We start from the raw sequence: 71,819 nt of genomic DNA on the forward strand, positions 1-71,819 counted from the left end.
TGCCTCACACTTGTTTTTTTTTTCTCAACCAAAAGGTGTGTGTGGGTTCATCTCTACATTTTACATCTTGTTTATTTGAAAGCTTATCAGATGCATAACCTTGCAGGCAAGCTTACCTCTGAGTAATTTAATTCTCTCCACTTCTAGGTGGTGGTGGTGGTGTCGGCAGGTGTAGTTTAGCAGAGTTTGGGGGTAGAGAATAGCTAGCCGAGCAGGGATGAGAAGGTGATGGCAGGGACTAGTGTTTTCTGCTCCTTTGTAGCTGGACTTAAAGCTTGATGCACCTTTGAAAATGAACCACCTATGGTATTCTAGCAGCTGTCTGAGAGAAACCAAACTCAGGAATGTTAGCCAGGGCCATGCTATTTTGCAACATTCTTCCAATAACTTGTTTTTCTAGATTCTTGTTCTCTCCACCCTCATAGCTGCTTCAGTTTATAGGCCCCAGGCTAATAGGCTCACTTCTTCCCCACTGCCAGTCAGGATGAGACAGCAAGTAAGTCAGTCCATCAGTCATGTGGTGTGGGACTTAACCTTTTCTCTAAAATGATAATAAGGGACCCTCACGCTGCCATGTGGGCCTTATCTTTCCAAAGGGCACCCACCACGCCGCTCTGTCAATCAAAGTCATTAAGAATCTCTTACTGAAATAGGAAAAAAGCTGAAGGTCCGTGTGTCCTTCACAGTGTACATTACCAGGGAAGTGATCTGGAGCCCAGAAGAAACCGGGGCCAGGAGGCCTCCAGTCACTCTCAAGAAAACAATCATTTGGGGGCCACGGAGTGCAGAGAAAGAGAGAATGAAACAGATAGCCAGGTTGGGATGAATCTGTAGAAAATGTCTCCAAGGCTCTGGCAGCCATCAGACTAGGAGCTCTCCTCTTTGAAGCATCTCCACCAAATCAAGGACATTTGGAGGTGACGCTCAAGATGTCTGCCTGTAGTCAGCCACCAGCAGGATGAGAATGGTGAAAGTGTTGAGCAAGATCAGGACAGGATCCACCTGCAGCACTTGCAGGCCAGGCAGCAGCCAACATGGTCGGGGAACCCACCACAGACAGCAAGTGGCATTTAATGCAGATTGTGTATCGTGCAGTTTTACTGAATTTGAAGCTTTCAACCAAACATCGAGTTGTAATATCATAATTTCTAGGTGGAGTCTTTGGGGTGTGCCATGTAATGCTATGTCAAGCATTGCATGCAAGCAGTGGTAACAACACATCCTGTCTTCCAGTTGGGTGCCTCGTATTAATTTTTCTTGCCTAACTGCTCTGGTTAATATGTCTGCTGAATAAACGTGCTGAAAATTGGAATACCTGTCTAGTTCCAGATCTGAGAAAGCTCCTTCCATTCAGTATTTATTAGTGTCAGCTTTAGGATTGTTATATGTGGCCTTTATTACCTTGCACATTCTGTACCAGTTTGTTAAGAGAGCTTATCCTTTCTCTACTGGAAACTTTTGCCTTTCACTATAGTAACAAATGACTTTATGTTGAAGCATCATTGCATCCGTGAGATCACTCTTACTTGACTGTGCTGAATAGTGTTGTTAATGTTGTTGGATATAGTTACTAGTGTTTCACTGAGGGTTATACATGTTGTGTTCAAAATAAGGATGTTAGCCGGGCGGTGGTGGCGCACGCCTTTAATCCCAGCACTCGGGAGGCAGAGGTAGGCGGATCTCTGTGAGTTCGAGACCAGCCTGGTCTACAAGAGCTAGTTCCAGGACAGGCTCCAAAGCCACAAAGAAACCCTGTCTCGAAAAACCAAAAAAAAAAAAAAAAAAAAAAAATCAAAATAAGGATGTTAGCCGGGCAGTGGTGGCGCACGCCTTTAATCTCAGCACTCTGGAGGCAGAGGCAGGCGGATCTCTGTGAGTTCGAGACCAGCCTGGTCTACAAGAGCTAGTTCCAGGACAGGCTCCAAAACCACAGAGAAACCCTGTCTCGAAAAACCAAAATAAGGATGTTAGCTTGGAGGTTTCTTTTTAGGCACGAGAGAAATGCAATCTGTTTTAATGAATAAAATGTATTGTATGTTTCATGATATGATACAAAATGTTGATCTATGTTGGAGAAGTCATTCACATCATTAAACTCTGCCTAATTATTTGTACCTCTACAAAATTAAGATTCTTACCCTATACTGTAACGCCAGCTCCAAAGAATCCTATGGTTTCTTCTGACTTCCATTGGCAGCTTTACTCATGTGCACATTCCTACACACATACAGAATTAAAAATAAATCTTAATAAAGAGGGAGGCCTAGATACAGTTCAGGGGTAGCATGATTGCCTAGCATCACAGGGCCCTGGGTTCTATAACCAATACTCAGGACGAAAGGCATTATAGTTACTCTAGGGGAGGGCAAAAGAGTGAGATACAATCATTGACAAATACAGCAAAAGTTCAACTATAATGTTAATGTTTGGTTTTATTCCGTGTGTATTTTGTCTTAATTAGCTCACAACATATAATGCTGCCAAAATAATTTTCTAAAACATAAAGTTCATTTTAACATTCCTGTCACCCGATACATACATGGGAAAAAATGAGATCATAGAATTCTCCAACTTAATGTAACAAGCTATAACATCTGTTATACCAAAGAACAAATATACAAACTTTTTCTAACATTCTGCTACTGATGGATACTCAGGTTATTTCTTGTTACTTGCCACAAAAAGAAAGCTGCACAAGCATCCACTTTACATATCCTTATTTATATACTGTTGCTTTTCTTTCTGAAGGATGGATCCTTAAAAGTCAGACTACTGAATTCCAGATATTGAGCCTTAGTATTCCATATACTTGGTCAAGTAATATCTGTATTTTTCCCTAAATATTGCTACATTAATGCTTCCAAATGATTGCAACAACTCAAACTTTATTCAGCAGTACCTAAGTAAGATAATGAAATTTCTTTTGACCAAATGAGTATAGGACAACAAAACAACAGAACATTCTTTAAGTCCTATTATAATAAGCACTCATCTGCTTCCAAACCACGTATTCAGTGTTTTATACTCGGGTCCTCATTTGGGGTACATATGAAAGGCATAGAAGGAAAGCTCAACATACCATAATTAGTATGTTACAAACAAGTTAGTTTTATCAAAGTACTAAGTTTTGTTAGAAAGAGCTGAGGCCCAATAGGTTACGCTGATCGTGGAGGCCTCTGCAGGGCTGAAGTAAACACTACATTTAGGAGACTCGCGGTACGCGTAAAATCCCAATTAGACAAAGGAAAACGAAAGGAAACCTCTATACTGAGCCTTTCGGTACGAACCGGCCTCGCTGACTTGACGGGCTCATCCGTGGAGGTCGGGTGACGCGGAGACCGATCATTTATCACGTACAGTGAAGTAGGGGAGAAACAGGCAATGCAAGGCGGCTACTCCTCCCGCTTGGCAGAACACGTGGTCGGAGTAGTGGCCGATGTCCGGGTCACCTCTCTGACCAGAGCGAGGCCGCGCACTCACTCTGGCAGACATATTAACTGGCCAGTTTCTCCACTCTCCTTATAGAGTCATCCTCTAGCTGCCTTGCTAATCCCGGGAAGTAAGCATATATCCCGACCCGGCCATTTTACACGTTATACAACACTGGATTTCTGGCGCCAAGAAAACGGGGACGGAAGGGGGAAACACAGACGAGCTTTCATCACAGCCGAATAGTCCCAGATCCGCAACGCGCTCTCCACAAATGGCTACGCCAGCTACGTAACCCGGATAGTCAGTGGCGGCTTCCGCAGATGACTGACCGCTCGCGGTTCCTCTAAAAGCTGCCTGTGTTTGCTCGTTTTATATGTTTCCCCCTCTTCTTGCCCATCTTCCCTTTGTTTTCCTTTTCCCCTCTGGAGTTTCTTCTTTCTGCTTCTGTAGAAGAGGGCTTTGTGTTGCATTCTGAGACCTGTGTCGGAGCAGCATCTGTAGTTTTAGCCACCAGGATTGCTTTAGCTGCTAACTGCTGTGGCTATCCACATGTTACAGACGTTAGCTGGAGAAGTAAGCCATATGCCTGGGATTGTCCACAAACTTTGTATAAAGACTTACGAGATTATGCCTTGTCTCTAGGAAATTTATAGGGCAAGTCACAGGGCAGAGGCTGACAATAACCCCTTCGGCTTAGGGCATTCTCACCAATACTGGTTACTACACAAATTAGAAAGGGATCCTGTGTTATCAATAAAGGGAGAGAACAAAACCCAACCTCCGTTTTAAAAAGAAGATTCTCATTTTACCTATTGCACCAAGAGGCACGGGGGCAGGAGAGATGGCTCAGTGGTTAAATGTGCTTACTGCTCTTGCAAAAGATAAAAGTTCAGTCACTTAGTATCCATGTAAGGATGAAGGGCTCGCAACTGTAACTCCTGGAGGAGCTAACCCTGCCCCCACCGCTGGCTGAACTAATGTGCACATACCGCTACACAGGCAAACGTGTGCACATGTACACAAATAAAACTCAAAAGTATCTGTTTTGAATTTTACCCAAGAGCTAGAGAGATGTCTGAGCACATAAAGGCGCCTGCCTCGAAACCTGATGACCTGCTTTCAATCCACTTCACAGGATCCGCTTTAGGAATGGGGAGAACAAAGCCGGGCGATGGTGGCGCACGCCTTTAATCCCAGCACTTGGGAGGCAGAGGCAGGCGGATCTCTGTGAGTTCGAGACCAGCCTGGTCTACAGAGCTAGTTCCAGGACAGGCTCCACAGCCACAGAGAAACCCTGTCTCGAAAAACCAAAAAAAAAAAAAAAAAAAAAAAAAAAAAAGGAATGGGGAGAACAGACTCCAGTAAGCTGTCCCTCTGGTCTCCCTCCATACGTGCATACTGTGATACAGGTGCTTGAGCACAGACACGCGTGCACACACTAAGTAAATCTATATTCATACTTATATATACATATATGTATATATTTAATTATGAGCATTTTAAAACGTGACTCAATGAGCCTCAATGAATGCAACTTGGTGTAATGTAAAAGCATTTTTTTCTTGTGTGTAGTGTGGAAAATTACTAAGGCAAAATTTTAAGAGAACATTTGTCCGCTTAAAGGCTGCCACACCCATCTGGCCCTGCCAGATGGGGGGGGGGGATGTAACCAACAACCGTGGTAATAAAGTAACCTTGCCACACAAGAGGGACCCCCACCCTTCTGTGACCAGTCGATACAGATAACCTAGGACACCCTCTTATCGGAAGGATCAAACGAGGGGCAGTTTAGAACTGGCATAAAGAGAGGGCTGAAGGAGGACGGTCCTCTCATCTCACTTCTCACAATGGCTCGGTTATCCGGCCTTTGTGGAAAGAGAGATCCTCCAAGCCTGTCTTCCGAAAACAAAAAAATTAAACGTCTTGCCTAAACATTTGATGCTCTGTCTCCCAAGTACAGAGCTTCATCTCCCAAAAGCAGACATTTAACACCTTGCATCCCGAATGTAAAGCCTTATTCCCTGAGAGTGGACATTGAAGGTCTGTCTCCCGAGAACAGACAAGATACTCTGCCTTTCAGAACGCTTTGCCATCCAGAGAGCAAAGCTTCGTCTTCGAGAGAACTAAAAGCCTTGTCTCCCGAGACTCGGTCACTCGAAGAGCTGAGTCCAAGGCCCTACATTCTGAGATAGGCTAGCACATGGTAAGAGACTACGCGGTCAAGGATTGATCCAGCACCCCATACCAGCCTGGAACAGGAGGACATCGGAACCTCCCGAGCGCAGACTAAAGGGTCAAGAGTTGAGCCTCGCTATCCAGCCCCCAGTGGGGTCACGCTGGCTTTGAACTCACAGAGCTCCAGCTGCCTCTGATTCTTTAATGATGGAATTAAATGCATAAGATGTCACCACCACCCAGGAAAATAAACAAGTCCTTAAAAAAAGGAATTAAATAACAAAAAAAAAATGTTTCTAACAATACTAAAATCAAACAAACAAACATAGAAACAAACAAACAAAAAGACTTCATTTAGCCGGGCGATGGTGGCACACGCCTTTAATCCCAGCCCTCGGGAGGCAGTGAGCCGTCCTTTACGACAGTGACTCAACAAGTCCAGCTCAAATCAGAACAACTTCCTGGGACTTGTTTCTTAGTCACAGGTCAAAGAACAGCACTAGAAATGTCCTAAGAAGTGATTTGCTGTTCTTACCGTTATTGGTGTGTGCTTGTAGGTGGTATGTGTGAGTTCACTGAGAACATCGTGTAGGGGGAGCCAAAGCAACCTTACGTGTCTCAGGCTTGCACATCAAGCACATTTTACACACCCAGCCATCTCATCACCTTCAACTTGTTTTTGAGGTAGGGTAACCACAGCTGAACTGGAACTCACGGAAATCTTCCTGCCTGTCTCCCCAGTGCTAAGATTACAGATGTAAGCGGCTTGCCTGCCTTCGTATTGATTTCATTTCTGTATCTGCTCCTTTTGAAGCTGTTACTGCAGTTTGTTTTTCTTTTCAATGAGTAGCACTAGAGAGTAAGACTTAAAGGGAAAGTTTCTCAGTGTAAAGCCACCCCTTATCTTCATACAAAACCAGAAGAACTACCATCTCAACAGATGCTCAAACCACAAAAAGAGAAATACAAGAACTAAAAAACAACCTGACTCCTCCAAATGTTTATTGCTCTTTACTGACTCCAAACACTTTGAAATGTCCAAATGTCAAGTAATTCAAAAGTTGGTTATAAAGCCGGGCGATGGTGGCGCACGCCTTTAATCCCAGCACTCGGGAGGCAGAGGCAAGCGGATCTCTGTGAGTTCAGGACCAGGCTGGTCTACAAGAGCTAGTTCCAGGACAGGCTCCAAAGCCACAGAGAAACCCTGTCTCGAAAAACCAAAAAAAAAAAAAAAAAAAAAAAAAAGTTGGTTATAGTAGACTATCTGTAGGGGAGTTGATTCAGTTAGTAAAGGGCTTGCCTCCCAAGCTTGGGGAGCTACGTTTGGGTCCTTCATACCCACACACGTAAAAATAAGGACAGTAATATGTCTGCAACTACAGTCCTGGTGGTGCAGAGACATGCATCTCATTGGTCAGCCAGCCTCGAGCTTCTTGATACCTTGTCATAAAATAAGGTGACGGATGATAGGGAAGCCGGTTGATGCTGTTCTCTGGTCTGGTCTCCAAATGCATTCATGCTAACTGCCTGGAACTCCAGTTCCATCTTCTGCAAGCACATACACACACATACACACCCGCATTCACACATACAGTACTGACACACATGCACTAACTCACACGAACATAACAAACATACAAGCATGGAAGGCACTCACACATGTGCATATACCCACATGAACATAACACGCACACACAAATCTAGTTTTTAAAATGACCAGTGAGCAGCACACACGTGTAGTTCCAGCTTTTACTAAGTGTAGGCAAGAGGATCCGTTCAAGATCATATTTGGCTACCAAAAGTTGAAGGTAGCGCCTACTAAATGTGACTGTTCCTTAACCTTTTGAAACGCAACTGGCACAGAGCCACTGGAGGAAACATCATTGAAGCCTGAAGAACTTAGAAATGAACCCGTGAAATACCCATGAGAGCAATAGAATAAAACTAAGGCAATGACGGAAGCGGGAAAGATCCAACAGAAATTTTCTTTGTGGCTTTCATTTCATGCACCTCAATCTCATTCATCTCCCTGTTCCTTCAGATCCACCCCCCTGCCCTTGCAACCTATTCCCCAATACTCTTTAGTCCATATATCTTTGCTTGAAAGCATTCGTTGCAATGAATCTTTGGTCTGGTTCGAGGTCTCTGCTTTCTGATACTCCATCAATACTGGGCCTTCACTAGGACTCCTCTTGGACCTCCTCTTGTTGCCCTGTGTTGGGGAGACACAGCAGCTTTGGGTCTGCAGGCTGAGCCTCTTCATGTGCTTCAGCAGATTATAGATGCTGCGGGTTCTGGGCCTAGTGGCAGGGTTTTTCAGACTGCCAGCTTTCTCCCATCTTCACTATCAACTCAAGCTCTCCAGTATTGCCTTTGCCAGTCCTTCACCCTATGAAGCAAGGAGCAAAGTGGGGAGCCAGTTCTCCCGTGCCCCTACCAACAGGGTCAGCTCTACTGTGCTGCAGCTGGTGAGGGGCAGGACCAGTTCTTCCATTCTGATGACCTCAGGACCCACTATTCCACCTGCTGCAGGGGTCAAAGGGTGAGGCAAACTGAACTTATTAAAGACAAATAAGAGATTTTGAACTGGAGAGATGGTACAGAGGTTAAGAGCACCAGTTGTTCTTGTAGAGAAACTGAGTTTAGTAAGCTGGGTGGCTTACAAGCATCCTTACCTCCAGGTTTGGGGACTTCGCCCTCTCTCTGGGCTTCTGCAAATGCAATTCACATTCATGCTGGTAGAAAATTCAAAAATACTCAGAAAGCTCAAACTATCAAACAAGACGTACAAAACACACATCTTATCTGAGCCCCCTCTGTGGGTAAAGGAAAGCAGTTGGAAGAGAAATCAATGTGACAGTCATGGGACGGTATGCGCTCCCAGTAGTCAGATCTGAAAGTCTTTGGAGACTTATAATTCCGAAGTTACTGACTTTTCATATAAGGCATGTACGTGTAAAGGTGATTACAAATGCTTTTACATCACCGTCTGGAAGATGTTTAATCACGGATATTATATCACATCTTAGTGGCCATGTAAACAGTATGTTTCCTCTGCTCACATCATCTGGATAAAGGCAGCAGGCACACAGAGAGACGTGACAGTCCATTTATTAGGGTTTCTAGAAGCAGGAGTCACAGAAGGAACTTAATACACATGAAGACTTTGGAATCTTTATTTTCATTTTAGTATTTCCATATATTAGCTTCAGAGGAGCAGAAAGGCCACATGCAATGAAGCTGAACCACAATGGGGCAATTTTTACTTGACCTATTCTGATCGATAGGTGTGGTTGTTAAACTTTGCCTGAATGGTACCTTATTTCTGGTTTGAACTGCATGGGCAACTATCCTCACATGCACACTCACCCTCCCCAAACATAAATGAATATATTTAAAGCTCAATATGAAGAGTTGCAAGACTTTTTGCCATACTGTAGGCTGCCTCTTCACTGTAGAAGTTGTTTCCTTTGGTGTGTAAAGCCTCTTAATTTGATTGTCATTTGTCAAGTCTCGCTAATGTTTCACAAGCTATTGCCTACAGCTTGAATTGTTCATTAATTTCGTCAGTGTTGTGTTGCTGTGAAAAGACAGAAATAGACAAGATAGAAGACAGTGTCTCATATAGCCCAGGCTGGCCTCGGATCACATTACGTAGCCTTGAACCTTGCTCCTACTGTTTCCCCTCGAATGTTGGAGAAGACATGTGCCACCATGCCTGGTTTATGTGGTGCAGGGGGTTGAACTTCGGGCTTTGTGCATGCAGAGGAAGTAGTCTACTTTATCCACAGCCTAAACTATCATTTCTAAAGATTTTGTATTTTTATTTTCGAAACAGGCTTTCTCTGTAGCTTTGGAGCCTGTCCTGGAACTAGCTCTTGTGGACCAGGCTGGCCTCGAACTCACAGAGATCCGCCTGCCTCTGCCGCCCGAGTGCTGGGATTAAAGGCGTGTGCCACCATCGCCTGGCAAGATTTTGTATTTTTAAAAATGTGTGTGTGTCACATTTGTGAGGGTGCTCATGCAGGCCAGAATTAAAACCTCCCCTGGAGCTGGAATTGTCAGTTGATTCTGTGAAGGTTGAGATAGCTATCCACTTTTAGTCTTTCACATATGGGTACCCAGTATGGCAAACATCACTTGTCAAAGATGCTGTATGTCTCAAATGTATGGTTTGGGCACTTTTGTCAAGAATCCAATGGCTATAGCTGTGTGTTTCAGTCCGTTATTCTACCTTACTAATGTATAAGACTGCCTGTGTGGCAATACCAGGTTGATTTTGTGGTGTAACTTGTTTATTCATTTGAAGCTAGATGTCATGTAGGTCAATCTGGTCTCAAATTCTCTATGTACATCTTCCAGATTCTCCTTCCTCCAACTCCCAAGTACTGGGTGGGATTCACAGGCACGAACGTCATTGTGTGATACAATTTGAAGACAGGTATTTTGACGTCTCTAGCATCACTTTTGGCTCAGTATTGGCTATTCAGAATTTTGTTGTTGTTCCCCCCACATATGAATTTTTGTGTTCTTTTTTTCAATTTATGTGAAGCATGTCATTAGAATTGTGAAAAGGATTGTACTGGATTTATAGACTGCTTTAGAGGGAGTTTAGACAATAAACTGTTGACTCATGAACTTTGGAAGTCCTTTTTCAACTTTTTTATACAAGACCAAATCCCCCCAGTAGATTTTAGGCTCACAAGACGTGGGTTTCTTGAGGCAAAAATTGCAGGTGTATTGTTAGCTGGCTGCCTGACCTACCTGGATATGTAGCCTTTGGCCTTCAATTCAGATCCCAATCTTGGACTCCAAGGCTGGCTTCAAATGCCTTTGAAAGATTCATGCCGCCATCTGCTGGCTTATTCAGGCTGTGTATACCATTTGTTCATTATTTTCATTTTCTTTTGTTGAGACAGGGTTTCTTCATTTCATCATAGAAATGAAGGCATCGTTTCTTCATTCCCGTCCCTATGTGAACCACTGCGATGTTCAGATTAGTGAATTGTAGGTACTTGGAAGGTCCCTAAGCAAAAACAATTTTGTGTTTTTTGTTATTCATCCGATGCCCAAAGTGAATATTTTGTTTAATTGAATCAACCAGGTATTGTGTTCTTTGATTGTTCTTAACACCTGGTGTCTAATCTCTTTCAGGCGGCTGTCCCGCGGTTTTCAGTGAATAAAATTGGACATTTCTCTAAGTTAACTGTTTCTCTAGGGCAAGTGCCACACCGCTGAGCTATTCTCAACTTTTGCTTTGGCTTTACGGATTTTTCTACCGCTGCTAGCAAGTAAACTTTTTGGTTCAAAGTTTGGAGTTACCAGATTCCCGGAAAGTACAAAAATGATACAGAACCAAAATTCTGTGCGCCATCAGTACAAATAGGTCACAGCCAATAATACCCTAATAATTTAGGAACCAAGGAACCATTTTGTGAAGCACCTCTTCTTTTTCCTTACCTCGAGCACACCAATTGATCCGTAAAGCATTTTAGTCACCAAGACGAGGGGCTACGCAAGGTCGGATGTCCAAGTAGATTATATATTGAAAATATGCATGTACATTATACAACGTTTATGTGCCTTTCCTATAAGCTATAAAATAGAGGATAATCCTTCAATATCACACAAAATGTGCAAATTTGGTGGTTCTCGATCGCTCTGTTTTTTTTTTTTTTTTCTTTTTTTTTTTTTTTTTTTTTGGTTTTTCGAGACAGGGTTTCTCTGTGGCTTTGGATCGCTCTGTTTTGGTACAATCATAATTAATTTTCATCTTAATTACTTTTTTTTAGAAAATATAGTTTGCATGAAAACTCCAATAAGAAGTCGGGACTTTTCCGCATTTCTGGCCACTCCTCTTCTGGTCTCTCCCGCCTTCAGCGTCACGATCATTTAAAACCCGGCAAGTGCTTGCCGCAGCCATGTTTGCCAGTTTCCCGTGGATGTGAGCCTCCTCCGAGGTCTCTGTCCATCTACCGGGGTCTCTGGGAACATTTTTAGTTCCCTTACCACCATGCCTTATGGTGTATTTAAGAAAATATATCAAGATTCCATAATATTTTTGAAGATTTTATATGTTCTGGTAGGCTTTTCTTGACACGTCTTTCATATTTTGATATTTGTAATATTTTGGGACAATTTTTCATTTTTAATGACTATTTCCTTGTCAGTCATTTTAGTCGCCATCTCTGTTTTGTGGACTTTTGTGCACTTACCTTTCTTTTATTCCATCTCTGTTTTTGCCCATGGGGGCTACAGTAAAATGTGTGCCCTTCTTCCCTGTCCCTTCACTCCATGTCCAGTGGGGCTGTGGATACTTACCTGCTTTTTATTTCGTTTTGTTTTTTTTCCCTCTTCCTTCTTTTTCTTCTTCTAAACTTGCCCATCTGGGCTGAGGATACCTGCTCCTTTTCTTTTTTTCCTTAGCCCATCGGGGCCATGGATACCTGTTTTTTTACAAGAAAATGTATTTCTTGGTCCATCGGGACCTCGGATACCTGCGTTTAGTCTTTCCTTGCCCATCGGGGCCTTGGATACCTGCTTAATTTTTTTTTTTTCTCTTTTTGCCCATCGGGGCCGTGGATACCTGCTTAATTTTTTTCCCTTGCCCATCGGGGCATTTGGTGGATGGATATAAGTTGGTTTTGTGAGTTATTATTGCACTACCTGGGAATAGCCATACCTCTTTTCTTTCCTCTTGCTGGGCTGCTGATCGTTTGGTGGTGTGTGAGTGAAACCGTGGCTTAGAAAAATGACTGCCCTTAAGCTGAGTGGGTGTTAAGGCCGTGGAGAGCCCGTTTCCGCCATGTTACAGTTGCTGCGTGACATGAGCCAGTTATGGCAAGAATTAGGGGGTCGAGGTAGACAGTGGACTGGACAGAGGCAATCATGTGTGCTGCACCAGCCAAAGGCTTTATATGTGTGTGGGTTTGGACTTGATTTGTGGCTTTTTAAGACTCATGGTAACTGGAAGCAGAAAATCAAGCTCTCGTGTTCGTGTGTGGTGTTATGTGAAAGGAGCTTTTATAAGACTTCAGGATAGAGCTTGAAATCGATGTTTCGATATTGGTGGGGGGCTCTGCCCAGATTCTAAGGAGTGCGTGTTAGGGTTTATCAAATGGTGTCTCGGCTGCTCTACCCAAGGCTCGACAACCCCACCTTTATTCTAATGTATAGCGTGGAAATAGGGCATTTAGGTTATACAAGAGAAGATGGCGTCTCGAGTTCTTGCTGCAGTATGAGGTAGCGGGCTTTGTTTTTCACAGGCCAGTCTGGTGGCCAAAGTTAGCCTAGAGGACAATGTAGCACATGCTTTGGGGTGGCCAAGATGGCGATGTCACGTGATTGTCCTCGAGGGTTTTTTTTTTTTATATATTCTTGGCGGGCTTAGTCTTGGCGGGCTTTACTTAGCCACGCACGGCGGGCTTTGTCCTTGTCCAAGATGTACTTAGTGCATTAAGATGCGAGTGGTTGGTTTTACCTTGTGCCACTCGAAGCCCAGTTGGAAGTTTGCCACTTAATCAGAAGTATTGGTTGCCTCTTGACTTAACTAGTCAAAAATGGGCACTTCTACTTGGTGTAGAGGATTGAAGTAGACTATGAAGACTCACTGTCCTAAAAGGACTTGAGTTACCTTGGTACCTCTTTCGTCATCGTTTTAAGTGGCTACCCAGGTGTGAAGGGACGCTTTTAATTCTAACATTTGAGGTGTTGAATGATGATCCGATCTGAGAGACTTGAGGGTGGAGGTTCTTAAGGTTGAGGTCGATGTGGATTGCACATTGAAGCCTCACCTATTAAAAAGAAAGAAGAGAATCATTATGAGGTCAGGTTAACGTATCTCTCCGAGGAGAGTAATTTATCTGCTTGCTCTCCTATTTGTCTAAATTGGTCTTTTGCAGTGCTCTATATGGTGGTACAAGCTAAGCCTCACCGCATTTCTTTGTATTGGTTCAGTGGCCTGAGACTTGTCTACTCACTCCCTGGCCTCGGATTTAGTTGGCACTGCCGTGTTAAGCAGTTCTCCAGGCCTGCTGTGGGCTTAGTGGTGACACTGGCCAGAGTCGTAATGGACTACAAGTAAAGCCCTGGCCAAGAGGTGGAATCCTGCCTCCTTCCACAGCCTCGTCTACCCCATGGCTAATGCTGGGGTTGAAATTTGATTTGTGTGAAGGTTTTGGATGTCAGCGAAGTTTGCTAGTGTGGTTTGCTAGTGCTTGAATCTAAAGTTGGAGTGATTATAGAAATGTATTTAAGAGCTTTACTGCTTGTAGAATTCAATTGAATCACCTTATGCTTTCAGTCCAGAATCCTTAGTGTTTTTAGCTTCTTTTAAATTCATTAACTTTTTTGGCAGATGATACTCAAGTCACTTAAATTTACATTCTTTCAAACTATCTATTGAAGTACTGTTAAACTTTTAAGAGTCTTATGACACAGATATTGTTAATGGAAAGTTAATCTTGTGATTGGATATCAAAAGGAGTATTTGAAAATCTACTCTAGTCCAGGCTTTGCTTTTGTTGCCATTCTTGATACTACATTGACTAATGACTCGAGTGGTCCGGTGTCCTCTGTCGGACTTACTACTGGGATATTAATGTCCACATAGCAACTTTCTATGGCTCCTGGCCTTTGTAGCATCCAGTTTCTTTTTAGACCTAACCAAACACTGCTGCCCTTGCCCCTGCCCCCAGCCCCAGCCCCAGCCCCACCCAACCCCAGCCCTTCCCCCCCCCCCCCCAGCCCAACCCTAGCCCTGCCCCAGCCCAGCCCCAGATTCTTTCAGCCCTAGCCCCAGGCTCTAACCCCAGGCCCTTTCTCCCTAGAGACATTCCAAACTTCACTGATTGAGATCAAAAAATGCCGTGCCCATTACTTGTCCTGACTTTCCCCTCCATGCTGACTGCCCGAGTCATGATTTTCACTTAATGCCACAGTCCTACTTGTCCATGGCCTCTAATATTATAACAAAGAACTCTTGTCCCTCATGTTAATCAAGAAACACCAATTGAACAAGAGTTTCATTTCAGAGAATTACCATCAAGGCGTGATCTCCTAAGTCTCCTTTCTTAAAGAAAGGAAAAACCATTCTGTCATTGCTGCATTAGCCACAGTCCCAATTTTCTGAGCAGTGCTCAGTAGTCTTTTCTCAGTCTTGAGCACTCTTTGCACTAATTCTTATAGTCCATAATTGATTCATTTGGCTAGACTCTAGCTAGTCCAGCCCCATTTGCATTCAGCAGAGGGGCAAATACAAGTCTGTTAACAGACAGTTAAGGTGCTCGCTTCCAATTCTCAAGGCCTTGGCTATTAAAGGGGGAGCCACCATAACCTGGCATTGGTGCTATCACCCCAGGTTACAATTTTTAAGTTGATGATGGACATAAATTCATTTGTCCATGATACTGTATACTAGTCCCATCAGCTCCCCTATTTCAGCCGAAAACTTTGCATGGGAACATTGATACGGACGATCCTAATTAGAAACTGAACCATTTCTCAAGGTCCTTCCTTGTACAGCTTTGCTTTACGTTAAGAGGGTGCTGATTATCTAAAGCCTCTTATACAATTGTGCAAAACTGCAGTTGCTCAAGCCCCATACCCTCACACCATAATGGGTGACAATAGAGGGTGCCACCAATAAGGCCCTTTGTTCTTGTCTTTTGGCTGTGCTGGGATCAAACTTAAGTCTTGTGCACGCTGGTAAAGCACTCTGCCACGGAGCTATATCACCACCTTGTGGCTGTTTAAGAGTAAGTCTCTTTACGGAGCCTGGGCTGACACTTAATACGGGCATTGTCACCGCTTCTGCCTGTTTTTATGTGCACAGCTGCATTTGTCCTTATTCCTGAGCACTGGATAAAGAAACCAAACTCAGTCATTTATTTAACAAGACCTTTGAACTCAGATTCAAACTGTTTTTGTTTAGAATTTCCGGGCTGATCAGGAACGTACGATATAGCCCAGGCTGGCCTTGAGCTCAGGATCAAGCCTTTATTTCACAAGTACTGGCATAACTGGCATCCACCGCCATGCCCTGCAGTCTCCCAGACTGTGAATGTGCATACTTCATTTAGCTATAGTAGTATGCCTTGGGTAATAACCTTAACAACCAGTTTTATTGCAGCAAGAGGTGCCTAGTACTTATGATCCTTAATACAGTAAATGTACACAGTGTTAATTGCCTCATAGATATTATGTCCACAGTTGTGCCTTTTAGATCTCAACTCCTGTACATATCAAAGCAAAGAGGCTCACTAACACTATAGTCTCTTTCTTGAAACTATAAAAATGATTCCAATATTGTTAATGGTCCTTCATTTAATGGAAACTATGTAGGGGCTGTTGATGTAAAGCCTTTGTCTCAGCCTGCTAATGCACATAATGATAATTTCAGAAGGATCAGTTTTAGCCTCATTTTGAGGTACCGCAGTAGTGGCGACCTATAAGGTCCCATGTTGTGGCTTGCTAATAACGTCTGATTGCATTTGCTCTTTTCTGTTGGCTACAGAAGGACATCACTGGCCACCCTTATGCATTCCCTTTCACCAGGGAATGCACATTGCCGAAGATTCTCATGTTTGAACAGTCAAAGTGTAAAACTATGATGGTCACAACCATGTACCTTGAGTACAACTGCGCATGACTCCTTCCACTTGAATAAGATCCTACTCTCAGACCCTTTTGCAGTACAGCAAGGGTCACTAATCTCTTGGCTTCTCCGTCTTCCTAGACACTGAGTCAGGATCTCTCCTCTCCTTTCCACTGCCTTTGATTTCCAGCAGTGACCATTACTTTAAGGTCTTAATATTTGTGGAAAGGATGTGGTTTTAATAAACCACACTGTGTCCCTTGAACATTAATGTACACAAAAGGGACATGATTCATTCATTTTAATAAGAATATTTGGCCAGTTAATGTGCAAAATTGCACTTCTCCACGACCTTATTACTTTGAGGACCATTGTGTCTCTTTTGCACTATTGCAAGGTCCCTGCTAGGGGACCATTAAAATACAGTGGAAATTTTCCTTTGTCAGTAGACAAAGTCAGATTCTTTCACCTTTCATTTGCAGTACGGCAGGGTATGCTGATCAACCAAGGCTGCCTTCTTCTGGACTGTCAGTATGTATTATATGTTGTATGTATGTATATGCGTTTCCTCCTGCTCTGTGCACTAGAAAAGGATCCCACTCACTCCTTATAACTTTTAGGAGGAAGTGGAAAGTTCACATGCACAGTGGCTAAGCACTTCTTGTATCAGAAACCCTATACCCTCTTCCTCTGCTTTAAAGCAGAAAGAGGTTTTCCCACTGTGCCTTTCATTTGGACTTCAGTGTGCATTAACGCAGTTGTCCATCCTTACCTTTGGAGTAGGATTTTACATCCTTGTACTCCTTTGACATCAGAGGCACATTAATTATTTTTTGAGCACTTCTCTCTTACGTATATTAATATGTACGCTTACACCTATGGACCTGTGTAGCGCAAAAGGTTCCTACGTTTCTACCTTTTGACTGGGGCTGCTGAGGAGTGATAACTGCTTATAACCTCAGCATCTGGATGACTGATTGCTGTGCAACCATGTCAAGAGTACCACTTATTAGTTGGTACTCCGTACTCTCTTTACATACCATTAAAGAGTACTGACCAACTGAGCCCCTGAGTTATTAATAAGTGTGCGTATTTGCAATTATGAATGCCTAGAATACTATGTTCTCATACCCCCTTTGCATCACCGCAGGGGCTGCTGATCCATCTAAAACATCTGGGACTGTTAATGAGCACAGTGGTTATGACCAACGGCTTATTCGGGGACTATTAACAGGCACAATGGCAGCTCTTGATGGTTTATTTTCTACTCTGACATGTTGAGCAAATCTCCTCCTCTAGTTTCCCCCTGGCATAATGAAGTAAAATACTGCAGTATGCCTATGTTTTGTACACCCAACAGTGGCCCATCTTTCCATCCCTTTTGCATTGCTCCAGTACACAAAACCCCAAATAGCCACGATCTCATACTTTTTTGCAGTCATCCCTCTGCCCAGCCCCTAGTTTGTCCATGGACCACTCTTATGGACTACTAATTCTCACAATGCAATGTTGAAGACCTTGGCACCCTTTTCCCAGTTCCATCACCCTGTCCCGTCTGCCTCTTTGTTGAGCCCTTCTCCTGACTTAAAGTCAACAATCCCAGACGTCATCAGCTTACCCGCTGCACATGGCTGCATTGTTTCAGTTGCCCTCTGCTTGGTCCTCCCTGTTGAACGGAAACAACTCCACCACACTACACTGTCAATTACCTGTGTGTCATTAATGAACACAGCACCGATGGACGGTCCCACTTTTCAGCCCATGTGTCCCAGAGCTCCCTGCAACTTTGATGTATTTGTACATGTAAAATTTCAAAAGCGGGCCAAAGCTAGGTGGATGAAGCAACACTCTTCAGCCTGCATTTCTTAATTACTCCAATTCCAATTGCTGGCATATTCTAGGGCCAGGAATCATTCCTGCCCACCTTTATTAATGCTTTATTGTTCAAAAAAATATTTCAGGCAACTTGCTCAGGGAGCTGGATTGCCACCTTTTATTTGGGGCTTTCCTTATACATTATCAACTGAAAATTGTCTCCCAAAGAAGGAGGATGAGCTAGTACTTTCTTTACACCCTTCCTCCAGGAGCTGACCGCCTGCTTAACAAACTCAACTTGTTTCTCTTGGTATATTGCTACGTACAGTGCCAACTGCCAGAAAAGTTTGTACAGTGCCAACTGCCAGAAAAGTTATTGATAGTTTATGCCTTTAAGAAAGGCCTCTGGCTTGCCAGGTGGAATTGATTCTGTGATCATTAGCTTTTCTGTAGTAAAAATATCTTCCTTCTACTATATATCTGATGACCAAGCAGTGTCTCTCATTTTACTGAGGGTGGCGAGTCTGTGGAGAAACCACTGTAACTGTTATTCCAATACCGTCAAAGTGCTTGTAGAATGGCGTTCTTAAGGCCAGGATGTATGTTTGGTCTGAACTACCAGTTTAAATACAAAAGTCAATCTTTGTGTGGCCTTAGTATCATTGCCTTTAAGGAACATGACCAAACATTTTAATATTTAAATTTGGCCTGACATTGAACGCTAGCCCCTACTGACTTTAAGAAGGTGGTTGCGAAAGGATTAAGTGAGAGGGCATGTCAAGTTGTCTTTGAGTAGGCCACCATGTGATTAATTCACTCTATCTGCCATTAAATTTGGGCAATGATTTGAAGTAGCTTGGAAAAAAAAGCCACCCTAAAGTGGGAACTTAAATAAAATGATGGAGCCTGTTTCCCCAGTTTACATTTTAATATATATATATATATGCCTAGACCTAATCATTCTTGAGAGTACACTTCAAAGAGATCCGCCTATTAAGAAAATATCTGTCTCTATTGGCGCCGAGTATTTAAGCTTTCTGGTTTTCATTCTTTAATTATTGTGCATGAATGAGTGTGTGTGTGTGTGTGTGTGTGTTTGCATGTGCACTTGAGTATCTGTACTCGTGCATTCGCATTGGTGACCAGAGAGCAATGGGAACTGGTTCTACCTTGTGGGTCCCTGGAGATAAAAACTCAGATCGTCAGGTTTCGCAGCAAGTGCCTTCACTCTCTGAGCCATCTTGCCAGCCCGCTCCTGGGTACTGAATGTGACATTGCTGATGAAACCACAGTTCTTCAAAGTTTCTGAAAAAAAAAATACCATTTTTCTGAGAAGGATGTCAAGAAATCGACCCAGTTCAGGATACAGGTTGAGCTTCAGCCCTTCAGATGGCTACAGAAGACTCTGGAATACGGTAAGTAACTACTTTGTAGCTACTAGGCAAACTTTCCAATTCGATTTTTCATGTACGTGCCAGCCACTGAAAAGTCAGTGACTAAGTTCCTCTCAACTTCTACACAATGCATCTGTATGCCAATGAAATTGTAGAGTTGATATTGTGTGGCCAGCCCTATGCCTGGGAACACTGAATGAGAAGCAATCCTATTTTACATAATTTCTTCTCGATGCTTGTGTTGTTGAAGACTTAATGTAAAATCAACACTGGCAATCGTTTTAGGAAATGATGGTCAAATATTGTCTAGTGAATTCTAAGTATTTTAGAAAGTCTACTGGGCTTGCAAGGTCGTGACTTCTTCTTAAAGAGGAAAAGTGTGCTTACATTGCACCCTTGGTCCAGATTACTTGTGCCATCTGGGTAGCCCAGTTGGTTGATTCGAATGCCATCTGCTCTTGCCTTTTGGGGGCATATAAAGATATTAAGAGTACAGGACCCAGCCATTATACTTGGCAATATGCCAAGGATGGCAAGGGCCAGTCACTGAGTCCCAGAAGCCTGAGCTTGGGAATTGAGTGTAAGAATTGGGAATATAAATTTGATAATTTGGCTTTTTCAACCATTTTTACTACATTTCTTCCCCAGAACAGATGACAATGGCTCATACAGATCAAAAGTGACTTTTTTAAATTTACAATCTTTACCTTTTACCCAAAGGGCAATGGAGAAGCCTCATCTACTTTATGCTGTGGTTTTTGCACCCTCCTCTCATTTTCCTTTTTAAAATTAATTCTTTTATTATTGGTATTTTTTCTTTTGAGACAGGATTTCTTTCTCTGTGTAGCCTTGGTTGTCCTGGAGCTTTAGAACTCAAAGCTGGCTTCAAACTCAAAGAGATCTGCCTGCCTCTGCCTACGAAGTGGTGCCTAGCTATGGAGAGCTGCCTAAGAGAACTGCCCCTGAGTTGCTTTGGGGAAAATGAAGCGCTTCCTGGAGCGCTGCCTGGAGCGCTGGGATTAAAGGTGTGTGCCAGCGCTCCCCAGGCCCTCCCGTGTTTCTTCAAGGGTACTTTAAGTTAAAAAAACATACTTATTTCTGGAAGCAGAACAAGGTCCAGCTGGAAAAACATTCTTGCCCAGAACACATTTTGCATTTGTTTTGCCCTTGGGCATGCAAATGATCTTCAGTATCATTTTAATTCCGCTAAAAATTCCTTCCTTCTCGCCTTTTCCCACATTCCTAGGTCAGCACCTAGGGATAAATGCAGAGGTATTGAATCCTTTGGGAAAGAAAACCGTGCCATTGTTTTTCAAATTCAAGTACAAGTAATGCTGCAGTCGGAAACACCTTTTCAAGGAACAAAGTTTCCTGAGAGTATAAAGAATGTGTCTGCCTTAACCTTAGCACCACCGACTGCCTGTGCAGACCATCTGAACCCATCACCCACACCCAGGCTTGCCTAGGCACCCAGTTCTTGCAACCTGCCCCCTCTGGACCTAAATAGAGGTTAGAACTCAAGAGTTCAGACAATGGCCTAAAGGAAGCTAGTGCTGCCGGTATTCACCATCCAAACCACCGTCACCAATGACCATACCCTTTTCAAAAGAGATCGGGTTGTGCAGCAGGCAGCTCTTTGATAGCAACCTGGTCCCACATGACCCCAGTGGCACTATAAAGTACCCATGAACCACACCTGCATTAAACCGTGTGAGTGGAAGTAGTGGATTTTGCCTGCTGATTGTGCAAAACCCTGTGCCGGAAGCAGACCAGGCCTCTGCATATGCCCTGCCCTATAATGTAGCCACTGCCCAGCCTGCATCCTGCCCTCCCAGTCCAAGGAGCCCGTTCTGCCTGTCTTTTGCCCTTAGTCCACCGGCTCACTCCTGGGGAAGATCTGTGTAGTCATCAGGGAACTTCGTTACTTAAGTTTTTAAAAAAGGAAAAGAAACTGTCTCGAAAAACCAAAAAAAAAAAAAAAAAAAAAAAAAGGAAAAGAAAAGTCTTTGAAATGTGGACATGTTTTTCAATTTCAAAAACTTTTTTTCTCTTCACAAGTTTTAGAACTTGGAATCCATGAGAACATCCTCGATTCTCTAACCAAGTTCTTACCATCCCAATTCAAGAAACACTGGTCTGTGCATATGGGTATTGTAATCAAATTATCTTTTGGCACCATGGTATAACTATCATTGGAACTTGTTTTCCAGGGATGAATTTGGAGTTGCTTCTGTGCCTCAATTGAAGAAGGATGGCCTGGTTTTAGAAGAATGGATTCTAGACAGCATCCAAAGGTGAGTATAAGGTAGAGTTGATAACCTGGCTGATTGAGCTATATATAATCTGTCTTTAAGGGTCTAATGTGTCAGGTTATAATTCCTAGATATTTTGTTGTTTTCTTTTATCATTTGGGTTTTTCTCAACAGTTCTTATAGTCTAATAAAAGCCTTGTCTTTCTTCACAGGGATAATTCTGGCAGACGTCAAGGACTGCCAGCAGCTGATACAGGCTTCATTCAAATCCAGCAGCCCTCTCGTTTCGAGACTCTGGACACGCTCTAGCTAACCTGAGCAAACAACATGCAGGCCACATGAAGAAAAGGGTACTTGGGAGAAGTTTCTATTCTTGGGGTCCTGTCTGTTTTAAGGCTTTAGTTTTCTGCAGCCTTTTCTTGTAAAAGCAGAACCAGCCATTCCTACACCATTTTCTCCTTGCTTATAAACGTACATTTTTAAACTTCTGCCATGTATTGGGTCTGTTTCCTTTATACTGAGATCGTGTATTTGATCTGTTTCCTCTATACTGATATGAGCTCCACTGAGGTGGAAAGGGTAGTATGCGTATTCGATCTCCATTTCATGAGAAGAGTGAGAGAGGCAAATCAATAAAGCACACCTCTTCTCATTGCATAGTCACCAGTGAGACCCTTGCCTTGTGATTAGGCCTTGAAATGGTTCCCACCTTTCTAAGACAAACTTGAATCTGTTCTGCTTTGAACCGCTTAAAAGGTAACGCATCAGAGGAACGACAGCCTGTGAAGGCTAGTTTCTGGTACTCTGGCCTTTAGCGTTTGACACAAGGACATTTTGTGGTTGCTCTGATTATCCTTGAGCTCTGCAGATGCAATGCTGCATCAGGTGCTAGAGACGCACCATAAGGATGGAGCAAACTACGTTTCTATTCATTTTGGCGGTGTTCCAGCATGGTATTACTTAAAGCACCAGTTAAAAGAGGGAGATGCCCCACAACCAGGTGACAACAGGCACTTTGATTAATATAGACCACTGTTTGCTCTTTCAGAGGTCCTGAGTTCAACGCCCAGCAAGCACGTGGTGGCTCACAACCATCTCTAATGAGCTGGCGCCCTCTCCTGGCTTGTGGGCACACATGCAGGCAGAACTGTATACATAATAAATCTTAAAAAAAAAAAACACACGGGGAGCTGCAATGAGAGCTGGCGCCCTCTTCTGGCCTGTAGGCAGAACTGTATACATACCTAAAAACACACACACAAGGGAGCTGGAGAGATGGCTAGCTCAGCAGTTAAAAGCGCTGTCTGTTCTTCCAAAGGTCCTGATGCCCTCTTCTGGTCTGCAGGCATACAAGCAGGCAGAGCACTATACATAATAAATAAGTCTTTAAAAATAAAATACACACACACACACACACACACACCATTATCAAAGAAGTCAGAGGCACATGTGGAGGATTTTTACAGATCATAAAAGGCTTCATAGCCTAATCCTTCCACTGGTTTCAACTCTAGTTTGCTTAGCCCTTTTATCCCTAGCGTTATTTGATTATAAAATATACAAGTGCTTAAACATCCCCAGCATATTTGATTATAATATACAAGTGCTTAAACAATCTGTAAGGATTACTCATGGCTAGACACCAGAGAATAAAGAGCTCAGATGGGACAATTCTCATGTCACTAAGTTGATAGGCATAACATAAAGATATATATATCACCACCAACAAAAAGTCTATATGATTAACAGAACTGCTGAATACCACATAAGGACGCACATTTCCCGATGGACTTGACTTCAGTAATTTGGTTTTTCTTTCACCTTTTTTCCAGATCTTTCCCCAGAAGTATGGACTTGTTGCCTTGTGGTGCTGGCGACCTATTCCCTTTGACGACCCCTAGGTGGAGATGGGGCATGAGGGTCCTCCAGGGGAATAACTCACCAGCACTGGGCAACAGTCCTAGCCAGGAGAATTGGGGGAGACACTTCGCTGAACCCAGCAAGGAAGATAAAGAGTCAAAGACAGTCACCCAACATCAAAATAGGTAAGTTTTCTGGAACAGTGTAATAAGTAATGTTAATTTTGTTTTCCATTGTAATCAGCCTTTTATTTGTATGAGTGATCTGTCTGCATGTACACTTGCACGCCACAAGAGGGCATCGGATCCCATTATAGTATAAATGGTTGTGAGCCACCATGCGGTTGCTGAGAATTGAATCCTAATGCTAGGTGTGAAAATAATTTTAATTTTGATCTTGTTTTCCATTGTAGCTAAGACTTTGACTTGTTATGTTTTATTTTGTTTGAATTTTTTTTAATAATGCATGAGTGCTCTGTTTGCATGTACACTTCATGCCAGAAGAGGGCATCAGATGCTGTTATATAAGATGGTTGTGAGCCACTGTGTGTTTGCTGGAAAGTGAGCTCAGGACCTGGAAGGCAGTCAGTGCTCTTAACTGCGTAGCCATCTCTCCAGTCCCATACTCGAGTTATAATTATCATTTGCTAAGAACAGCTTCCTGACTACCAGGGTAGCATCTCGCTGTGACGCTGTGAAAGTGGGGTGTGTAGGGTAAACCCGCACGGTGTACTAGGGAACTGTAACTCAGCTGTGCAAATGGTTCTTTCTTCTAGGAGAAAAGCTGCCACAGCCCTGGCAGTTCTCAAAGCCACCCTGGAAGCTCTGTAGGAGAACTTAACCAGCTGTTTCCACACTGCAAGATTCACTGTGCTTCCAGTGAGTAGCTTCTCTTTTTATGCTAACGTGAATGATAATGAATGGCTCTGGCTACAAGTGGAAACCTAGCTGAAAATGATCCAGAAGCATCTATTATCAGGCAGAATTTAAAGAACCAGCACCCTCTATGTCTTCTTTCCTGACATTCACCCAGCTTCTTTTGTTCTTTGTAGTTCAGTAGACCAAATGGTCATCCTTACCAAAGCTGGGCCTTCAGCAGGATCGCGAAATGGGAACACATGAAAGGAAGCCAGCGTTATAACCCAAGGACCAACATGCCTGCATCTTTTTTTTATTTATTTATTTATTATGTATACAACATTCTGCCTCGATGTATGCCTGCACGCCAGAGCAGGGCGCCAGATCTCAGTACAGATGGTTGTGAACCACCATGTGGTTGCTGGGAATTGAACTCAGGACCTCTGGAAGAGCAGCCAGTACTCTTAACCTCTGAGCCATCTCTCCAGCCCCCATGCCTGCATCTTAAAGCAACAGAATGAAGTAAGTTGCCAGCATTGCAGTCCTCTGGGGGTTTGCATTTGCTGGAAGGCGGTGCCGTGTGGAGTGTGGTGGTGGTCTAATGCCATGGTGTGAAGTTGGGCCAAATACATGCTGGAAGAGGACCAGGCTTCCACACTGGCAACTGGGCTCCTAGCAGCAACTCCAACAATAGCCTGCTCACCAGTTGCATCATAGAGAAATGTGGCCTCCCGCTGTCTTTGGATTGGTGCTCTGCCATTCATTCTCAGCCGTTTGCCTACTGGAAAGTCTTAAATAGTTTGTTTCCGCTGAAAGGATTTGTTTCTGTGACAATTGTACATTTAAGGTTTAGTGTTAAAAAAAAAAAAAACCTAAATCCTGAAGCAGCCATTATAAAGGATGTAAAAAACCAAACCCGTTTTCTTTTTTTTTTCCAAGCCTGTTTTCTTAAAGAAACGGGGAAAGTGAGGCTGACAATTAAAATACGCAGCCACCTGTGGCATTTGGCGCTTATGGAAATTAGGGAAACCATGTAATAGAATGTTAAGAGGTGTTCATTCTCTGTTTAAATTGGCTACTCTTTGGTTGTATGACTTTTGCCAATTTAGTCCCCTGTAAGACTTGTCTATTTAAAAGGTCAAATGAAATCGTGAATGGAAAGGGCTTAATATAATGCCTGGCAAGTGAAATGGACACCCTGGAGAATAAAGTCAACGGGCACTGCGTGCAAACACCCAGTAGTGCCTGAAGGGATCCCTAAGCATTAGAGCCTCTGCCTTAGAGTAGGGGATTATGATGTACTATTACTGGGGTTAACATAGGTAGTACTGGTACACGAATCACTTACTGTACTAATGACACTTTTCCCTTCCTTCCCTGTCTGCTTTTCTTTTTACCCTCTTGTTGAACTTTGCTTACTTCTTTCAATTGTAAGTGTGTACTGTGTTGGGTGTCTATTTCTTAATTGTTTTATACATCTATTTCTTCCTTTGTGTGTCTCATTCTTTGATGTATTCGTTTCTTCCCTTGATTTGTGTGTCTTTTTTCCTAGCCTTGTGCGTCTTTCTTGCTTTTTCTTTGATGTATCTATTGATGTGTCTATTTCTTCCTCACCTTGTATGTCTTTCTTCTTCGCCTTGTGTGTCTTTCTTTCTTTCTTTCTTTCTTCCTTCCTTCCTTTCTTCCTTTCTTGCTTTGCATGTTTTCCTCCCTTGCTTTGTTGTATGTCTTTCTTCCTCGCCTTGTATGTCTGTCTTTCTTTCTTTCTTTCTTCCTTCCTTTCTTGCCGTGTATGTTTTTCTCCCTTGCTTTGTTGTATTTCTTTCTCCCTTGCTTTGTTGTATGTCTTTCTTCCTCGCCTTGTATGTCTGTCTTTCTTCCTTCCTTCCTTCCTTCCTTCCTTTCTTCCTTTCTTGCCGTGTATGTTTTTCTCCCTTGCTTTGTTGTATGTCTTTCTTCCTCGCCTTGTATGTCTTTCTTCCTTCCTTCCTTCCTTCCTTCCTTCTTTTCTTCCTTTCTTGCCGTGTATGTTTTTCTCCCTTGCTTTGTTGTATGTCTTTCTTCCTCGCCTTGTATGTTTTTCTTCCTTCCTTGCTTTGATGTCTATGTCAAGTGTCTTTTACTCCTTCTCTGTGTACAGTCTATCTTACCTATTGCTGTGTTTCTCTACTAATTTCTTCCTAGCAGAGCTTTGTGCTTTGTCTTATTTTCTCCTCTCCTCTCTGTGATTTGTGCCTTGTCTTGGCTAGATGTGGCTCTGTTTTTTCTATCTGGTTGCTGTTTCTCATAACTCTTCTTTTACTCTTTCTGCCTTTCACGACTCTCCTTTGGGTCACATGTTGCTTGCAATCCTCTCCTTTCCTTGTGTTCACCTCACTTGCTTTTTTCTGTGTGATCTGCTTGTCAGTCCTTTGACTCAACATTCATATTTTCCTTTCTGCTGTTTCTATCCTTAGCACATGAGTCTCTTTACTACATCTCCTTTTTCCTTCTTTGCAGCTGTGTCTCTGCTATTTGTGATTTCTGATCTCAGCATTACTCTAGTGTTTGTTTCTTTATTTCCCTTCTACTTTCTCCCCTTGCTACTCACTTTGAGAATGCCAGTCTTTTTACGAGTTTGTCTCCCTCTTCCTCTAATCCTCTTGGATATTTCTGTGTGTGTGTGTGTGTGTGTGTGTGTGTGTGTGTGTGTGTGTGACAGAGGGTCTTCCTAGCCTGCGGAATATCACCAGTGGAGCTGTTCTTCAAGCCCTGCGGAATAATCTAAGAGAAAATCCAGCGCTTTGGTCAGGACTGAAGTAGACCTGAAAGGAACATGTAAAGACCCAAAGTGGAAGACAGACTTAAGGACCAAGATACAGAAGGCCTGTCTGAGCTGGCTGGAAAGTTTGAGTCTCAAGTTGGATGGACAGAATGCTGACAACCCATAGAAGAAGGGCTGTTTCTACAGGACCCATGTGAAGTCGACGAACTGAGACCTGCACCTGAGCTAAGTCTAAACCTAAGATCTAAGGACTCAAGCCTATATGGACTATAAGTTGGAGGCCTGTGGCCTAGAACTCTGGGGGGGGGGGGGGTTAAAACCCCAAGACTAAGGGAAATCTGAAGATGAGACCCTCCCAACTTTTATACTGCTCCCCCCCCCACGGACGTTTTCAGTACTCGCTTCTCAGATTTCCATTCATGCCAGTTTTACTTGATGTACTTTTCAATAATGTCATTTACCATAAAGGAACAAGCTTTTAGGTTGACAGCATTGTGCAGGGGTTGATCTTTAGTCTGTTTTAAACCTGATTTTAGCCATTTCTTAAAGTTTTGATGTTTTAAAACTTCCATTTCTCTTCATGTCTGCTCCTCTTGCGAGAGAGAGAGAGAGAGAGAGAGAACAAAATCCAGCCAGTGTTATCTAGTGTGACTTTTGATATTTCCCTAGCAGCCGTACAGATACTGTACTTCAATCCACCCTAACTCTGCAGCCTTAGGCTATGAGAAAGGAAAGCACCAGACTGTTAGGGGAAAACAGTAGCAGGCTATCTAGAGAAAATATGAAGATATGCTCCAGACCAATGAGAAGAATTAGACGAGCAATATGCAAATGTGCCAACCTGAGAAGCACCAGCCAACATCAGCTTCCTTCTTTGGGCTTAGGTGAGCAGGGTATGGAATTTCTAATAATGATAACAGTGATTAGATTTGGGACAGACCGAGGTCCGAACTAACTCCCTGTTCATGGTAGTGGCCAAGGAATTTTGGTGTATTCACTAAGTCCTGGGTTTAACACCCACCTTTAGGATTAATGATGAAAGAATTTAGGACTATTTAATAGGTTTCATGCTTCTGGTTCCCCCTATCCCCCTTTAAGAGGGAACTTGACTTTAATGACTGATACAACACAGGAGAAAAAAAGTGACATGCTCATAGCACATGGGCAACCACACATAGTTAACATTTGAAAATGCAATTTGAGTTTTTCCTGGAAGGAGTCAAGGACTGTAAATACCCGAGGCTTTGTGGGCCATTGGTCTTAGTTGCTCATTCTTTTAAAAAGAAAAGAAACCTTTTCAGAAGGTAAAAATCCCTCACTGGCCCATTGCTTTGGACTTGACCAAGCCCTGATCTAAACACCAGGGACTATGTCTGAATAACACAACTTATGCCTATCTTTGCGCTGAGTACTAAGGATGTGCTGCTTAATTATGGTCACTTCCAGCTAACATGAAGACATAGAAATATGTTTTATAAACCACAAAGCACACTAAAGCTTCTATGTCAGTGCTGAATGCATGCGTCTTACCTAGTGCGTGCATTCTCTGGACACAATGATTGCTGCAGGAATAACAAGTCAAAATATGTTTAGGGAAAAGAATTATATAACGATGGCTTGAATGAATGAAGGATAATCCATACTTCAGGCCAATGTGTTTCTATTGCATTGGTGATTTTCAGTATGCCAGGTAGCAGAAAACACATGGAAAGTGACTTTAAACTACAAAATATGCCCCAAGTATAAGTGACTCCCCTATTGGGATCACCTTATAACTTGCAAAACACCAAGCTCGGCACCAGGGATAACAAAACTAAAAGTTAAGAAAGAGCACAGTAAAGTGCTTGGTAAACTATAAAGCACTGCACAGCTAGCAATAGCTTCCTGTGCACAAATGAATGAGTACTAACTAACTCCTGTGTGTCAGGTATTATGTTAGGTACATAAAATACAGGATGAATTGTCTTGACTAACTCTGCCATGAAATAGAATGTTTCCATTCTATACTGCTTAATTTACAAGGTATGAGATCACAGTTAATTTAATCAGTCAAGACTTTAGTGATGAGGGCCAGCTAACACAAGAACATTTATTTGCCCTATAAAATACTACAGAAGTGTAGGACATTCCATATTTCCTATAGAAATAAAACTGCCTACATAATAGGCACAGGCTCTAAGAAATTCTCATTGTCTTCTTGGCTTACACTGAGAAGAATGGGACAAATAGTTAACCAGCTGGGTGTGGTAGCATATGCTCTGACTTCAGGCTGCTGAAACAGCAGGACCATTTGAACCCAGAACCTTGGGACACAGTGAGAGAAATCTTGGTAAACCAAGATGTTAAATGCCTGTTGAATGAATATACCAAGATTGATTGCCTATATATGGTATATTCTTTTTTAAAATGATTTAAACAGCAAAATGATTTAAACAGTGTTCTGCCTGCACGCCAGAAGAGTGCGCCAGATCTCTTGGTAGATGGTTGTGAGCCACCATGTGGTTGCTGGGAAGTAAACTCGATTTCTGGAAGAGCAACCAGTGCTCTTAACCTCTGAACTATCTCCCTAGCCCTCGGTATATTCTCTTTTATGGGCACTGGAGAGATACACAGACTTAAATTTATTTCATTTGTGCCCAAGGCTGAGAGTAATATGTATGTTGGTATTTTATGAACTTTGGGGTATCATATAAATGTACCAAATATTTACTTATTTGGTACCAATTTCCCAGCTTTTAGAATTCTGTCACGTTTGTCTGAATGTGCAAATAAAGCAAAGAAATTACTGTTGAACACTGAATATATGAGACAGTCGTCAGTGGATGAATGCAAGATTGAATGGCAATCATTTATTACAAAACAATGCCCTTGCTAGGCATTGAGATGCAAAGACCAAGCAGCATCCTTAGTGTCCCCTATAACTAAAGAAATTATGTGCAAGACTAATTTATAACTTGTAAGTTGCCATACATGCCCAGTAGTCAATAATTATTTGCTTTTATCCCCAGACACTGGGAATAGAAAAATTCATTACCATTATTATTACCCACAACATCATTGCCCACAACAGAGATCTGTGTGGAGCTTTATGAAGTCTGCAGTTCTATAAAGCTAGGACCTAGCTGTTGGCTTTGTATGTGACTAGTGACAACTTTCTGGGTTTCCTCATGGCTAAAGCTTCTTCAGAATGCTTGTCACCTAATACTTGCATCTTACTGTGCTGCATGCTGTGCAAACAAAGATTTGCTTTCTCTCACAAAGCATGCCCAGCATGTCTGAGAGCTAGGCCAGAACTGCTCTTGACTTCAATGATGAAATGAAAACAGAAAAAAATGGATTTGTATAAGGTGCTGTGCTAAGTAAATATTGAGCTAAGTGGACTGTCCTGTCCAGTGTCAGGTAGTTCCACAGCATGGACGTCAGGGAACAGAAGGACAGGAAGGGATCAGAGCATCAGATGCTACTACAATACTTAGTGTGGTCCAGAACCTCACAAAATAGAAGTACAATCTGAGGGTCAAGCACCCAGAGCATGAGCTCAGGCTGCTTCTAGTTGCTGAATCTCCAGTCACAGCTTCTGAGGTGCTGCTGAGATTCCAGATGTGTGTCCCCATGCCCAGCCTGTGGAACCTATCTCATTACTGAGTAAATACTATTTTAGTGCCTGACTGCTTGCAGTCGCTATGCTTGATGGATTAGTTCAATAGGTAGGGTCTTGAAGACCCACTGACTTGACCTAGAGATTTGAAAATCAAATGAAGGCCAAGATTCATTCAACATAAAATGAAGATGTCCCTAGTTAAGGACATCCCTAACTAAGACGTCCCTCCAAAGGTCATTTACTCACTGGCCTACTTTAAAGCCAGAATAAGGGGACTTAAAGTCTGACCTTAGCTCAGAGTGCAAAAGACGCTACTGGATGCTAAATGAAACACATCTGCTCCAAGAGGCACTTAGTGTGACTTACGGATGCCCTGAAAAGCAGACTGGTGTTCCTTATTAAATAGAAATATTAGCTCAAGCACTCTCTAGACTGAAAGGCACTGGCTTTTTAATTGACTCAGGTTAGACCACAGGAAGAATGTTACTATTCATTCATTTTCTTCATTCATTCATTCATCTGTTCTACAAACATTTGCATATAATTCTCAGGCCTTCCTTGTTTGGCTCCTGAGATGTGAAAGACAGAAACCAATAGGCACACCTTCCCCAGGACTGCTGAACACTGGGGACTGCTGCTTAGGTAGTGGCAAGACTCAGTCCCCAAGTAACATGCAGTTAAAGTCCCCACCTTCATCTCTCTGGCCACTACATGAACAGGAAGCTGGGTTTTGTAGTAAGCCTGCTCCTAAAGTTGCAACCCTTGTGCTCAAAGAAACGCTTCGATATTCTAGCTCATGACTTATTTAATCTATGACTGTGACCATTACTGATCAGAAGGGATGACAGTCACTTAGCTCCCCAACTTCTGTCTCCTTAGGATTATCCCTGGGGGAAACAACCCATTCTTGAGCTGCAGCAGGCTTTGAAATACATTTGCAAATTTTGTCTGCCTGAATGGGTCTCTTTCATAGAATCAGATAGCATACAGTAATTTAAAAAATGTTCTCCTTACTGCAAAAAAAAATAAATAAATAAAAATAAAAAAACCCAAAAAACTACTTAAGGGGCTTGCTATGGTAAATAATGCCAGTGGATGAAAATAACCTCAAGTTTTAACATGCTTGCATAAAATTTGAGAATAAGAGAATTGGAAACAATCAGAAAATTGGAGGAAAGAAAGACTATCAAAAAAAACTTGAAAAAATGCCTTCTTTAAGGAGGGTTGATGGTGCTTTGACCTCTTCTATTTTTTTTCACTCACAGAGGGTGGGACAGGAGGCAGAGTGAAGGAAAAGGTCAAGCCTGTGTCCGCAGAGCAGCTTACCTTTGTTCTCAATGGGTCTTGAGAACATCACTGCGGTCTGGAACTAAATTGGGACCGCCTTTTCTTTACTTGAATGCAGTTCCAATAACTAAAAAGTATTGATAAAGTTTGCTAAATGTTTCCAAAAATATATTTTCATCTAAATGGCTATCAGCTAAGCCTTGTGTTACATAGGAATGAGATACATTAATCAATGTGACCTCTATATCCAAGTTGCCTTGAAACTGAAGTCACAATTTGCTATAAAGGGGGCTTATTTATTATAACCCCTACATACTCTTAAAGTATCTAAACTGTACTTTGCTTGGCAAGCCAATGTTGCCATCCACAAATGGAGAAGGAAAGAGAAAAAGGAAAGACTAGGTGGAGCCAGGTTGAAGAGGTCTGGGAGTTCAACTTCTTTAAATTTTCTTTAAAACTAAGTTGGGCCAACAGACACAGCTGAAGTGCAACTGAGGTCAGGTTTTAACTTGTGGGATTGGCTGCACCCAGTAACATCCCTTTGTATGGGTAGGAATGGGGCTACAATTCTGGAAAGTGCACAGGAAAAAGTAACTAAAAGCCTTCCTTCCACAGTTTCTGCCATCAGTATGACTACCGATTAAGCAACCATAAGAGCACTTTATCATCATCTGCTTTGGTCGCATAAATGAACTTTGTAAACAAATCTAAAGACAGCGGCATCACCTCCCCAACCAACTGCGAACGAACTCTATACCGAAGCACGTGGAAGACACTTGGACTCGTGGAATGCAGAACTTCTTTGTTTGACTCTTGGGTGTTTTAAAGACTAGAAAAATGCTGCTTAGCATGCATGACCACCATAAGACAATCTAAAGTCATCTCTGTCACAATGAGTCAGGGTGGGTGGATGGGTGGGTGGGTGGGTGGGTGGGGGGAGCTTTATGTCAAATAAAATGTTTTGTTTTGAAAACATTGTGCTTGTATATGACAGTTTCTTCCCTTTAAATTTAGATAGTTAGTATTTTATGTATATGAATGCTTTGCATGTCTAGACATCCAATGTGCGAGTTATGCCCTTGGAGGCCACAAGAGGCTGTTGTATCCCAAGGAACTGGACTTAGAGTTGCCACCTTGTGAGTAGTAGGACTATAACCTGGTTTCTCCAGAAGAACAATTTAGTGCTCTTAACTGCTGAAGCATCTTTTCACCACTACCACTCCTGCCCCCCCCCCATTTTTTTCAAAGATACGTTTTCACATAGCCAAGTCTAGCTAGCCTCCAAGTCCAAAGTAGCCAGAAAAATCTCCCTAGCATTACAGGATTGCCCCACCAAGCCTGTTTTCCATGTCAGTTTTTAACTTAATGACCTTGGTTTTAGTCCCTTACACAATGGGTCTCACTGTGTAGCCCTGGATACCTGGCTGGCCTGGAATCCGTGTAAACCATGCTGGCCTCAAATCCATAGAGATCCACCTGCCAGCACCCCAGGCCTGCACCTCCAGCCCTAGCCAGTTTTTTTTTTCTCTTTAATCACTGGTGGTGGGTGATTTGAGGTCCCATTTTGAGGGAAGTTCGAGGGAATAATACTAAAAACACAAATTCAATAAAATTGAGAAGTGAAACACTATTGAGGCTAAGGAGTAGGTGGGGGGAAGAAAGAATATCGGTAAATTGTGGAAATGGAATGGACTGCTGCTGGGGGGGAGGGGAGGCTGAGTAGAGGAAAGGGCCACTATGTTTCTAGGTCCTAAATGATGAAGTTGCCTCATACAAGAGGAGGTAAATCCTCAGAAAAGTTTGTACTGTAAGTAATTTAGAGTTGGACATGATCTCCCTGGCCATAGCTAACCTGTAGAAGTGCTCCAAGAAAATAGAGCTTTCCTTTCCATCCAATGGACCGGAGGCAACAATGTTTAACATGTTCGCCTGGTTCCTAATATCAGGAGCCAATGGAAACACAAACCCTGTCTCCAATCTGATGGGGAAGACAGGTAGACAGGTACTGCAAAGGAGCCTAGGTGAGGGGGGTGCAGGAGTCTGTGGTACCAGTGCAGTGCGGTATCGCTGGTACCACAACACCACGTTGTGGGGAGGACTGTGGATAGACTTTGCAACTTTGGGCTAGAAAAGCCATTGAGTACTGAGAGCTCAGTAGTCTGTTCTCTATAGGAACTTGGAAGATAACAATGCAAAGAGCAGTGCAGAAGATGGGGGCCTGGCTTGTGACAGAGACAATATTAAAGACTCTGGCAGGGCTGTTTGCTGTTTTGAATTAAGATCCCGTGGTTCTGGTTAGCTGGGGCTGAAGAGTCAGCTGTGATTAACCACCAGAACTACTAATCTGGAACCTTTACATTCTGTTCAGCTGGAGCTAAGAAATTAGTGGTGATTAAGAAGAGACCAGCGGGGACTGGAGAGATGGCTCAGTGGTTAAGAGCATTGCCTGCTCTTCCAAAGGTCCTGAGTTCAATTCCCAGCAACTACATGGTGGCTCACAACCATCTGTAAAGAGGTCTGGCGCCCTCTTCTGGCCTTCAGGCATACAGACAGAATATTGTATACATAATAAATAAATAAATATTAAAAAAAAAGAAGAGACCAGCAAGCCGGGCGGGGCAAGCCGGGCGGGTGGTGGCGCATGCCTTTAATCTCAGCATTAATCTCAGCCCTCGGAAGGCAGAGGCAGGCGGATCTCTGTGAGTTTGAGGCCAGCCTGGTCTACAAGAGCTAGTTCCAGGACAGGCACCAAAACTACAGAGAAACCCTGTCTCAAAAAATACCCCCCCCCCAAAAAAAAAGAGACCAGCATCACTGAGGTGAAATCTTGGAAGTGTTTCCTGGGAACACAGGAGCACAAGGAAACTGTTCACAAGGAAACTGTTCTAGAGGCCGCCAAGCTTGTACCTCATGCTGGCAGCTGGACTTGGTAGTGTGTAAGAGTCACGTGGTACAGGTGGTACTGGTTTGAAGGCATGACGGGGTCATAGAGAGCAGCTGAGACTTGGCACTGTGAGAGGTCAGGAAAGGCCATTGCGGGACGGAAGGGGTCATGCAAAGAAGTTGAGGGTTGGTGCCATGAGGAGAGCCTATGGGAAGCTATTGATCAAAGTGTAGCCCACTTGCAGCAGACAGACAATCCCAGCATTTTGGAGATGCCAGTACTATGGGATGATCACCCAGAACAGCAACAGCAGTGGAGTGGAGTCAGCCCGAGCCTAGAAGACAAGCTGCGTGTGCTGGAGAGGGTGGAACTGAAGAAGTGACCATAGCTCTTTGCAGGAGTCTAGGAGGTTATGAGTGAATCCCGGATAACTAGACATTGAGTTATTTATACTGTTGGAGTTTGACTTTGCTTGTTTCAAATTGTGACGGTGCCCTGGTTCTTCCCTCTTGAAGAAGGTATTTAATTTTGAATTTCTTAAAGGAGCCCGCAGTTGAAAAGACTTATACTTTTAAAAGAGATTGAATTTTTTAAAAAAGAATTTTATTAAGTGTAGTGTTCTGCCTGAATGTCCACCCGCCGGGCAGAAGAGGGGGCCAGATTTCACTACTAAAAGAGATTGGATTTTTTTTAAAAAGAATTTTATTAAGGGTAGTGTTCTGCCTGCATGCACATCTGCCTGCCAGAAGAGGGCGCGAGATCTCATTACAGGTGGTTTGCAAGCACCGTGTGGTTGAACTCAGGACCTCTGAAAGAGCAGCCAGCGCTCTTAACCACTGAGCCATCTCTCCAGCCCGAGATTGGATGTTTTAAGAGACTGAAATTTCAATGTGTCTGAGTTCATAAAGACTGGAACTTTTAAAATTATTTATGATTTTAATGTGAGATCTTGTGGGGGAAGAAGAAAGGAAGAGTTATAGCTTAATTAGTGGTCAGTTGTACTGGCTGTTTTTGTGTGCTAACTTGATATAAGCATGAATCATCAGAAAGGAAGGAGTCTCAGTTGAGGAAATATCTCAGTGAGATCCAGCTATTAGGCATTTTCTCAATTAGTGATCAATGAGAGAGGGCCCAGCCCATGGTGAGTGGTGCCATCCCTAGGTTGGTGGTCCTGGGTTCTATAAGAAAGCAGGCTGATCAAGTCATGGGAAGCAAGCCAGTAAGTAACACTTCTCCATCCATGGCCTCTGCATCAGCTCCTGCCTCCTGGTTCCCTGTCCTGTTTGAGTTCCTGTCCTGACTTCCTTCAATAATGAACAGCAAGGTTGAAGTATAAGCCAAATAAACCCTTTCCTCCCCAGCTTGCTTTTTGGTCTCAGCATTTTGTCACATCAATGGAAACCCTAATTAATAAAAGAAGAAAGATTGTCTGTTGGGGGAGCTATTCCAGGTGCATGAACTGGCGTTTTGGAGCCCATTCCCTATGGATACCTTGCTCAGCCTTCATATGAGTGGGGAGGGGCTTGGTCCTGCCTCAAGTTGGTAAGCCAGACCTTGTTGACTCCCCAAAGGAAGGCCTTAGACCCTCTGAGGAGTAGATGGGGGGATGGAAAGTGGGGGAGAAGGGGCGGTGGGAAAAGAGGAGGGAGAGGGAACTGGGGTATGTAAAATAAATTTTTTTAATTAAAAAAGAAAAAACCCTAATTAAGACAGTCTGTTACGTTAAATCTTTTTTTAAATATTTATTTATTTATTATGGACACACTATTCTGTTTGCATATATGTCTGTAGGCCAGAAGGACACCAGACCTCATTACAGATGGTTGTCAGCCACCATGTGGTTGCTGGGAATCGAACTCGGTTCCTTTGGAAGAGCTTGCAATGCTCTTAACCACTGAGCCATCTCTCCAGCCCCCTGTTACGTTAAATCTTAACATCTTTGAAAAAGGAGCCCATGAGGCCCTATCACTTACTATTGGCAACTAATGGATTGAGGGGTGAGATACCCAAATGTAGACACTGATGATCTCACAAGGCTCTGATTGCTCCAAACTCAAGGTCAAATGTCTTTTCTTTTTTCCTTTAAATTTCTTCTTTGGTTAAGTTTGCTTAATTAATTAATTTATATTTTAGATATGAGTGCTCTGCAGATATACCTACGTGCCAGAAGAGGGCACCAGATCATCATTATAGATGTTTGTGAGCTGCGCTGTGGTTGTTGGGAATTGAACTCAAGCCCTCTTAACCCCTGAGCCTTCTCTCTAGCCCCACATAAATGTCTTAAACTGTGAAACACTAAACTAAACAAAAACAAGTAAATGCAAGAGAGATTTTTATAAGGAATAAGGGGATTGACCAGGGTAGGAGGGAAATCAAGGGTAGGGAGAGTAAGCAGAAGGAATTATATATGCCTAAGAAATTGTCAAAGAACAAAAATTTATAATAAAAATCCTAGCCAGGCGGTGGTGGCGCACACTTTTAACCACTTGGGAGGCATAAACAGGCGGAATCGAGGCCAGCCTGGTCTACAAACCGAGTTCCAGGACAGTCAGAGCTGTTGCAGAGTAACCCTGCCTTGAAAAAACTAAAATAAACAAAAATAAAAAATCCTATTCAAAATATCTTCCCCAGTTCATGCTCTCCAGTAGCAGAAAATCTATATAAAACCCATAAAGGCTTTCAGAGTAATAAAACGTTTGAGTTAATGGTCTCAAAAGAACTAGGATAGAACTCATCATCATTGGATTTTCCAGGAGGTTAAGCGGGAGAAGAATAATTTGAGGACCACTTTGTGTGGTGGTGGGTTCAGACAGAAAATACGGGTTAGAGGCTTTTTCATCAGATACATAACATCTGTGAAAACAAAGTTGAAAGTGGCAAATGTTATTAGTGCTAAGAGCTTCACTAAGAACTTTGGTTAAAGAAGAATCATTCATGCTTGACTGGTGAGGCACACCCTTAATTCCAGGAGTTCAAGACTACCCTGGCCTACATATTGAGTTCCAGTTCAGCCAGGTGTACACAATGAGACTCTGTCTTAAAAAAACAGAAGTACATTCACACTTTGCCTACTGGTGGTGAAATCCAGTATTAAAAGCAGCAATTACTGTCACAGGAAATCTTGCAAATGAAATCAATATAAGGCTGCGATTTAAAAAAAAATTTATTTATTTTGTATACGACAGTGTTCCATCTGTATGTATGCCTGCAGGCCAGAAGAGGGCGCCAGATCTCAAGAAAGAAGGTTGTTGAAAACCTGTTGGTTCTCACAACCAAATCTTCACTTACGTCAATGCCTGCCAGTTACTCTGGGTTCTTTTTGTTTGTTTGTTCATTTTTTGAGCAGGATTTCTTTTCATAAGCCTGGCTGTCCTGGAACTTCCTCTGTAGACCAGGTTGACCTTGAATTCACAGAGATCTGCCTGCCTCTGCATCTAGAGTGCTGGGTTCATGATGTGTGCCACCACCACCTGGTTACTCTGAATTTTCTATGTATAGTCTCTCCAATTAACATCACCTATTTTCTTCTATAATCCCATTTGCCTTGGACTTCTCTTTCAGCTTTACTCTAGTTTCTCGGGTTTTCATATTTATTAGTCAATTTACACTTTAACTATACACTTTTGTTAGATGTCATTTGTGTTTATTACTTCATGAAAAAGAAGTAGCACAAATGATAAACTATTTGTACATGGAACTAATAGTGTTTTGTTATTTGCTATGAATACTGCCTAGGTTGCCACATGTGTGGATTTAAATAGAAAGTTCTTATGTTTACTATTTATTAAGAAGTCCACGTGTCCTCTAGCCAAGTTGACGAGGAACTGATTATATAGCCCAGGGTGGTCTTGAACTTGCTGCAATCCTGTCTCTGCTTTTTTTTTTTTAAAGATTTATTTATTTATTTTGTTTACTGTGTTCTGTCTGCATGTGTGCCTGCAGGCCAGAAGAGGGCACCAGATTTCTTTACAGATGGTTGTGAGCCACAGTGTGGTTGCTGGGAATTGAACTCAGGACCTCTGGAAGAACAATCAGTGTTCTTACCATCTGAGCCATCTCTCCAGCCCCTGTCTCTGCTTTTACAGTGCTTCCATTGCAAGTGTGAGCCACCACGCCAAACTATAATCACTATTTTAAAGGAGCTCGGAGAGCACGTCCTGTTCTCACAGAGGCCCTAGGTTTGGTTCCTAGCACCGTACATAATTCCAATTTCAGGGAATCCCATGAACCCTCTTCTGACACTGGTAGGCAACAGCCACACACACAGTGCACAGACATACACACAAGCAGAACACCCATACAGATAATATCTAAAAATATTTTTTAAAATTAAAGTAGACCTATAGAGTGTAATTCCATGTGGATTTCAATAGAAGGCCCTGCATACTAAACAGCTGTTGAATGCGCAGAAAAGGCTAATTGCTTCAGGCATGCCTATACCAGTACATGTCAACAAGCTTCCAACTGTATTTGAGAAATCCAGTTACATCAAACCACCCACCAGACTGTCTGAGATCATTTCTCTACAAGAGTGGAAGAGAGAAACCATTCAAATTTGACTGCATTTGGCCATAAAGTCTTTAAAGGAAGTACTTTCAAACCAAATGAGGTCTTAGAGTTCACCAGGGCTCCCATTCTTAGAGGAAGAGGAATTAAGCTCTCTCTCTACAAGACAAGGTGCAGAAAGAAGGCAGCTACTCGCAATCCAGGAAGACAGAAAGAGCTAACGCCAGAAATCAACCTTCATTTTAGAGACATCTATTCTCCAGAACTGTAAGACAGAACCGTTGGCTTTCTAATTGCCCAGTCCAGTCTGGTATTTTGTTATGCCAGTGTGAGCTGAGTTGATTAATTCATTAGGCAAAGGCGTTTTACAGAGCAGCTGCAGAAGGCATGCTCTGTGCCCTAGCCTATCTAGCTCATGATTCCTTTTCTGGATGTCCCCATAACCACTTTAACCTCTAAGAAGAGCCAAGTACAGAGGTCAGTATATACTTCCTTACTGGATTTGTTACTTGCTGTTACAAATCACCACAAACTTGGAGGCCGAAAACAACACAGATCTATGGCCCTATCATTTTAGACGTCAGAAGTTAAGTGTGACCCATCCAGGTGAAATTGACAGATCAGCTGGGGTGCAGTACTTTTGAAGATTCAGAGGAGAACTAATTTCCTTGCCCTTTTCAGCTTCCAATTTCTTAGCTAGTGATTGCCTTCCTCTAAGTCAATAAATAGCCTTTAATGTCAGCATTCTCAATTAGAGGGTAGAGGCAGGCAGATCTTTGTGAGTTTGAGGTCATTTAGTGAGACCTTGTCTCAAAAATCAATCAAACAACAACAAAACTGAAACGAATCCCCCCTAAACACCATCAAAACCCAAACTGATCACTAATTTCCCTCCTTTTTGAACTGGATTGATTCATTCCTTAGCACTATTGTTGGCTCGTCTGCAGACACTGCATATAGACTCTGGGAGGGATTTGACATGCCCGTCTCAATAACCAGAGTAGGATTCTGCACTTACAAAGCACTGAGAATTTTCTTGTCTTTCCCACCCCCTACCCCAGACCTACTCCCTGCTCCAGCACTCAGATTATTTGTGAATTTCAATTATTTGAGAGATCAGCTCATTGCGTACCTTTGAAATAAACAGAATGCATTACCAAAATGTTAGGTCTCAACTTCAGGGCCTTTTTTGGTTAGCAGAGAATTCGTTATTAGTTCTCAGTTGCTTCACATGCTGCCAGCAAGTTTTCAACTTACCGAATCCATGCTTTGGTTTGGCTAAGAGTGCTCTCACCCCATTCCTTGTTTGTCATGACTTTAATCCAAAGCCATACAATGAGACAACCCCATTAAATTAGAGGTAGGAACACACTGTTCAGTGTGATCACACAGCAGGAAACTTTAACAATATATTCACTAACTAGGGAAGCAAGGACCTTACATGGAAAAGACACTTGTTATATGACATAATATTGCTGAATTTAACTCAAGACTGGATCCGGGCTACATCCTGCACTTCGGCCATCTTGCATTTACCCTATGGCGCATCTTAGTTATCTGCCAGGCATCAAACTCTTGTCTATGCTATCCCAGTCACCTCTGCTCGATCTGGGAGATACTTTAGTTTTATAATCTCTCCTGGGTATGCGGCAGGTGTTTTAGGCACCTGTCGAGGTATGAGGCGGACACAACTATGTCTTCAGATGCAGGGCAGGAAGTTTTAGCTATCTCTCCAGGTAGCAGATGCTCATTTTAAATTTCTCTCTAGGTACCGGGAAGGATTCTTACCTATGTCTCCAAGTTTTCCAGCAGATATCTTACACCCCAAGTCCCAGCACAGAGCAGACATGAGCGCTATGTCTCCAAGCTTTCCAGTAGGCATGTTTCCTACACTCCAAGTCCCAGCACAGAGCAGACATGATAGGTATGTCTCCGAGCTTTCCGGCAGAACTTGTTTACTACACCCCAAGTCTCAGCGCACAGCAGGTATTTCCGGCAGACATATTTACTACGCCAAGTCCCAGCACAAAGCAGGTACTTCCGGCAGACATTTTACTATACCAAGCCCCAGCACAGAGCAGGTATTTCCGGCGGACATTTTCTGAACCCCAAGTCCCAGCAAACAGCAGCCATTTTGGGTATGGCTCTAAGTTTTCCTGCAGACATATTACCCCCTATTGAGGGCCCGCTGCTTGTTTGTTTCCTGGCCACCCAAACTATAGAAACAATCACACATCAGTATCTATTCATTGTAATGCTGTTTGGCCAATAGTTTACAATCTCCCAAGTTCGAGTACCGAGCAGACATGATAGGTATGTCTCCAAGTTTTCTGACAGACATATTCACTACTACACCCCAAATCTCAGCACAGAGCAGGAATTTCCAGCAAACAAATTCACTAATACACCCCAAATCCCAGTACAGAGCCAGTATTTCCGGCAGACATGATCACCACTACACCCCAAGACTCAGTACGGAGCAGGTATTTCCGGCAGACATTTTCCCGAACCCCAAGTCCCAGCAAACAGCAGCCATTTTGGGTAGGGCTCTAAGTTTTCCGACAGACATATTACCCCCTATTGGGGCCCTCTGCTTGTTTGTTTCCTGGCTGCCCAAAGTACAGAAACAATCGCACATCAATATCTATTCATTGTAATGCTGTTTGGCCAATAGTTTACAATCCCCCAAGTTCGAGTACAGAGCAGACATGATAGGTACGTCTCCGAGTTTTTCTGGCAGAGATATTCACTACTACACCCCAAATCTCAGCACATGGCAGACATGATAGGTATGTCTCCAAGTTTTTCTGGCAGACATAATTATTACACAAGTCCCAGTACAGAGCAGACATATAATCCGTGCCTCCAAGATTTCCAGGAGACCTCTTAAACCCCAAGCCTGAGTACTGGACCAGCATCTAACATAACCTATGACTCCGTGTTTCCCGGTAGACATTTTAGCGTGTCTCCAGGTCTCAAGCTGGCATCTTAACTAGTATCTTTCATAACCCGTGCCTCCAAGATTTCCAGCAGACCTCTTACACCCCAAGCCTGAGTACTGGACCAGCATCTAACATAACCTATGACTCCGTGTTTCCCGGTAGACATTTTAGCGTGTCTCCAGGTCTCAAGCTGGTATCTTAACTAGTATCTTTCTTTTCATGCTCTGAGCTGAACCTTAGTTATCTGCCAGGGATTTAAGTCACCTCTACACTATCCCTTAAGCATTTTGTCATCTCTGCTCTATCGGTAGACATTTTAACTTCTCAGGGTGCAAGACCGGTATTTTATCCATCACTTCAGGTACAGGGCGGCCATTAACTATGTCTGCAGGTCTCAGGGCATGGGCATTTCACCTGTCTCTCAGGGTAGCGATCAGGCCTTTTAATTTCCCTCTCCGTTTCCCGTACAGGCATTTTAATATTGTCCCCAGGTTCTGGGCAGGCCTTGTAGCCACCTGTATGAGTCCCGGCCAAGGATTTAACTATCTCTCTGGCCTATGGGAGACGCACTAGCCACCGCTCCATTTCCCAGGAAGATATTTTAACTTTGTTACCAGGTCTTGTGTTCAGATCAAATAGTTTGGTAATTGTTTAAGGTCCCAAGGAGACATTTTACCTCCCTCAGCAGGTAGCCATTTCGTTGCTCTCATAGGCGTCTGAGCCATTTCGCTTCTACCTCGCCCGCATCTCACTCACCACTGCGTTCTGACGGTCCTTCTCGCCTCTTCCGTCATGCACTCGCTGCTGCTGCCGCCGGGAGTGGATGTGGGTCCAGCGAGGACTACTGGGTTCGAGAAGCCAAGAAACATGGTACGTTGGGTTCCAGAGCAAGAATAACACGGAAAGAGAGGAAAGCAGAGAGCAATTTTGTGGAGCTCAGGAAATACCCAGAGTGCCAGGAAAGTGGCGATAGGGTCTTGCTGAGACCATGTGGAGCTTGGAGCATCTCTGCTGATCTTACAAAAATAAATACCAGGGACCAGGGACCTGGGACCTGGGACCAGGGACAGGAGCAGCACTGCTAGGGTTGCTAGCTGGCGTCAGCTGTTTTGAGTGAGGGAGCACAGAGAGAGAGAGAGAGAGAGAGAGAGAGAGAGAGAGAGAGAGAGACTTAAAGCTCTTGAGGCTGGAGTCCTGCAGAGAGGGCGTGGTCAGGGAGCAGGGAAAGAGGACAGAGGACCCCTGAAAGAGGAGGGGAAAAAGGAGGAGCAGAGTGTGGGGCGGGAAGGAGAGCAAATGGGTCAGTGCTACTCCAGACGGTTGAGTGGCAAATAGGAAGCAGCTTGCCTGATCATGTGGCCCTGAGCCTGGAGACCCAGAACGCAGGGAGCAGCTCCAACACAGCCTCACTTCTACTATGGCTAACGACCTGCATGTTTTCTTTGTGGCAGAGGGCCTGTACCCCACCCATTTCTGCCCCTGACCCCTTGCCTTCTCCTGTCCTTTCTTTTCAGCCATTTCTAACGTGGGAAACAGAACTTACCACTAAGTATGGAGGAAAATTAATGGATGGACATACCTATTTCCCTAGTTGACAGGAGACTTAATCTACTAGTGAAAATTTCCTTAAACTGTGCACCTTCAAATCGCAAGAAACACCTGCCTTTGCGTCTGAGTGCTGGGACTGCAGGCATATGCCACCACGCCCAGATGATACACTGGTTTCTAATCTACACATGGGCCAAACACGCTATTTTATAAACTGCTAGCTTTAAAACTTGGGATAAGCAAAAAATTTCATTAAATAAACCTGAGATGTTATGGGTCATGCCAGTTACCCCAGGACACAGAAGTTTGAGGGAAGAGGATTAAAAGCACAGGGTAACCCTCAGCTACATAGCAATTTTGAGGCCAGCCTGGGCTATATGAAATCCTACACCCTGCCTTACTCCATCACCCATAAGTATTATTGAGAAATGGTTGCTCAAAGCACTTTGACAAAAATATAACACGGCAGATTCACAGAGGTGTTTTAGCCCATGTAGTAGACGGTTGTATGTGTCCCCTGGCACACAGAAGGGCTCATGGACTATCTCTGGCCTGGGGATGATATGATCAGTGATCTGTTGTGGCCGCACCACGGGACCCCCAAACAAGACCACCACAGAGTCAGTATCCCAGGCAAACACACTGGCTTTATTGATTACAAGATGGATTGACCTCAATCCAACACACCATCACAGAGGGTAGGGGAGAGCAGCCCCAAGGCTTCAGGGTAAGGGGGCTGATTTTAAAAGGAAAACCAGCAAGGTGGGGTAGTATCAGCATTGGCGCGTTTTGGGATTGGGTAAAAGTATACATTTTTTGAATTCATTGATTGGGGTATAAGGGAATTTCAAAACAGTAGTCACTTTGATCAGGGCAGGAACAGTTCCTTGGGAATGTTTATGACTTTGCTGGGCTGCACTCACCTCCGCCCCCTGTTAGGTCCTGTCTAAAATGGAGTTCTTTCTCAAAATGGAGTTTGTTCTGCTCCTTCAGTACAGTGGTTTCCTAGCATTCCTGAGGCTTTGGTTCTATCCCCAGGGCTCGGGGAAGAAAGGGGATGCTGCGCTTGTAGCTCATGCTTATAACAGCAGTACTTGGGAGGCCTAGGACTGCCCTCAGTGTGAGGCCATCATGGAGTAGACTGCAAGGCCCTGTTTCAGGAAAGCCAAAGAAAAAATAAAGGAATCTGCCAATGAAGAATCTGCCAATGAAAAAATAAAAAACAAATCGCAAGAAAAGACTATAAACGCCAATATCAAAACAAACTGCCTTGCCGGGCGGTGGTGGCGCACGCCTTTAATCCCAGCACTTGGGAGGCAGAGGCAGGTGGATCTCTGTGAGTTCGAGACCAGCCTGGTCTACAAGAGCTAGCTCCAGGACAGGCTCCAAAAAAAACCACAGAGAAACCCTGTCTCGAAAAACCAAAAAAAAAAAAAAAAAAAAAAAACTGCCTCAAATGTCAATTTTCTTTTAAAATTTTATTTTTATTTTATGTGTGTGGATGCTGCAGTTGCTTGTATTTCTATGCTCCACTTGCATGCAGAGACCACGGAGGCCTGATGAGAGCATCAGATCCCCTGGAACTGGAGTTACAGGTGATTGTGAGCAGCTACGAGGGTGTTTGAGTATCTAACCTGGGTCCTCTACAAGAGCAGCCAATGAGTGCTCATAACCACTGTGCTATCTCTATAGCCCCAGTGTGAATTTTCAATGGGCAAAGCTTTGTTGGCATATGATACGAAGTTCATAAAGGGTGAAAATTTTTACCAGGAAATAGAATGTAGAGGGGTTGGAGAGATGCTCAGGACTGGCTGCTCTTCTGAAGGACCAGGGTTCAATCCCAGCACCAACACGGCAGCTCACAACTGTAATTCCAGTATCTGACACCTTCACAGAGACAGAAGTACATGCAGGCAAAACACTAATGCATATAAAATAAAATAGATAGGACGTAGCATTGTTGAAGCCCATGCAGGGGGAGGGGGCATGCTGAGTGCAAAAGGCAGGTTCTTCAAATAAAATGAATACAGAAATCTCCAAGAACATGATATTTTGTCAAAAAGTTTCCTGCACCATCCAAACAGGTCTGAAATATTAAATTTCACATTCTAGAATATTGAATAAAAGCTAGAAAGGAGACTGAAACACTCTATTTTGTTTTGTTTTTCAAGACAGGGTTTCTCAGGAGCTATGCAGTCAGTCCTGGAACTGGCTCTGCAGATCAGACTGGCCTCGAACTCACAAAGATCTGCCTGCTTCTGCCTACAGGGGTTTAAGGCGTGCACCACCACAAACCCAGCCACTCTTATGTTCTTTGTACCATCTTTGTACTCAAACAAATGTTGAAAAATGGCTTCTTCCCCAGAAGCCATCAGTTCGCAGAAGTAGAAATTCAACAAGCAAGCATGGACATCCACACTAAGCTGCATCCAAGCTAATCACCCACCTTCCCCAACAATATTGAAGTAGCTCCATGTTCTTAGTGAAGCAGGAGGATCTGCTTGGGTTCAAGGACAGCCTAGGCTGAGTAAATTTCAGGACAGCTGTCTTAGGGTTTCTATTGCTGTGACAAAACACCCTGACCAGAAAGCAAGCTGGGGAGGAAAGGGTTTATTTGGCTTATACTTCAACATTGCTGTTCATCGCTGAAGGAAGTCAGGACAGGAACAGAAACTAGGGAACCCTAAAACAAGCTAGCTGGTATGACTAGCCATATTGCGAGCTCTGGGTTTGATTGAGAAACTGCCTCAGTGAATAAGGTGGAAGAACAATCAAGGATGATCCCCGACATCAAGTTTGGGCCTTCGCCAGCATGCACGCCCACATGCATTTGCACCTATGCTTGTGTGTGTGTCCACACACACACAAAACATGCATGTGCAAATGCACATGAGAAAAGAAAAATAGGAAATAACTTTAAAAATTTAAAAACACATAAAAGGCCAGCAAACATGGTTTAGCAGGTAAAAGCATTGTCCTGCAAGCCTGGAAACCTGAGTTTAATCCCTAGAGCTGATATAAATGTGGAAGGAGAGAGCCATCTTCACAAACAGTCATCTGTCCTCCACGAGCACGCCGTGACATGAAAACTCACACAGGCTGCTTGTGCACACAAGCAACAACAATAAGTAAAATTGCCTTTTTAAAAAAAATCAAAATTTTACATTTATGTTTGAATCAAAATGTCTGGAAGGATATTAGCAAAATGCCAACAGCTCTGTCATTGAGAAGCGGAATTTAGGAGCATTCTCTCTGTTTCTAGCTACCAAAAATCAAACCCTGGGTTCCATGCATGATAGGCAATCACTCTGCCACTGAGCTAGACCCTCAGGCTACCTTTCCTTTATATTTTTCTGTGGTCTTAGTCTCCCTACAATGAACAGCTGCTTTGTCATTAGAAGACAAAGTTAAGGTTAATGTTCATAAGAAAGAAAAACACAGAGAAAGATGACATTTTTATTGGCTTGGCATATATTTTCCCCCAACAAAACAGGAGGCAACTCAAGAGTGGAGAGCAGGAGGGGATGACATGAAGAATGTGAACAAGGTAAGAACGAGCTGTTTAAGAGAGCGAGGTGATTAAGAGCATGCAGGGCCTAGTCGTGAGTGATCCTCGTTAACCTTCCCAGTCACGGAAATGTCCTTAACAACTGGAGATCGGCACAGGTTAAAGTGCAGCTATGAATATTTGGATTCCTGCAGGGGTTGGAAGGGAAGCTGGAGCCTTGACTGGGGAGTTGGAGGCATTTGCAAAATAGCAATCGTGATAGTAATTCAGGAATTTAGGTGGGTAAGAAAGCAAGTGAAGAGGGAAAGAGAATGGTGTAAAGAGAGAGTGTGTGGGAGGGGTTAAAGAATTGGAGGCTTCACGTGGTGTCAAAGAATTGCAGCGGGGTTACTTGAGCAAGTGAGCTGGGAAGCTAGGTGAGTTGTAGACACAGCCCCGTTTGAATTAGTGATTGCTGAAGCCTAAATTCTGACAACTTCTGTAGGTTGCAGAGATTGAACCACCCTTCTTCCTGTCCCAACACTATCATTCGTGCATTTTTACTATTTGTCTAGAGGTCAAATGCATTGCGCATTGCACAACACTCCAGGCCGTTTCCACTTTGTTACTGACACATAATTATACACACTTATGAGGTATAATGTAATCATTCAATGCGTAATGACCAAATCAGGGTAATTGGCACTTCCAGCTGCTCAAACAAGTGCCATATCTCTTTTGTTTTAGACAGGGCCTCAATCAGGCTAGCCTTAAACTAGCAATCCTCCTGCCTTTGTCTCCTGATGCTAAGATGTTAGATGTGTGCCACCATGCCTACACATTCTCTGTCTCTGTCTCTGTCTTTCTCTCTCTCTCTCTCCCTCTCCCCTCTCCATCTCTCCCCCCTCTCAGTTTTCAGAGATAGAGATTGAATCACAGGGTATTGGCATGTTAGGCAAGTGTTCTACCACTTGAGCCACTCCTAGACCAATGCCTGGTTAATCAAAAGGAACTCACCTCAGGGCAACTCTGAGAGCCCTTTCTCACACCCAATACCCACATCCCTTTCGGTGTGCGCCTGGAGGGCTTCAAAGAGACATGGCTACCCACCGCCTGGAAGAGAGGGACTGACCTCGCTGCAGGTTAAAAGTGGGCACTGCCTCTATCAATCCCATAGGGATGGAGCGCTGTGGATTCTGAGCCTCTTCCCCTGTAAGAAAACACATGGCACAATGTTCTGAACCAGGGGAGTAGGCTCGCTCCCTTACCACCCCCAGTCTGTATGATCACACACTGCATCCAAGGTGAGCCAGGAGGGTGTGACTGACCAGTGGTTGCAATACAGTCAAAACCAACGAAGGCATAGAAACAGGTAGCAGCGCCACGGAGCATCCCTTCCACGCCAAAAGGCATGAAACCTCCAGAGCCCATAGACTCGAAGCTAGAGTGCAAGAGGAACAGAAACGGTTAGAGTTTGTTCAGCTAAGCCTGTACCTTTTCTCTAAGGCCTAGCTGCTTGTTGTCTCCCACTCCCATTCTGGATTCCCCCTCCTCCCCCATGAGGGTGCCAGCTTTGTGGCTCTCTAATCTACAAGTGTCATTGGGTCCACCCATGGTCAAGCAATAATCCTCTTTTGTGAGGCTCCAGTTCTTCGGGTCTCCCATAACGAAGCCAGAGATGAAGACAAACCCGAGAACCAAGAGGTTGGCCCCTGTGAACACTTTGGTAACCAGGGCTGATTCACTCGCCCCCAGGGCCAACAATCCTGTGGAGAGAATTGTTCAGGATCCTAAGAGACTAAATCCTTCCCCTAAGTTTGCTTTTCCTGCCTCTGTGAGGCAGACTCCTTCCTTCCCAGCTTCCTTCCCTCCCCATCCTTACCACTCCACACTCTCAAGCCCTTCCAGGCCCAACCCCGCCCCTTGCCTCACCAGTGAGCAGCAACACAAGGGTCAAAGCAAAGAAATCTGGATATTCTGCGAGAACACAGGGTACATGCAGTGAGATGGTCCCCTTCAGAGTCTCAGAGATGTGGTTCCCAATCAGATTGTCAAAAGCAGAGCTCCAAGCCCGGGCCACACTGGCTGTACCTGGTATAGCAATTGCATTTTGTACTATAATCCCAATACTCAGGAAAATGATGAGGTCAAGTTCCCTCCGACCTACACAGGCTCACACTGATCCCCACCATTATTACCCATCTTACCCTGGGGGGAGGGAGGTGACAGGTCTCTACTTAACTTAGCCTGGCCTTGAACTCAACAAATTTAGGACCCTCCCACTTCAGCCTCCTGAGTACTGGGATCACGGGTGCACACCAACACAACCAGCTCCTGCTATTAATTTTTAAAGCCCAAACCAGTATCTTAATGAATGAACACCAAACAAAGGTATACAATTGTTCTTCACCTTCAACCCCCCCTTCATCTCCACACACCCCTACAAATAAAAATATAAAGTAAACATCTAGAAGTATTTTGATACTAGAAAAAATAATGAAAAGTTCGGCTTCACTATTCCACTCAGATTTCTGGATCTATAATCCCTTCACTACTTGGATAGTCACCCACTCCAACACCCCCCCCCCCATCGCACCCCAAGCATCTATCTCACCAATGACGTAGGAGAGGATGAGGTTCCAGCCGGTGGTGAAGGCCCAGAGTTCACCGACAGTAACATAACTGTAGAGATATGCAGAACCAGAGCGGGGGACCCAGGCACCAAACTCAGCATAGCACAGTCCAGCCAACACAGAAGAAAAAGCAGCCACCAAAAAGCAGATCACAATGGATGGCCCCGCTTTATCTTTGGTCATCTCACCAGCCAGGACATACACACCTGCACCCAATGTGCTGCCCACACCCAGGGCCACTAAGTCGAGGGTGGTTAGGCATCTGGCAAGGCGGGTGTCGCCCATGCCTGGCTCCAACATGCGTCTACGCACCAGCTTTTGACCGAATCTTCTAAGTGCCTGCCACCGCATTCTGGCTGGCATTGAAGAGGATGCTAGGTTCTGGTGAAAAAAACAAGACAAAAGCCCTTTAATGGGTCTCATTATCCCTAAGCTCAGAAAGTGAATTACAAAGCCCACTCCACTACAGGGACAAAGGAAGGTAGGTGTGCGGGGAGCGAGCCACTTTACCTCTAACATCCAATTCTTCATAGGCAAATAGGAATTACAATAATAATGCAAGTAGGAATTACAGTATCTCTGAGGCTGGTGAACTCATTGCGCAGAAGAGGCAAGTGAAAACCCTTTGTAGCACAGTGGTTGGCCTCTAGTAAGTGCTTGGACACTATGTTTCTTCCTTTTCTGGCCAAGAACCTATGGGATTTACCCTAGAGCTCAGCCCAGCAGCCCTGAAATGTAACGTTTCTGCTTCCTGGCCTGCAGCTCCTGGTGAATCGAGAGGAACTCAACTCAGGGCAACTCTGGGAGAGGGCTTTCTCACACCCAATATCCACATCCCTTTCGGTGTGCGCCTGGAAGGCTTCAAAAAGACATGGCTACCCACCGCCTGGAAGAGAGGGACTGACCTTGCTGCAGGTTAAAAGTGGGCACTGTCTCGATCTCATCCCTCCTCACCAAGCACACAGCGCTCCACCTGAGCCAGCAAATGTTCCCCCACTTCCTCCCGCCTGCCTTAGGCTGGTCTGTGAGGATCCAGCAGGGCTTCGGTATCTGAAATTGGGAGATGCGCCCCCCGGGGGGGGGTACAAAGCCAGCCCTAGATGGCTCACACTCCCTTCTTCACAGACTAGGGGTCCCGCCCGATGGTCCTAAATTTAGCATCTAGATTTTATGACTCCATCTAGAAACGGTCTGCGGCTGCGCAGGAGCTAGGGAGCCCTGGACCCTGGGTTAGGGTCTTGCCAGCAACAGGTCACACAGCCCGCTGATGCAACTGCAGGCCGTGGTTGCCTGAGAAGCCTAGGTACTTGAGGACCCTCCCCCTCCCCACTGACACACGTGTTGGCCCCAAAGGCTTACCAGAGAGCTGTGGCAAGCCCAGAGAAAGGAGATTCTCAGATCTGGTTCGGTGAGGCTGACTTCAGAGTTGGGCTGGGTCTGCAGACAGAAGCTGCTCAGGCTTCAATGCTGCTGCTTAAGGTCGTTGCACACCAAGCGCCCCTATATTCACTAGAAGGAGGAACCAGTAATGTCATGGGATCCTACGCATGACACACAACACAATATACGTACCCATGCGCAGGCTAGTGTACGGGCACACAACACACACACGAGTTACTTGGCTTTGCAAGCCTGAGATTGCTTCCCAACCAAAAACAGCAAGCAGGGCATGGCGGGGAATGGGAAAGGCGGGAGGATAACCTTTTCCCATTTGCCTCTCTGGTGGTCAGAGGACAAGAAGCTTCCTGATCATAGATCCCCTGGGAATTTTCTACTTTTGTGCAGGATTAGTCAGAAACAGTGATTATAGGCAGCACTGGGGAGGGGAACGAATAAAGAGAATTGGGTTTGTGTGAAGGCTGGCGAGGCAAATAGCACCAAGTCTCCATCTCGTTCCTGTCGGCATGAAACCCTTCGGAAGGACCGTGCAGGACTCTGGGCAGCCAGCCATCTGACTGCTGCCCCTCAGCTCTCGGCCTCAACTGTTTCTAATGCAGACAACAAGAGGATGAGCGGAAGACTGTTTCAAACCACCTGTCCACGGATAATTACTCCTGTGTAGAGTTCTAGGCCACAAGGTATTTGCAGCATCTCTCTACCTGCCTATCAACAATAAATGTGAAATTACTACTATTGAGGGAGAGAAACTTTTTAAAATTTGTAGTGATGGGGGTCAATGTTGAGGCTTTATCAATGAGCTGCTACAGCCCCACCCTTTTGGTTCCGTTTCACTGGGACTAACTGAAGTTTGGAGCTTCATAATTATTGTGGAAATCACCCTTCTGATAAACCCGGCCTATTGTTTTCAGGTCTGTCTCCCACAGGCCCTCTACCTCATTTAAATGCACAAGAGAGAGGAAACGTGAAGCTCAAGCAAGCGGTGGGGCCTTTTAGGCTCTGAGTTACTAGGAAACAGTAGGAGACTGAAGTTCTTAGATAGAACTCTTACCACCTTGGTTGTAAGTGTTGTTCCCTTCCACTAAGCCATCTTAGCAACTCAGGATAGCCCAAAACACATGGTCTCCTTTCATGATTCACTAGGAACCTGCCAGTGCTCATCTAGCCGCCAAAGCCTTCTTGAGAGTCTCCTCTCTAGCCCGAGGTCACCAGAAATTTCCTCCTTAGCTCAGGCTAGCCTTATACTAGTTATACTCCTGCAGGCTTCAGCTTCCTAAAATGTTTGGTTACAAAGCTGCCCCACCAACCCCGATTACAAATTCGTTTTCAAAGGAATCGTTCTTTTCAGCTGCGTAAAGCACCTCTTGGGCATTCCATAAAGCAAGCTACAGAGATGGCTCAGTGGTAGAGGGCTTGCCTAGCTAGGATGTGTGAGGTTTCTGTTGGCCACCCCACCCCCACTCACCTCCACACCACAAACAAACAAAAAGGATGCAGTCGCTGAACAGCTGGTGAAACAACTTGCGGGAGACTAGCAATCACTGTCTCCAAGGCAAACATTAGAATGGAACAGGTTTCTTCACTGCATCTAGGGTAAATACCGGAATGAATATTTGGCTTTTTAAAGTGCTTAGGCCTTGCAGAACTGTGGGGAAGCAGTGACTGTTTTCCGTGATTTATAGAATTGTTTTTCTGAGGGAGCGTTACAGCCTTTGCATGACTTTGGTCACAAGACACTTCTAGCACACCTGGATCTCTTTCTTGGATGACTGGGTACTTGGGGCTGCTTCAATGGCGTTATGAAGTCAAGTCTTCCTGTCTGGCACAGAGGACTATTCAATGAAAATCTGATGCAGATTCAAAATAATGTATTAGTGTATATGACAACATCGTGGCTGCTTCACCTCAGTGATTGACGGCAATGTGAGATTAATTGGCAAACTAATAAATGTTCGGACAGATAGTACAGACTGGAATGCTAAGGAAGGCTTCGTTTGTAAGACATTGAGGGGAAAGAGTTGCAAGGGCTTAAGCTGAACCTTAACGAATGTGGGCTGACTGAGCTGTGGAGCTACAAAGATGCAAGAAGCCAGGGGAGAGTAAAGGCCTCTAGCTGGTGTTGGAAAGCCCTACAGGGCTTGGTAATAACAGATGTCCCTCTCCAGGATTATCAAGTATCTCAAATGTACAAATAAACAATATTTCTTGAAATCCTTCAGATCCCAATTTGGTTCCCTTGGCAACCAACCCCCATCCTGAAGCTGTTCTGGAACCCCCAGCCAGCAGGCATCATTAGCAATACAAAAGACATTTGGAGATAACAAAAATCACTTTGGAGAATCCAAGGACTTTAGAAACTGGGTACCCAGAAATTAGGCTGAATATCAAACAAATGTGTGCAATTTATTACAAACGATGAAATTACTTACAGAGAGAATATTTACATCAAAAAGTTTGCAGCTTTCTGACACAGGCTCATGTAGCCCAGATTGCCCTGCTCTCTCTCTCTCTAAAGAGAGAGAGAGAGAGGCAGGGTCTTGTGCAGCCCAGGCTGGCCTTGGATTCTCTATGTCTCTATGTAGCTCAGGATAGTTTTGAACTCATCATCCTACCTGTTCCACCATGGCCAGCCATGGCAAAATTCGCCCTAAAGGTGTGCAATTCAGTAGGGTTTAGCTCTAGTCACAGAGTTGTGCGTCCTTCAGTTTAAGAACGTTTTCACCACCAAAGGAAACCCGAGGCCCATTCCTGGTAACTGCTCATTTCCTCCCAACACTTACTCCAGCTGTTGGTGACCCCAACCCTCTCAAAAGAGACTTTAAAGGCAAAGCCTGGGGGATCCTAGCAGCCACAACAAGCACTTTAACAAAAGTAAAAGACACAATTAATAGCGAAAAACAGAGAAAATCGATTTCTTCAATGTGCCACATTGGGAAGAGGGATAGTTAAGTCCTGGGAGCACCGGGAGCACCACTCCCCCTCTTCAGAGCACTCACTTGAGGCTGAGGCTTAGAGGTCGAGGGATTTAAGCAGTCCCTGTCAAGCTGTGGTCCCAGCTTCAGTTTCTTGTACAAGGTGGGCTGACAAGTAGTGTGAGATTTCTTCCAGAAAGACAAACTCTCACCTCTGGTGTTTGAGACTCTTGGGGAAATTCCAGTCCCTGGAATCCATTGTCTCCACGGTCTGATAGCCAAAGGGAGGGGCCCAGGTGTCTCTTTAGAAATCTTTCCTGCCTGGACAGTTGCAAACCCTTCAGCATTGATCGCTGATTGGAAGCTATGGAGGTTCAGCTCTGTGGAATGAATACCTGTGGAGGCTTAGAGCATGACTAAGGACAGGTGGGGGTGCTGTACCATACTTGAACCGGTCACACTGCAGATGCTCCACCTTCCAGCTATGTTGGAAACCCTTCTGGTTTCTCCGCATCTACTTTTTGGAGGGTGGAGTACTGGAGAGTGAATCCTTATGCCTACTAATGGTGGGACCTACCACTGAGCTACACTCTAGTCTCACTAACCGTGGGATCTACCACTGAGCTACACTCTAGTCTCACTAACCGTGGGATCTGAGCTACACGCTAGTCTCACTAACCGTGGGACCTACCACTGAGCTACACTCTAGTCTCATGCTTCCATTTAAGGGCTCATGTGATTGTATCCAAGACAATCTTCTTCTTTTTCTTCTTCTTCTTCTTCTTCTTCTTCTTCTTCTTCTTCTTCTTCTTCTTCCTCTTCCTCTTCCTCTTCCTCTTCTTCTTCTTCTTCTTCTTCTTCTTCTTCTTCTTCTTCCTCTTCTTCTTCCTCTTCTTCTTTCTAGACAGGGTTTCTCTGTGCTGCTTTGGAGCCTGTCCTGGAACTAGCTCTTGTAGACCAGGCTGGCCTCGAACTCACAGAGATCTGCCTGTCTCTGCCTCCCTAGTGCTGCTAACTTTCTAACAAATGCCACGTTTTCTTTCACCTACTTTTTGTCTTTTTAATTATAGACTCTGCAAGTTTACTATAGAGAGCCTGCGCAGAGAGCAGGCACGTGATCCAAGGACCTGGCAGGAAGAGACAGAACACTTGGTGTGAGTGAGTGAGCAGGCTAAACCAGCAGTATCTGAAGAAAAGGCAGAAGGATGCAAGTCACGGGCTCGAGCCATGAAAGAAGAGCCCCGAAAGACGGCAGTGAGCAGGCACTGGCATGCTAGTGAAGAGAAATGAGTGTTTCAGGGGAATCTGAAGACACACGGATGGGAGCTTTGGGCTCATATGGTGAAAGCTAGAGCACAGCCAATGGTGTTGCTAGACCGTGGCAGGCAAGGTCTTTGCTTTGACATCCTATAGAGTCTACTCCCATAGAGAAAATGTGGAACCTGGCTGACGGCATACACTGTTAATCTCAGTGCTCAGGAGGCAGAGGCAGGAGAATCCCACGTTTGAGGCCAGCCTTGAGGGAGACTTGTTTTTTCTCTTAAAAAAAATGTGATGTGGGTGCTTTAATATCAACATTGTCTCAGGAAAGGAATTCGAATTAGATGGCAATGGAGAGGCCAGATGAAAGGTTCTAGAGTAGCATTCTGGAGTAGTAGACGGTAGTATCACTGTTGAATATAATCTCCAGTTTTTCAGGTTAAAAAAGTTGTTTGGGGGCCAAGGATGCAACTTGGTGGTAGAGCACTTAACCCCTCCTCTGACAAGCCCTGTACATTTCCATACTTAGTGAAAAGCAGAAGTGTACTCAAAAGAGCCAATTCTGAGTGCTCAACTGACAATTAAAATGTCCCCGGAAATTAAGTAAGTGTAGTCAGTTCTGCCACATTGACCACTCCTGCGTCTTTGTTTATTTTAGTACTGGGGATTGAACTCAAGGCTTGAGCATACTAGGCAAATGGCCTATTACTGACCCACACCCTCAGCCTTGTTTGCTTTACAGTGCTGGGAATGAAACCAAAATGTTTAGGCAAGCTAGGCAATTGCTCTAACACTGAAATACATCCCTAGCCTTTTTAAAAAAATATTTTGACAGAGAAACCCTGTCTCGAAAAAAAGGTTTTTTTTGTTTTGTTTTTTTTTTGAACCATACATGGTAGCACATACCTTTAATCCCAGCACTAGGGAGGCAGAGGCAGGTGAGTTCGAGGCCAGCCTGGTCTACAGAGTGAGTTCTGGGACAGCTAGGGGTGTTGCACAGAGAAACCCTTTCTCAAAAGAAAAAAAAATACTGAGACAGGCAGGCTGGTCTCAAGCTTCCAATCCTCCTGCCACAGTCTCCCACGTGTCGGGGGTTGCAGCATGTCCTATCACACTCAGCTCAGCAGAGCACGCTGTTAAAGCGTCCTGAAAGAAGCACCATCCTCTTTTCAGATTTCGTTATTATAATAATGCTGCAAGAATAGAAAACTGGGTATGCAAGATACATTCTTGATCCAATAGGAATGGCTGGAGTCCAGGAATGATGGAGCAGGCCTTCGATCCCAGCACGCAGAAGGCAGAGACAGGCGGATCTCTGCGAATTCGGAGGCCAGCCTGGTCTACAAGCAAGTTCCAGGACAGCTAAGGCTGTTGTTACACAGAGAAATGCTGTCCCAAAACACACACACACACACACACACGTACACACACACACACACACACACACACAGAGAGAGAGAGAGAGAGAGAGAGAGAGAGAGAGAGAGAGAGAGAGAATAGCTGACACACAGAATAGCTGGATTAATTTTCCTTCTGCATTCTAGAAAAGTCTCTATCTGCTCTTAAGATCAATCCTAGTAAAACACAAAGTCTTCGCTTCCATTATTTCTGTTACGGAGAACACCACCACGATGCTGATTTCAAGCAGCGCAGCATCATGGTCTGAACTGTTTCCTTTGTATCAGCTCTACCCCAGGGACGAAAATGAACCCCTCCATTACAGCCAAGAAATACTGTAGGGTCTACCTTAAAAATTGGAGAAAGGGTGCTGAGGACAGTGGTTAGGAACACCAGTTGCTCTTCAAGGGGATGAGGGTTTGGTTCCTTACATCCATATGGTGGCTCCCAATTATCTGTAACTCCAGTTCCAGGGGATCCAACGTCCCTTTCTAACTTCTGTGAGTACACAGGCACCATGTGGTGTATAGACATACATGCAGACAAAATAGACACATAACAAAGATATATCTTTTTTAAAACTGGGAAGACATTCAGGTTTCCTTGATTAAAGACTTGTGTAATGTCCTTGTCCCAGTAATAAATTGTACACACTAGGTACAACTATACACAGAAGATGGCATTTTTTCCTTTTTTATTCTTCCCCCACCTCTCTCTGGGTTTTGGTTTTTAGAGGCAGAGTTTCTCTGTATAGCCCTGTTCCTGGCTGGCTACCCAGGAACTTGCTCTGTAAGTTAGGCTGGCTTCAAACTCAGAGGTGCATCTGCCTCTATCACCCAGGGTTGGGACTAAAGGACTGCCCATCATGCCCGGCTGACATCTCTTCATTCTTCCCTAATTCTTTTTTTTTTTTTTTTTTTTTTTTGGTTTTTCGATACAGGGTTTCTCTGTGGTTTTGGAGCCTGTCCTGGATCTAGCTCTTGTAGACCAGGCTGGTCTTGAACTCACAGAGATCCGCCTGGCTCTGCCTCCCGAGTGCTGGGATTAAAGGCGTGCGCCACCACCGCCCGGCATTCTTAAAGTAAGTATAGACTTTAGGAAAAAGAGATTCTGGTGAAGAGAAATCCTCATTCTAGGAAACCTATTTAGCTTGTACCATTTGTGGATTATACATTCTGGCTCCATTAGTTTCTGCCATCAAGCACAGGTAAAGGGAGAAGCCACCATAAGACGCAATGACTATAGTGAAGCTCAAGAGTATAATGCCATCTCTAAGTGAAATATGGTGGTGATATAAGGTGTGCTGGTTTGAATATGAATGATCCCCATTGGCTCATATTTTTGAATGCTTGGTCACTAGGGAGTGGCACTAGGAAGTGTGGCCTTGTTGAAGTAGGTTTGACCTTGCTGGAGGAAGTGTGTCATTGGGGGTGGACTTTGAGGTTTCAAATGTTCAAGCCAGGTTCACTGTCTCTCTCTTCCTGCTGCCTGCCAATCCAGATGTGGAACTCTCAGCTCCTTCTCCAGCGCCATGTCTTCCTATGTGTTACTATGTGTCCCACCATGACAATAATGGACTAAACCTCTGAAATTGTAAGCCAGCCCCAGTTAAATGCTTTCCTTTGTAAGACTCGCCGTGGTCATGGTATCTCTTCACAGCAATTGGACAGTGACTAAGACAGCTGGGGATGAAGCTCCTTAGAGGGGCTTGAACAGGAAGGCTTAAAACAGCACTTTTCTTAGATCTCCTTAAGTCTTCTAAAGCATTTCCTGATATGATGGACTTCTTCTTTCATTTTTATTCCTACAGGGGGCTGGAGAGATGGCTCAGAGGTTAAGAGCACTGATTGCTCTTCCAGAGGTCCTGAGTTCAATTCCCAGCAACCACATGGTAGCTCACAACCATCTATAATGAGATCTGGAGCCCTCTTCTGGCATACAAACATACATTGCAGGAATGTTGTATACATAATACATAAATAAATCTTTAAAAAAAAAAAAATTTTTATTCCTACAATACTCGTCAGACACTATGCGGAAAAGTGAAATCAGTCTTATCTTCAAGGAGCTCACAGCACAGTAGGGGAGACCAAGATGTAAACAGAATAGTCCAATACACTGTGCATTCACCAGCATTCTCTAAAAGAACAGAGCAAACAGAAAGAATATATGTGTGCCTGTGTTTAACATGTGTTTATTAAAAGGGGATTCATTCGATTGCCTTGCAGCCTACTGGGGTTTCTCCTTGCCCTTGTTGTAGAGCCTTGGACTTGGTTAACAAAGGAGAGAGAGGGATACTTTTCTGGGGATGTCTGAGTGAGAAAAGGTACTAGACACCACCAGGGACAGTCCCCGAGCTGAAGTCCTCCCTTGTGGCCAAGGCACAGTGTGATTCTTGGGAATAGTGACTGCCTGAAGCCCTTCCTTACCCTCAATGATCCTTGCCTGCCTAGGTCATCCTTGGAATGGGACAGGGTCCCTCCTGTATCCCGAATGTTGGGATCACATCATGTTCTGCTTCTGTGGTACTGAGAAATTGAACCAAGGGCTTCATGCATGCAAGGAAAGTACTTTATCAAGTAGGGTACATCCTGATTATCCCTTGACTGTCTGCTTATTTATTGTTTAGATAGGGTCTTACTATGTAGCCCTCGGTCTCCTGGAACTTGATCTATCAACCAGGCTGACCTGTGAAGATAACCTGCCTGACTCTCTGAGTACTGGAGTGCTGGGCTTAAAGGCATGCACCACTACACCTGACTTGCAATGTCTTTAACTTTTTAAAGGCATTTAAAAAAAATTTTTTATGAGTATGAGTGCTTTGCTTGCATAGCTGTCAGGCTGCAAGGATGCAACATATGACTTCAATAACAATTCAAACGGCAAGAAAGATACCTGGTGCAGTTCTTTCCACATCTTGTTCACCTTCTGAGTTCAGATCAGTGAGCATCTCCCTAGAATACAGAGAAAGTATAATCGATTGTCAATAGGCTGACACCAGCAATTTGAAGAGACACAAAAGTCATTCAGGTACACACAAAAAAATGACCCATTCATATTGGAACTAAAAAAGGTTGTCTTTCTACTAAAAGGAATGGGAATGTGAAAATTACTTTTTTTTTTTTACTTCAGTGTTATGTATAACAGAAAAGGCCAAAGAAAGAACTGGAGGTTTTGATAAAGGTTTCATTAGTGCTACTGTTTTTATTGTTTATCAAATAGTAAACAGACCACTGATTTTCCTTAAAGGGGGTGGGGGTGGGGAGTTTGAACAATTAGCCATGCAAAATGCAGGCAGGCTATCTCCCTAACTCCCTAACTGGCCCGGAAGCCACTCTGTAGATCAGGCTCTCCAGAAGCTCCCCAACAGAAATCTGAATAAGGTGACGTAGGTCACAGGTGGAGTCCCAGGCAAGGTGAGGTGGAGGAGGGGCTGACTGGAGCTCAAGGTCAGCCTTTGTCTCACCAGAGCTTCTGGAGAATGAGGCAAACCAAAGCCACTTTGCAAATCAGGCTGACCTAGAACACACAAATATTCCTGCTACTGCCTCCCAGGTGTTGGGATTAAAGGCATACACTATTTTACATACATATACATGGAGGGGTTTGTTTTTATGTTGCCAATGATAACTTTCACGTATCATAAATATTATAAATTAATATAAATATTGCTGTCACTGTGACTGGTTCCCTAGCACTTCCCTACAGAGTGATAAAGACACAGGGGAAAGTCAAAAGGAAGTAGACAGGGGGCTGGAGAGATGGCTCAATAGTTAAGAGCATTGCCTGCTTTTCCAAAGGTCCTGAGTTTAATTCCCAGCAACCACATGGTGGCTCACAACCATCTGTAATGGGGTCTGGTGCCCTCTTCTGGCCTGCAGACATACACACAGACAGAATATTGTATACATAATAAATAAATTTTAAAAAAAGGAAGTAGACAGAACTTTTGGCCATCAAAGGAAGATTTCTGTCTTAATGTTAATCCTATAGTTGATATAAATAGAGATGAAAATAATGTTGGGACAAAACTTAGTAAACATTTGTACCTTATAACCTGACCATTGCTCCTCTCTTACATCACGGTACCCATCAGTAAGGGCTACCTTGAAAACTTTGGAGAAAATGGGCTTTGGGTACAATGTTTTTGTAATAATACATTGTTTGCTGGGTGGTGGTGGTGCACACCTTTAATCCCAGCACTCAGGAGGCAAAGATAGGTGAATCGCTGGGACTCTGAGGCCAGCCTGGTCTATAAGAGCTACTTTCAGGACAGCCAGAGATGTTAAACAGAGAAACCCTGTCTCGAAAAAAAAACAATAAACTGCTCACATTAATGAAAGCACCAGATACCCTGAAGAGGCCTGAGTTGGTTCTAGAATATTTTTAGTGGTCTTGGTTACTGACAATAATCCTTAATTTACTTTTATTACTGCTGACTACTTTTCTTCCTTCAAAATCTCAAAAGGGAAATATGAATGTGGTTGCAGTCCCAGCACTGGTGAGGCAGAGGCAGGGCCCAGGGCTCAAGGCCAGTGCTACCAGCTTACTAACACTCTGGAGGCAAACGCAATTGCAATTTGTGCGTTTGAGGTCAGCCTGGTCTACCGTAGTGAGTTCTGGGGCAGCCAGTGTTCCATAGTGAGTATCTCTCAGAAAAAAAAAGACAGAGTGAAAGAGGTTATATCCATCTAGGCCTCATTCATCTCAGCTCTCTAGGGCTATGGCCCTGGCTTCAGGGTAGACCTGTAGCTGCTACCCGAAAAGAATCATTACTTTGGTAGTAAATCCTTAATATTCATGTATTATATACTTGCAAATTCACCTATTTATTAAAATTTAGTTGTAACACTTAAAAACAATTCTTTCAGTGCGTTTGGTCATTTCAGATATGCACAGAGTGGTGAAAAATTTGTCACGCAATGTGTAATTTCCTAGCTGAGGTTGCACATTGACGCCTTCCCACTTCAAAGCTTTAAGCACACACCCTCTGCATTAGCCCTCTAGTATCACATTCGTCACATCTGTGGTGTTTTTGCTGGTATCCGAGCACACAAGACCATGCTGTGCTGTGTCTTATGTTTAAATTTTAAAGTATGTGTGTGTCTGTGTGAGGGGGGAGTGAGAGAGGAAAAGAGAGAAAGACATGTGTCAGAAGGCAGCTTTCAATAATTGGTTCTTACCTTCTACCTTGTTTGGGACAGGGTAGCTCTTGTTTCTGCCACGTTGCATACTTGAGACTAGCAGGCTTACAAGCTGCCAGACATAGCTGTCTCTGCCTCCCATCTCACCATAGGCATGCTGGGATTACAGATTCAAGACACCACCTCTGGCTTGTTTTGCTTTTTTTTTTTTTTTTTTTTTTGGTTTTTTTCGAGACAGGGTTTCTCTGCGTAACAGCTCTGGCTGTCCTGGAACTCACTTTGCAGACCAGGCTGATCTTGAACTCACAGAGATCTGCCTGTCTCTGCCTCCCGAGTGTGAGGATTAAAGGGATGCACCACCACACCCAGCAACAGAAGGATTTATGGGATAAAAAATATTGAACGTACTTAATTGATTAGTTCAATACATTTGCAGTGAGGCTCAGGTTTCAGCAGACATCATTAGCCTAATACCATATCTATTCTAGCATGTTCAGAGTCCACCACCACGCCCTTGCCATCGGATGTGTTTTTCAGATTCCCACATCTTGGTGTGTTTCTGTCTTCCTTGTCCCACTTACAGCCTGGCGAGTGTTGCTATCATCAATACTGTTGATTTTGCTCTCTTGAAGGATGTCTTGCAAGCGCAGAAATGACTCGGTGTAGCTAGAGAAAAGTATCACAATAGTCAACACACTGGAGAGTTTTTCACCCCAACACCAGATTGCATGCAATTCAGAAACCCAAGCACTAAAACTACAGTCTGGTGCTGATTGAATAACTGTGATTGAATTCAGAAAATGCATTGAACAGAATATTGAGGCTGAAGGGTAGCACCTAGATCAACTTTTACATTTAGATTAAGAAAGTGAAATAGTGAGATGAATCTGTTGACTATAATTTGTTCTACTTTAATTGGCCCCAAATGTTGATGCACTTTTTTTTTGTTTTGTTTTGTTTTGTTTTGTTTTGTTTTTCGAGACAGGGTTTCTCTGTGGTTTTAGAGCCTGTCCTGGAACTAGCTCTTGTAGACCAGGCTGGCCTCGAACTCACAGAGATCCACCTACCTCTGCCTCCTGAGTGCTGGGATTAAAGGCGTGTGCCACCACCGCCCGGCTTGTTATTGCGCTTTTTTTTTTTTTTTTGGTTTTTCGAGACGCTTTTAACTGGCTCACTTGTTACTTGTATTTTGCTCTCCACTTTGTTTTTCTTTATGGATTCCCTTTAAAAAGCTTCAGTTTTGGATTTTTATGCATTTTGTTCTTGTTTTGGGTTCAGGCCACAATTACTAGCCTCAGTTTGATTCATTCCTCCCAGAAAGAGATTTGTCAGTGGTCACTAGGTGTTTTAGCTCTGCTGAGATTCTGACCCTAGAGCATCTGCAGTGGAGAATGTGTGCTTCTCTAAGCAGTCTAGAGCTGTGCTTCTGCTCCCGCCCTCTGCTCTCATCATTAAATACACAGGCCCTGAGGCTAAGCTACATCTAAACTGTTTTCTCCTTAAGTTTCTGGGAATTTGGTTATCAGTTCTCTGAGCCGTTGTAGCTCACTCCTAGCCTTAGTAACTGGAATGCACCTGGCTTTGGAGGGACCCCCCAGTAAAAACTGAGTACAGAAGAGAACTTGCTACCCACCATGTTCATAATGAGGGCTTCAGAACCCCACGAAAAATAAAAATCTAAAGAAGCTTTGCAGTCTTACTGTAGTAGCACTTTAAAAAAAAAAAGACATAGCAAGTTACCAGTTTCAGTGACAAAAGCAAAGGCTCTTTTCTCTTGGCAAAGAAAGTCTGATAAATCCTAGCTGGTGTTCTCGCGTGCCCCATCAAGTGGACATTTCTGTGCTGCTTGTCATAACCTGTAACAAGGTCGTTTGGGAAGTGTCCTGCTTGACCACTTCAGTTGGAATTAGCTGCCAACCCCAAGATGACAACTATTGATGCGAGGGAAATGTGGCATAACTTACCCCAGGGATTTGTCCTCCTGAGTTTCCATGTCATCATCTGTAAATGAAAAATAAAGTGTGAAATGCAGAAGTAAAGCAAATGGTGGTAGGAAGGAGAGGCAGCGGCTTGGGGGCCTCTTGGGCTTGAACATGCGGAATGATATTGCCAAACCTAAACATAATTGAGATTTTATTAACAGCTTATGGAATAGTTGGAGGAGAGGAAGTAATAGTTAGTTACCCATTTTGGAATTGGGGCCTGTAGTACCATTGGACCCTTTAAACTGCCAAGGATATGAAAGAAGAAAAAAAATTTAAAAATTTGTCCTTCACTACTTTATAGTGTTTTAAAATTTGCATTTATGTATAATAAGAAAAATATTTTTATTTATTCTTTTGACTCTGAGTAAACTTGGAAAAACCTTTTATACCTAAATTGATGGATGTATGGCACATACTCAGCACTTTAAGAATCAAGTTAGTTTCTTGAAACAGGTGAAGAAAAATGAGCTGAAAAAGGAGGATGCAACCGGGTAGTAGTGGTGCATGTCTCTGTGAGTTCGAAGCCAGCCTGGTCTACAAGAGCTAGTTCCAGGACAGGCTCCAAAACTACAGAGAAACCCTGTCTCGAAAAACAAAAACAAAAACAAAAAAAAAAGAAAGAAAGAAAGAAAAGGAGGATTCTGTGCAAAAAGGTACCTGAGCTCATCTGAAGGGCTCCACCCAGAGAAGCACTTTGTGAGAGCCAATAGGAATACCTGAGCTGCTGCAGCTCATTCCTCTGAAAGCTTAACAGTTTGTTAAAAAAAAAAAAAAGGCCTACATTGGCAAAACATAAAAAAACCAACATGATAATAACAAAGGCAACAAAAATCCCAGGGTGGTTTTAGGGGTGGACTCGGGGTGGAATACTTGTCCAGTGCAGAGGAAGGCATAAGCTTGATTCCCAACACTGTGAATGAAACAAGGAAAAAAAAAGGCAGTGAGGATTAAACATATACAGACCTGAATGCAGTAAAACTCGTATTTAATACGTTTAAAGTCAAAGCACTTTGAAGATGTCTCCACATCTCTCATTGCATATTCTAGAAGGTACAGAAGCAAGAGTGTGCGGATTTTGCGGCAGGTGAGGCTATTATGTCAAAAGGTTAAACCACTCTATTGATTATTTATTTATTTGTTTGTTTGTTTATTTATTGAGGCATTCTCACTATATAGCCCTAACTGGCCTGGCGTTCTCTGTGTAGACCAGGCTAGCCTCAGACTCAGAGATCAGCCTGCTTCTGCCTCCCACGTACTGGGGTTAAAAGTGTGTGCCACCACTTCCAGAGTACTTTCTGTCTTGTTTGGCTGGTTTTGTTTATCCAGTACAGGGTTTCTCTGTCTTGCCCTCGCTGTCCTGAAACTTGCTGGCCTCAAACTCAGATCTGCCCTGCCTCTGTATTCTGAAAGTTGAGTACCACCACTACCGCTGGGATCCAGCTCACTGTACTAAGGTGAAAAAGTGAATCCAAAGTACGTTCAATGTTTCAGATTATAGGACTTTTGTTGTTGTTGAATGGGTCCCTCAGTTTGATGGGGAGCAGTATCAGGTGGCTCCCATTCTAGGGAAAAGTAGAGCGGGGACGGTGACTACCAGTTTACACTGGTACGTTCTAATCTCGGGAAGGATGCTCCTTTCCAACAGTCTCCAACTGCAGTTCCACATGGTTTAGGATGTAATGCTGATTGGTTCATTCGTAAAAGTTTGTGTTGGTCATCATTCTGGCTGCCTCCAGTTAAAGGGACTCCCTGACTTAGTTTGACAGTTCGAGAGAGAACTAAGGATTCTAGGATGGCATTACTTAGAAACCAGGGGCGAGGTGGTATGAGAAACAAAAAAAAAAAAACTGGGGAGAGAGGACATGGTTTCCCCTTTGATCCTGGGGAATTTGAAAGAAACTCCGAATTCAGGACCAGAAGGGTCGCTTTCCTCCTTTAGGTCGTGCTAAAAAAGCAGGCCTTTACCCTTGTAAAGCCAGCATTCTTCATCTTCAAATTCTGGGGAATCCACTGTGCGGCATTCTGTTTCGGACGTCTGGGGTGTCTGCTCTTTAGACATGGTTGTGGAATTAGGCTTCTGAGTTTGGGAACAGGATGGGGGCACCCGTTGGAGGAGCTGGTACTCAAGTCTAGGTGGCTACTATGAGCCAAGCCAGAGTTTCAGGCTTTCATTGCAGCCTCTCAAATGTGCTTGTGATATGACGAAGGGTGGGGCTTGGGTGGGGTCGGGGTAAGGACGCCAGGCCCCAGGCCAGAGACCAGGGTGTTGGGAATGGGTAAAACCAGAGAATGTAACACCTCTGTAGTATTCAGTGGAGGTCTTCGAAAACACTGACTTCTAAGTTCCCTTCAGCTAGGGTGGAAGTATTAAAAGCTCAGTGATCTAGTCAGTATCAACCAGGGTGAGGTGGTAGGTCTTATAGGCTTCCTTTTACCGGATTAGGTACCAGAGCTTCCACCTTGCCACCCACTCACCACCAACTTAGTACCGTGGAGCTTGCCCTTCCCAATCTGCCCCTTACACACGGGTTTCCTGGCATTGCTTGTACAGGACAGGAGGATGGGTGGGATCAGTCAGCAGTGGTGTTGGAAGGGTACCGAGCGTGGGTTACTGGACCATGGGAGGTGAGGGCCGGAGGCGAGGAGATAGGCTGGTGTCAGGAGCCGTTTCCTCCTAGCTGCAGGTACAAGTTTGTGGAGGAGTCGGATAAGAAAAGGTTACATGTCGGCGGTACCCTTTACTCCTATCCTCCAAGGGCATAGAAAAAACTGGCATCTGGGTTCTCCCTCAGCTGGGGCGGAAATGCTAAAAGAATATATGATATTTAGTTAATGCTGGGGGGCGCGGGACGGACGGGGAGCAGAGGAGGTACTCTTACACCCTTCCTTTCACGGGTGCCAGATACTGAAATTGAGTTCCCTACTTTACAAAAGCCACAGGACCATTGCGGAGCTTGAGTCTCCTGAACAACCAACCGGCACACAATGTTAGTGGACCCAGCAGTATGCGAGGAGCATACAAGATAGGAGTGGGTCTCGTGGGGAGTGGGCACGAGGTTGGGATGAGCGCCATACTAGGTAGAGCTGGTGGCAGGAGCTGCGGGGTTGTGTGGGGCAGAGGGTAAGACAATGGTAGCGATATGTGGAGAACTGAGTCGGGAACTGGGGAATACCACGCTTTAGTAGCACCTACCCTAAAGGTGCTTCCCCATGAGAGGGCTTAGAACACACTTGCTACTAGGTTTTCCCTCAACTCACTTGGAAGTAGCAGGAAAATGTCTGATCTAGCTAATGCTTGGAAGTGGGGTATCCTGTGTTCTTCCTTCCAGTGAATCAAATATTGAACTCCCCTACCTTACAAAACCAGCAAGAGATCTCACTACAGAATTTGACTCGATATACCAGCCACTCTGTACTGAGCCTTAGATTTCCAAGTAATTGTTTTGGAGGTCTGGAGGTGGGAGGAAATGAACTTCAGGGTGCTGTGTGGTGCGGTGCAGTGCGGTGCGGGTGCGGTGCGGATGCGGTGCGGGTGCGGTGCAGGTGTGGTGCAGGTGCGGTGCAGGTGCGGGAGCAGGTGTGGTACAGTGCGGCCCAGGTCTGGCAGACTGAAAGGTGAGGTGGTGTGCTGGAGGAGGGCAGGGTGATGTAAGATGAGACTGTCACACGTCTGTAGCAGGCTAGAGCTTCATCCCCACCCTCCGAGGGTGATGCTAGAGAAGGGCAGCGCAGAGATTTTCCTTCAGCAGCGCTACACGCCCTAAAAGTGTCTGCTCTAGACAATATTCTCTTGAGACAAAGTCTCAATACGTAGCCCCTACCTGATTTGGAACTCGCTATGTAGATCAGTCTGGCTCCAAACTCACAGAAATTCATCCTCCCGCCTTTGGCCTCCCTGAGTATTGCCATTAAAGGGGCACGCTACCACACTACCTTCCAGTTACTATTTTGTGAGGGTCAGTAGCTCCTCAGCTCATCCTTGTATTGGGTCAGTTAAAGGAAAGCCTGACTTTGTTAAGGTGGCCAGATCTCACTGTGGAGCATGACCCCCTTTCCCAGAGACTCATGCAGGCTTTTAGATTTCCCAGCACAGTTGTGGAGCCCAGAAGGTGGGCTCATGGTCACCTGGCTTCAGGGAGGGGGAGGTTGGGAATTTAGGGAAAGAGAATGTCACATCTCTGCAGTTTCCTTAAGTCCCATCCTCACTGGAGTACCTAGAAAGTACTGGCTCCTAGATTCTCCCTCGGCTAGAATGGCTGGACAAAGCAAATGTCTGTCTGGGAGAAGAGGGATTGGTCCTTTAGTCTTCTGTCACTGGGTCAGTCACGTACTAGTTTTTACCTTATAAAAGCATGAAGACTTCACTCGGGGGCTTGACTTTCTGTCCAAACTCACAGAACAGACCGTTATTTTCCTGTATGGTACTAGGAGTGCACAGAAGGTAGGGTGGGGGTAGTAGGGGGGAGTCAATTGTGTGTGATGGGACCAGCTGGGGAACACAGGACTAGAGAATGCCAGGCCTCTAAAGGTATCCTAACAGTTCACATTCATTGGAGGACCCAGAAAACACCAGCACTTAGTTCTCCCTCAGCTAGACTGGGAGCTCTAAGGAAACATGGCCTCTTTTTTCTTTGTGTGTGTAGGTTGGCTTCTATAGTCCTTCTTCCAAACCAAACCAAATGAAATCACTTAACCTAACCTTATCTTAACATTTGACTTTGAAGTAGTGCTTGAGGAACACAGAAAGTGGGGTTGGGGTGCGGTGGAGGGAGATAGGAGGAATGTGGCTGGGAGTGGGGGGGTGAGGGTAGCATGGAGGTTCTGGAGTGGCAAGAATAGAAAAAGTCACATCTCTCTCACACCCTGAAGGTTGTTGGTGGTTGGAGAGCCTAGAAAAGACAGGTGCCTAAGTTCTCTCTCGACTGGGTTGGAACTGTGAAGAAAATGTATGGGACCTTCTTAACATAGGGGAGGGTTGCCTCTATGCTCTTCCATTCACTACGGTTTATAACAAACCTCCACACCTTCTAAAGATGCCAAGACTTCACTTTTGACCCCCGCTTTCCTTCCCCATGGACCTGCATAGGCTGTTAGCTCTTCAACAACTACCCCTAGAAGCCGGGCGGTGGTGGCGCACACCTTTAATCCCAGCACTCGGGAGGCAGAGGCAGGTGGATCTCTGTGAGTTCGAGACCAGCCTGGTCTACAAGAACTAGTTCCAGAACAGGCTCCAAACCACAGAGAAACCCTGTCTTGAAAAAAACAAAAAACAAAAACAACTACCCCTAGAGCACAGAAGGTAGGGGGCAGATGGGGGTAGGTTGGAGGGTGGAGTGATATAGAGGGTGCAGGGGGTGGATATGATGAGAGACCCTCACACCATCATAGTACGCTAAAGGCCCAGAGTATATCCTACTGTCCCATCATCATGGAAAGCCTTAAAACTGTTGGTGCCTAGTCTCTCCAGCTTGGATGAAAAGCTACAAAAATACCTGTGATCTAGTCCCTGTATATCTATCTATCTATCTATCTATCTATCTATCTATCTATACATACACACATATGTTGGTGGGGAGAGGCCTGTTCCTTGCTCTTCCTTTCACTGGGCTATGGGAGAGAGGTGACCTATTATACTGCCTTTGGCTCAGAGCCTCCTTAAGTTCTAACAGAGATCTTACTGACTCTTCCTCCCAACGGCCTGGCCAGATCCTGAGCTTTCCCAGTTAGTGCTGGCCAAGCCCAGAAGGCTTGCTTTGCTCCCATGGCCTTCTGGCATACAGAATGTGCTCTTAGGGACAGTTTAAAATCAACTCATCCACCTTAACTGCTGGCTTTCTGAGGTCTTTCCCCAGGGCAGAATTTCCGCAATTCTCCTGGTTCTAGTTTGCTGTCTATTGACAATAAAACACGGAACAATAGCAACTTGGGGAGTGTCTCAGGCTTTCTATCGCTGTGATAAAACACTGTGACTAAGAGCAACTTTGGGGGAGGAAGGGGCTTATTTCTGCTTACAATTTTCCAGTCATTCTCCCTCACTAAGAGAAGTCAGAGCAGGACTTGACGCAGAAAACTGCAGGCTGCTTTCAGCTTGCTCCCTCTGACTAGCTCAACCTGCTTTCTTATGCAACCCTGGATCACCTGGCCAGGGGAAGCCCACAGCCCATAGTGGGCTGGACCCTCCTACCTCAACCATTAATCAATAAAATGCCCCACAGACTTGCCTACTGGCAATCTGATGAAGGCATTTTTCTCAGTTGAGGTTCCCTCTTCCCAGATGCCCTTAACCTGTGTCAAGTTAAAAAGTAGACACACAGCCAGGCGGTGGTGGTGCTCCCAGCACTCGGGAGGCAGAGGCAGGCGGATCTCTGTGAGTTTGAGGCCAGCCTGGTCTACAAGAGCTAGTTCCAGGACAGGCTCCAAAACCACAGAGAAACCCTGTCTCGAAAAACAAAAACAAAAACAAAACAAAACAAAAAAAAGTAGCCACAGAGGAGATAAAGGTTTATTTCATCTGTTTAGGGTACTTTCAAACTTCCCTCTGAAAGCTCACAAGGCAGGCCTTCAGTTTTAGCATTTCTCTGCATTCTTATCTTCTAAGGTCCTACAGAACAGCTCTTTCTTTAAGCGATGGGCACACAACAGCTTTTCTAGCCCAAACCACCACAATCCTTCCCAAAACAAGGATAAGTCTGTCACAGCAATTGCCGTACTGGTTGGTATAAGTTTCTGTTCTAGTACACTTTCTGTTGCTGTGGTAAATGCTGACCAAAACTAACTTGGGGAGGAAAAGGTTTATTTCACTTTACAGCGTAAAGTCTGTCAGAAGGTAAGCCAAGACAGGAGCTCAAGGCTGGAGGATGGAGGCAGGAACTGAAGCAGAGTCCGCAGAGGAGAGTTTCTCACTAGCTTGCTCCCCACGTCTTGACTAGCTTGGTTTGTTTGTTTGTTTGTTTGTTCATTTATTTACATTTTTAGTTTTTTTTGTACAACCCAGGAGATACCCAGGGGGACACAGCTGGGGACCTCCTACTTGTCCAGGGATAGCATGCACTACCCACAGTGAGCTGGGTCCTCCCACATCAAACATTAATCAAAAAATGCCCCAGAGATTTGCCTACAGGCCAATTTGATGGGGCATTTTCTCAACCAAGTTCCCCCTTTTCTTGATGGCTCTCCAGTCTGCATCAGGTTGACAAGAAGCTACCCAGTACATACCCCTCCTCAGTCTTTTTTGATGCCTGAATGCTTTAACAAAGCCTCTAATCCTGACAGGTTGGCCCTGCCCCCCCCCCCCCCATAGCCTCTCACTGCGGCTGTTTCCTCAGGAAGGGAGCTTCCTGTACCCAATTCTTTTAGTCTTTTGTTTTTTATGGATATTTTTTGCTTGCTTTAATTTGTTTTTGTTAGGCAGGGTTTTATTGTGTGCCCCTGGCTGGTTAGGAATTTGTTATGTAGACCAGGCTGGCCTCAAACTCACAGAAATCCACCTCCTGCTTCTGCCTCCTGAGTGCTGGGGTTAAAGGTAACCCCATGAGGTGGCTAGGGTTTTTTTTTTTTTTTCTAGCCCAGCCTTACGTGGAGAAACACAATTGGCCCTTATTCCCATTATTCCAGGACGGGGCAGATTGGAAGTGGAAGCAGCCTAAAGTCCCTGAGATAGGTTGTGAAGGGGACACCTGCCAGCACAGTGG

At 44.2% G+C, this 71,819-nt stretch overlaps 1 protein-coding gene and 1 long non-coding RNA gene across 3 annotated transcripts; one reads left to right on the forward strand and one right to left on the reverse strand.

Annotated features, from left to right (window-relative positions):
* The first annotated feature begins 11,794 nt into the window (after window positions 1-11,794).
* LOC121442910 lies at window positions 11,795-32,932 on the forward strand. Of its 2 annotated transcripts, XR_005973611.1 has the most exons (8): window positions 11,795-12,253; window positions 19,353-19,431; window positions 21,621-21,704; window positions 21,875-22,012; window positions 23,495-23,707; window positions 24,298-24,400; window positions 24,574-24,901; window positions 25,815-32,932. It is a non-coding gene; the product is annotated as an uncharacterized LOC121442910 (long non-coding RNA). The 2 variants fall into 2 exon arrangements; XR_005973610.1 differs by lacking the exon at window positions 11,795-12,253 and having other exon boundaries at window positions 15,337-19,431.
* Window positions 32,933-43,095: 10,163 nt separating this feature from the next.
* On the reverse strand, window positions 43,096-50,399 carry LOC121442865 (cationic amino acid transporter 3-like). Its single transcript, XM_041644514.1, has 6 exons — window positions 50,013-50,399; window positions 49,331-49,489; window positions 48,976-49,164; window positions 48,727-48,828; window positions 48,509-48,608; window positions 43,096-43,207 (listed from the first exon to the last, which is right to left on the reverse strand). The coding sequence occupies exons 1-6, from the start codon at window positions 50,392-50,394 to the stop codon at window positions 43,096-43,098; spliced, it is 1,044 nt and encodes a 347-aa protein (XP_041500448.1). The 5' UTR covers window positions 50,395-50,399.
* Between the last annotated feature and the right edge of the window lie 21,420 nt (window positions 50,400-71,819).

The sequence above is a fragment of the Microtus oregoni genome, unplaced genomic scaffold (assembly GCF_018167655.1).
Source record: "Microtus oregoni isolate MIOR12 unplaced genomic scaffold, Mior012 000097F_ref0000449, whole genome shotgun sequence".
Taxonomy (NCBI): Eukaryota; Metazoa; Chordata; class Mammalia; order Rodentia; family Cricetidae; genus Microtus; species Microtus oregoni.

Coding starts and splice junctions, on each gene's coding strand:
- LOC121442865 (XM_041644514.1), bottom strand. CDS start 50,394: ATGCCAGCCAGAATGCGGTGGCAGGCACTTAGAAGATTCGGTCAAAAG. Junction 49,490..50,012: donor CATCCTCTCCTACGTCATTG/GTGAGATAGATG, acceptor TTGCTATACCAG/GTACAGCCAGTGTGGCCCGG. Junction 48,609..48,726: donor TGACTGTATTGCAACCACTG/GTCAGTCACACC, acceptor GTTTTCTTACAG/GGGAAGAGGCTCAGAATCCA.